General features: G+C 55.9%; 2 protein-coding genes across 2 annotated transcripts; one reads left to right on the plus strand and one right to left on the minus strand.

Moving 5' to 3' along the window:
• The first annotated feature begins 9,076 nt into the window (after positions 1-9,076).
• On the plus strand, positions 9,077-26,405 carry ABCC10 (ATP binding cassette subfamily C member 10). Its single transcript, XM_086460522.1, has 21 exons — positions 9,077-9,267; positions 10,218-11,586; positions 12,889-13,116; positions 13,330-13,486; positions 14,193-14,332; positions 14,813-14,892; positions 15,041-15,212; positions 16,895-16,993; positions 17,227-17,416; positions 17,790-17,867; positions 18,248-18,439; positions 18,866-19,001; positions 19,396-19,591; positions 20,370-20,713; positions 20,848-21,017; positions 22,075-22,235; positions 22,655-22,908; positions 23,234-23,379; positions 23,855-23,952; positions 24,162-24,274; positions 26,265-26,405. Exons 1-21 carry the CDS (start codon positions 9,107-9,109, stop codon positions 26,398-26,400), a joined length of 4,620 nt encoding a protein of 1,539 aa, XP_086316648.1. The 5' UTR covers positions 9,077-9,106; the 3' UTR covers positions 26,401-26,405.
• A 3,113-nt stretch (positions 26,406-29,518) lies between these two features.
• DLK2 (delta like non-canonical Notch ligand 2) lies at positions 29,519-34,744 on the minus strand. Its single transcript, XM_086460626.1, has 5 exons — positions 34,672-34,744; positions 33,024-33,087; positions 31,630-31,760; positions 30,830-30,974; positions 29,519-30,296 (listed from the first exon to the last, which is right to left on the minus strand). The coding sequence occupies exons 1-5, from the start codon at positions 34,742-34,744 to the stop codon at positions 29,519-29,521; spliced, it is 1,191 nt and encodes a 396-aa protein (XP_086316752.1).
• Between the last annotated feature and the right edge of the window lie 31,370 nt (positions 34,745-66,114).

The raw sequence follows: 66,114 nt of genomic DNA on the forward strand, positions 1-66,114 counted from the left end.
CTTGGGGGACGCCCGCACAAAATGGCGGCTGCCGGGCCCTAGTCACGTGGGGCGGGGCGGGCCGCGGGCGCTGCCGCCGCCGCCGTGCTCGGTGGTGCGGAGCCCCGCTTCCTCCTCCCTCCCTCCCTCCGCGGTCCCCGGCGGCCGTGAGGGGGACACGTTCGGGTGGGCACAAGCGGCTGCTCCACCCTGTTTGCCTCTCCTCCGCGGTTTCCCGCCGCCCCGGCCCCCCCTCAGCCCTCCCGGTCGAGAGAGCGGGCGGGGGGCGAAGGTGTGGGGCGGGAGTGAGGGAGCTTCACCGGCGGCGGAGCCTCCCGCTCACGGCGGCTGCGGGGAGGCGCTGAGGGACGGGCTGCGAGGCGGTGGGCCGTGAAGAAGTAGGGGGCCTCGGCCGGACCTTGCCAGAGCCTGGTGTGCCTGTGGTGGTGGCAGCCTCTCGGTGAAGCCAAAACCAGAAGTGCTTTGGTTTGGGGTTTTTTTTGTGCCCGTACGTTGTGCTGCGAAGCGTGTCGGTGTGGGTAGCGTCCTTACGCTGAGGCGTGTTGAAGAGCAGCCCTTGGCCGCTCCAGGAGGCCGCGCTGAGCCTCCAGCTGAGGTAATTTCTGGACAAATTTCCTGGCTGTGGCTGCCCGGAGCAGGGATGACATGGGAGGGAGGCATCGCTTCCCGCCTCCTCCCTCTGCTCACCTGGGCACGTGGTACCGACGCGCTTGGTGCGGGCCTGCGAGCGTGGCCGTTCTGATTCTCCTGAGTGAGGCGGGAAACGTTTCTCTTGCTTCATACTGGGAGCTGTCTCTGGTGAGGAGGAGTGTTTTCCATGAACTGAAATGGGCTGGCGGTAGAAAGAAATGAAGGTTCTGATAAAATTCTCCATTTCCCCAATTCCTGAGCCTTTATCTCTTATTTAGAATCTGGGAGCAGTTTCATGCATTAGCTTTGTGTTTCATTATTAGCTAAACAACATGTGAGAGCTTGTTGTTGAAGACCCAGTCAATTTTTGCGGACTTAGGTGAAATTTTGTCTGTATTTTTTCTGAATGTATTTATTAGAACATAAAACACCATTTGAAGCATACTATTTAGAGCAGTGGCCACAAAAAGCGGTAGGCTGAAGGGTGGGGGTCATCTGATGCTATAATAAGGTTAATTGGGTATTACAACTTAACTGCCCCACCTTGACGTTTTCTGAGTGAATGCACCACTACACAGGCTCAGGAAATACGCTTGGTTATGCCAGTCATCAAAATAAGCATGAGCTATATAAATATCTTATTTTCTGTTAATATTGTCCACTCCTCCCCTTCTCTTCTAAGGTTTATAACGTTCATCGGTGACCTTTAATTCAATTGTAAGTCTCCTGGGATAACTATTTGATCTTGGAAGATGCCCAGCGGACTGCGGATCTGCTGCTGGTGGGAGCAAAATGCAGCGACAGTGGAGGCAACGGATCCTCAACCTGTTCCAACCAACCACCCGAAGCAGCAGGCTTGGTGGCACTCGGAGAGGCACTGACCGTGCTTTAGGATGACTCCGTAACTGATGTGTACGTCGGAATTTCTCCTCTAGTTTTGTATTGTAGAACACTGTGGTGGTGCAAGGCCTGCCCCTGGGCCACGCTGCGATGTCAGGACCAGCCAAGGCTGTGTTCTCGTCTCGGCTGCAGAGGCAGTAAGTTTGAACAGCAGGTGTCTTCTTGGCCTGGTTATGGTGCAGCGAGTTGTGACAATTAGGCACTCCCTAGCTGTACCTGAAGCTCCTGCCACCTGATGGCAAGTGAGGATGATTAGGTGCTCCCTAATTGTACCCGAAACTCCTGCTGCCTGGACTGTCGCCTGCTCTGGAAGGAGCCAGAAACGGCTGACTAAATTGTGGCCAAATACAGAAAGAAAAATGACCAAACTCAATGGTCTTGCAATCCCATAAATAGCGATGGTAAGAGAGATCCTCAGCAGGGGTGATGGGGGTGCTTGACACCTTGACCAGAGTGGCGGTGGGTTGGTGCAGGCTCTGGAGGAGGTAAAGGCCTGAGCTGTGGCTGGGCCACGAGCTCCTCCAGCTCCAGTTGGTTCTGAACACCCACAGTGTCGCAGAGCACACAATAAACACCGACACGGGTGAGCCTGGAGTACTGGTGACGGGTGGCTTTTCCAAACTCGTGTATCGAGGAACAAAGCAAGGTGTGGGCACAAGGAGCCCCATGCCTGCCCTTCCGTTCCATGGGATCTGCCCCTGAGCCCACCGTTTTATCCCACAGATACGCCAGCCTCAGGTTTGAGCTCCCTGGGATTGCAGCAGGCTGTGGCCCGGGATTGCCCCTCCTCCCCTGCCCCCCGCCGGAGCTGGGACGCTTCCCTGGGTGGATTTTCTGGAGGTGCCAACATCATCCCCTGGCAAGTGGCAGAGAAAAGTGAGTAATTCCCTGTGGCTTACTGCAGGCGCGGGAGGAGAAGAGTCTTGGCCATAGGTTAACCTCTGCATCTGTGTGTGTGTGTGTGCGTGTGCCTGTGCCTGTGATTTAACTTGTATATTGGTGTGTTTCTGTGTAGGATTTAATGCCTGCATGTATCTATCTGTGTGTGTATACAGTTCAATTTAGTAAACTCTTACCATATGTCTCACATGAATCTTGCCATTCACGAATCTTTAACCAAGTTGCTATGTTGATGGTGGTAAATTTTATTAAATCCCTCTGATAATTGGCTGATGATTGTTAAAAATCATATAACCTAATCTTGTTGTTTACCGTAATAAATGTGCTAATAAATCTTAACTTGCTGCTATCTCAGAGTTGTGTAGGACCCATAAACACACAAGGCAGAGTCCTTTGTACGTTTCTTCTGTGTAGTAAGAGTGAACCTTGCCATTGGACTTTAAGTCAGACTTTTACAAATCCACATTGAAGTCACTTTTATTGGTACTTCTGATGGTGATTTAAGTGATTTAAAACACTCATCTGCAACAATCACATCCAAGTAGTTTATCGCTCTAAGGAATATGCCATTTTCCCAAGTGCATGTTGTTCCTTCATGAAAAGGAAAACCACGTTGTCACGCGTTCGTATCAGACGTCTGTATGAAGGGCTCAGTTTCACCAACTGAAGTAAGGAAAGGCAGCCTAGCGAGAGGGAGAAAATGTGCTTGTTTGGTTTTGGACATCTCTTCCATGCTGATGCTTGCTTTACATGAGTTTTTAAAAAATGGTTTTAAACCACAGTTTGGTTTCAAAACTGTTAAGAGTAAAAAGCCACAAACCCAGGAAACCCAGCTTTTTTTTTTTTCCTCCTGTCAGAGTTTTCTATAGTCGTGCGTATATTTAAAAGCTTTGCAAAGTGCTCGAACATGAAAATATATTCTGGCTTATTTTTGCCTTTTATCCAAAGGAGGCCTACAGGAGATGTCCTGGTGGTTTCTGGTGACGGATTTCATCTGAAAGGCAAAGTAATCCAGATACCAATAACTAATCAGAAAGTTCATTAAAACCTCTATCTGCACACCAGTAACTGCTCAAGGGAGAAATGGTAAAAAGAAAGCAAACAGGTTATGTGTTGTGATGTTAAAAGGGGTCAGAAGAGAAAAATTCCACTTGCTGGAGAAAAATACTTGTCTGACCAGTACTCATTAGCATTTTGTAGCACCCTGTCATCTTACTGAGCGTCACTTTACAGCTACAACTGATAAACTCATTCTGGACTAGCTGTTGTGTCAGCTTTCAGTGACGTGCCTTACTGAGTTAAGTTTTTAAAGTGGGATTCAGTTAAATTATTCCTAAAATCACTACTGAAATTTGGGCCCAATGGTGCAGAGCAAATGGAGTTTTCGTGTCTCTGCAAGAGGAAGCACTATGGTTCGTCTCAGGGGTTGAAACAGTCAGGCAAGGTCCTTAGCAGCTTTGCAGAGGGTTTTGTGATGCTGGTGCTCCAGACTCTCACTGGACAAAGGAGGTGCCAGTCAGGCTGCTCTGCTACAAGTTCAGCTCCCAAACTCCTCTCTGGAATACCAAAGCTCATCTTTGAACTTGCTATTAGGTGCTGCTTGGAGAGATCTTAGCGAATTGGGTGCTGAGGGCAATGTTGGGGTAATAAGGGGTCTCTGAATTCTCATTAGGCCTCGGATAAAGTCATGGGAGCAAACAACACTGGGAAAGAACAGAATGAGGAAAGCTAGCAGTAGCTCAGCATGAACAAGCAAACAGAAATCAGAGTTGAAGTTCATTCAGGTTGGACCATTAAGTTAAAAAGCAGTGCAGTAACAGTGAAAAAAACCCTAAGACCTCAATTATAATTTTTTACTTTCTTACATCTGGGTCAAGACTAGATCCAGGGGCACGAGACAACCACGCAGCAGTCCCTGCGATGTTAAATGGCCAGGCTGCCAGTAAGAACCAACTCCATTTCTGTGCGTTTGTGACACAGCGAGTGTTCTCATGAGAAGGTGCAGTGGAAGATACTACTCTGTCTTCTGAACTTTGCGTTCATTTTTTCCCCCTGGAAAACAGGACAAAATATGTTGTGTCTTCAGGTCCAGGCCAAGCAGCCCATTGGACTGAGCCAAGGAATCAAGCCTTCCTGGGTCATGATATCGTGGAATTTGAGGGTGGCTCAGCTGATAGCAGAGCCCTGGCTGGAAGCACAGAAAACGCATCCAAACAGACAATTGCTTTCAGAGATTTTACATCTATAATTACAAGGTTGATATTTCTGGATTTAAGGCTTCTCTAGGCTGGCTTCTGTTTCAGCTCCAGATGTACTTTTAGCTGGGAAGTGGAACGGGCGTGCAGCCTGCCCTCATTCCCTGCCTCTGCCTGCTGGGAGGGGTGCTAAGTGAGTCTGTTACAGACCAAAGTCGTAAGAGGAGGCGGGGGGCAGTCGCCCTTTGCCAGACAGCTCGTCCTCACTGTGGGTGCCTCAGTCTAGAGCACTGGCATAATGGGCAGTGAATAAAATCTGGCCGCTGTTGGCCTGTGGGGGTGGATTCACTTAAACCTGATGTTGGGGTGGTTTTTTCCGCTTTGAATGCTCTGGTTTTTGGAGAGATGTCAGGTGTATGATGAGTTGTAGCGCACAAGGTACGTTGTAAGTGATATGCCCCCAGGCCTGCACTCCACATGGCGCCCCTCTGAAATCGGGCAGGTACAGGGCAGTGAATGTCAGAGGCAGCCATCTTCAGGAAGGGGAATAGCCAGAAGGAAGCACAAAAAGGAGGAATGTCTGTCTGGGTTCTTGCAGTGCTCCTGTTTAAATGTGCTTATGCAGAACAGGGGCCAGTGATTTCAGATCAGAGTGAACTGGTATTTTCTAGGGTTCCTTTTTTTTTTTTTTTAATACTCTTTATGTTTGTTTTCCCATATGAGCATAGATAATGCTGTCTGGAGCCAAAAGGGATCTGTGGCATCTGAAAGCTGTCTGTCTTTGGGTTGAAGTGGAAAAGTTCATGGTTTTGAACATGAAGAGGTTAGGAGAGATGAGCAAGCAGAATGCAAGACAGGAAAAAGGAGAATGCTAGAATGCAATGTGGCTGAAATGGAAAAGCTCTGAGGGCAATTAGGTCAAGAAAGAGAGGATAGTCTTGTTCTGAGAACTTCTCTGGTGTCTTATAAAGTCAGGGGAAGTGGTTCTTTAGTTGGTGGGTTTGTTTTGTGGTGGTGGTTTTTTTTTTTTTTAGTTTGGTTTTGGAGTGTTTTTCATTTGGAAATGAAGACATCAGAACCACCAAATGTACAGATTTTACTTGTGGGCAGCTCACGTTCCAGCCTCACACATCCCCTGTTTGCTGTCTTGAGGGTTTGCTGCTTTCACAGCATTTTTTTTTTTTTTGACAGGAACCTTCCTTGGGTGGAGAGGACTTAAAAGTTATTATCAAGGCCCCTACAGGAAAGTTTATTCTAGGAACCTTTGGACGACCTGTAGGAGAAAGAGCAGACTGGCCAAACAGACACAGTGGGCAGGATCAGTAGCTAGCTTGGTCGTGGAAAGGCAGCCTTGCAGCTCTGACACACAGGCAAGGATTACTTTCGGGGCTGTGAGAAGTCAGCATCCTCAGAGACAACGATTAAACAAGGAGATCTCTCTCTCTATATATATATATACATATCTGTTTAGGAAAACGGTGCTTTCTTCCTGCGTCTTTCAAGGAAACTAGCATTAGAGGGTACTGTGGCCTCCAAGCTCTTGCTCTTATCTGCTGTTTCAGGCTCGTCAGCCAGATCACTCTGTTCCTCAGACAGGAATGTTACTGGTATTTTCCTTCCTCAGCACCCCACTGATAACACTTGGAAGCTTAGAGAATGCTTTATTGTATCTCTGATGAGCTGTGTGTTGAAAGTTGGCCACCTGTGATGAATTACTTACAGGGATACGCTAATTTTTCCTGGCAAGAGAGGGAGGGTTTGGGAAAATGAAGTATCCAGAGCATCTGCTACAAAAATCACCAGCAGCAGCTAAGATTGCCAGGCAGTGTGGTGCTGTTTACTGCACCACCCTCCATGGAAAATCACGCTGCCGGAGGTCGATGTTCACAAAGGAGACGGAGGAGTCCTGTAAAAATCAACTTGATTCGGATAAAGGGAGAGTCCACTGGGCATATCCCTGTGCGGTCTCTCAAAATCACTGGAGGACATGGCCTCCTGTTCTCCTAATTCCCTGACCACATAGTACCCTCCTCCCTTCCCCGTTGGCCGAGGTACTAGGAAGGGACAGACCTCCCGATCCGCCTGTTACATATTCCCTCTTCCCACGTGCACCCCCTGCAACACCCAGCGCAGGTATCGTTATTGCTGACTTGATGCCAGCCGGGGCGGGGAAGTTGTTACTCATCAGTCTATTGAGCCTGCACATTCTTTCCTAACATGCAAAAGTTCAGACTGTACTTGGTTTTGCAGTGAGCTCTTGGGTTTGGTCAAGTTACTCATTTTTCTAGAGCCTGAGTAGTTCTTCCAGGTTATCTAGTGACTGACAGTCATTGTGTGCTTCTGGCAGATGTTCTTCTGCTCAAAGATAAATTGCAGATTAAGGCGTGACTAAGGCTTCTGAGAAAGTAAAGTTATACACGCCTGTATTACCACAAACTGTGATTTGTAAAGGCGTAAACGTCTGTATTTCTACCAGCCCCGTTACTGTACAGCAGTCTGGAGGGGGTGAGGCTGGATATCCCCTCGGGTTCATTTTCTCTCAGCTGGAAGGTTGAGCATTTACTCACCCCCCCCATGCAGCATGCTCTTGTAGTAAAAACTCAGTGTCCTGTTTGGGGGTGCTGCCTGCGTGTGCCTGTCTGTGCCCTGGGCGAACGCGGACAGTGAGCACAAAACAGGTAAAACCGAGTGTTTTTGTTTAGCTTGTGTTATTTCAACGATTGCATTAAGTTAACATAATAATCTCCTTTTATACAGCTGTAACTGTGCTGGGAGAGCTCTGCCACGTCGGGCACACTGATCTCTTGTTGGCGAAGCGCTCTTGTAGTGATGTCATCCGCTAGGAGCAGAGAATGCCGTACCTATAAAAGCATGGTTATGCCCTTAAAGCACTTCCTGGGCTGTGCCTGCCGGTGCCGACTCCTGGACACACGGCGGTGCCTTAATGCTCCTCGGAGGTCGGCCCAGTTCTGCTGCAAGTCTCCCATGTGGGTATAAACGCACCCACGGGGCGCTGGGTGCTGTGGGCCAGATAGATGGGGAGGGGAGGGATAGGTGAGATCCCCAGGAAGGAACGAGAGGAATTTTGGGGGAAATCACATTTGCTCGTGACCAGGGACCAATTTTTTAGTTTGCTTTGAACGGGAAGGTAAAAGGCTGAAGGACCTTCCCGGGTTTGGCGGCAGCAGGCCCCGCCAAGGCGGCTGACCCCGAGGGGACAAGCCCTGGCGCGTCGCCTCCCCCGCGGCCTGTGGCCGCGCCTCGGGCCTGGGCCGCCGCCGGGGCCTGGCGCTCCCGCCTCCCAGCGGCCTCCCGGGGCCAGACCGCCCGGTTTGGCTCTCGCCCTCCTTCCGCTGCCCGCCGGCTGCTGCTTGGCCCCGGCCCTACCGTGCCTCCCCCCCCCCCCCCGGCCCCTGTCCCGCTCCCCGGGCCCCTCAGCGCCGCCGCTGCCCGGCCCGGTGCTAGGGCTGCAGCGCGTCCTCCCGACCCCCAGGGGGCGGCCCTGCGCCCTCTGCCCCCCCCCAGCGGGGAGGCGGGGCGAGCCCAGGTACGGAGCGGGGCAGGGGTCGAAGTTCGCCGGGCGGCGGGAACGGAGGGGGGGGGGGCGGTGCCGGTGCGCGTCGCCCCGGTGGCAGTGGCCGGGGGTTCCCCGGGGGGTCCCGCCCGCTGCCGGTGGCCTCTCCGCCAGCCCCTTGGCCCAGCTGGGCGGTCCCCAGGCTGGGCTTCGGCCGGGGCTTCCCCGCACCCAGGGCTGTACCGGCGCGGGCCGCCATGAGGGCGCCCTGTCCCCCGTATGCGGTGCCCGGTCGCTCCCTGCCGAGCCCGCGGCTTTCAGCCGGCCCCCGGCTGGAGACGGGACCCGCCGGTGCGAACGAAGCAATGGGTGTAAAGCCGAGGCCTTCCCGGGGCTGCTTCAGTGCGTGGGGCGGCACCCGGGGACGGGGTCCTGCCTGTTCCCCGGGGCTCTGGAGCCTGGGTGGGCACCAGCACCCTCCGCCGTGCTTAACGTCACACGCTGTCCGAGGGAGTACCGTGGTGGGAATTGTTTTCATGATGGAAATAGAATCGATAGATTGTTGTTGAAGCGGCTCAAAAGATGTATCAGAGCGATCAATAGAAAGGCGAACGCTCCCTGGTGTTAGTTTCAAAGGATAAACTGACCACGGGGAAAAAAATCAGCCTGGAAATAAACAGAAAGCTTCACATTTCCCAGAGCATTGACGTTCCAGGGAGACTTGAGGGGACAAACAACATGATTTAGGCTGGAGCTTGATCATTTTATAAAGTAGATGATATGATAGCAGGTGGACGATAGCAGGGCCTGGACTTTGTGACCCAGGAAGCTGCTTGCAGCCCTATGTTCATTTCCTATCGCAGTCCACCTGGGGCTGGGGCTGCACTTTCTTCCTTTTGTACCTCGTGCTGCTGCTGCTTTTCTATCCTAGGAGCTCCTGTCTCTCACACTGAATTCCCAGCAAAGGATGGAGGACATCCTGGCTGCTTTGTGTGGGACCAGCCCAGAAGATCCGCTCCCTGTGTGGGTTCACGGCAGCGTTGGCCATTGCTTTAATCAGCTGACACTAAATGTGATTCCTCATGTGATCCTTGCCGTGGTCAGTGCCTGCTTCCTTGGCACTCCAAGGTATGACTGCTAACTGGTCTAGCTTTTGGTTATTATGTGGGACTGGAGGTGGGGTGGAAAGGCTGGAAATTAGATCTCCCTATAACGTGCTGAATATGTAATTAGAGAAGGACACAATCTTATAATGCTATTCTATTTGTCAGCATCTGTCCTAATTCAGCGTACAGTGTACAGCTCTGGTCCCTCCATTGCAGAAAGGAATCTAGAAAGAACTGAGAGGGTAGTGAGCATAAAATCTCAGAAAGTTATTCAAAAGAATTTCAGTGGATGGAGACTGGGAAAACTGAGAGTCTTATGGGAGAGGATATAAATCCAAGGTGGCATGAAAGGTGTGTAAGGTTAAAAGTAGTTCAGAAAAATCAAAAATTGTTTTTCTTTATACCCTCTTCTGAAATCCGTGAACATGGCAACGTTCACTGATGTTGAAAGACCACAAATGATAATGGATCAAGTGATTAACAAAGTATTTTGTTGGGCCAAAGGTTGTTGGACTTTAGATACACAGCATCACTGAAACCAGCCATGACAAAAATAACGTTTCTAGACAAAATGTCACAAAGACAAGAGAAATCAAGGATCAGAGATGTGACATAGAGAATTTGATCGTCCAGAATTTATTTTAAAGGAGTTAAATATACTTTTTTTTTGGTTGTTAATCCTCAAGGATTGGAGTCTGATTTGACCAAGTTTGCAAACATTTCTGTAGAGAAATACTGTTCTTTGGTATCATCTGAATGTCTGGTCTTGATCGTATACTGGGCTATATTGACCTGGTTTAGTTTAGCAATGCTTACAGTCTGAAAAAGTTACGAATCTAGGGAGGTGAATCCAGGAGGTTAAGTAAGAGTGAATGACTAAAGGGGGGAAGAGGAGAGGAAGAAAGGAGAGTACGGGCTGAGAGATGATGGAGTTTCAACTGTCAATTTTTTCTCTGCTCTTTCCTCCTCTAGATCTGGCTCCAGGGTGCCTTGCAGGCCAGGCTGGGGATGCAGAATTGCCGCCTCCTTCGTCCTTGCTGGCCTGTTCCTCGCCGATAGCATCCCGGCAGCCCTTTCTCAGCAGGAGCTGGGCCCTGTGTACCTGGAAGTGCTGGCCAATGGCACCGCCGCCCTGGCGTGGCTCACACACGGCCTCGCTCTTCTCGTGCTCTGCAGGTCCATTCACGGCTCCACCAGGGGCCCTGCGGCCCTGGCCCTCCTCCCTCTCATGCCCCTGCCTGCTCTCGTCGTCACGCTGGTGTGGTACTGCCAAAGCAGGGTGGCATGGTCCCCTGCCCACCCTGCCGCCTCCTCCAGGTTTGCCCTCCTCTGTCTGCAGCTGGCCTCTCTGCTCATGTATGCCGTCGGCTACCTGTTCCCCGCCGCTGGCAGGCAAGGCTTCCTCCCCATCAATCACTCCTGGCAGCAAGATCAGCTCGTCTCCGAGCCAGGGATCCCAGCGCTTGATCAGCAGACGGTGGCAGAAGACGGCGAGAGCTGGCTCTCACGCTTCTTTTATGTTTGGATGAACCCTCTGATGGAACGTGGCTATCAGTGGAAGCTGAACCAGCCGCAGGATGTCTACGCGCTTCCTTGCCAGCTCCAGGCTGACAGGGTCTGCGGTCGGTTCTACTCTTGCTGGCAGAAGAAGGCGGGTCTGCACCGAGCGGAGGAGGAGACGGTGTCCCTCACTAGCCCCATCATTGCTGGGGGCGATGGGAGTAGTGATGCCCCGGGCAGTTCACGCTGTGCTCAGGAGGCCGTGCGACTCTTCTCAGTCCTTCACGCGGCCTTTGGGCTTCGTTTCTACTCCCTGGGGCTCCTCAAGCTGGCTGGCAACCTGCTGGGTTTCGTGGGCCCTCTGCTTCTGAACCTGCTGGTGAACTTCATGGAGTCACGGCAGGAGCCCCTGAGCCATGGGGTGCTCTATGCCCTCGGGCTCTTTGCTGGCTCCTTCCTGGGCGCTCTTCTGCGGAACCAGTTCAGTTACGAGGTGAACAAGGTGACGCTGATGGTGCGGGCTGCCGTCGTCTCTGCCATCTACCGCAAGGCTCTGCGTGTCGGCAGCACCAGCCTCACCCGCTTCACCGTGGGGGAAATCGTGAACTTCATGAGCACGGACACCAGCAGGCTGGTCAACTTCTGCCTCAGCTTCCACGAGGTGTGGAGCCTGCCTTTCCAGTTTGCCATTACCCTCTACCTCCTCTACCAGCAAGTGGGGGTGGCCTTTCTGGGAGGCCTGGCCCTGGCACTGCTGCTTGTGCCCGTCAACAAGCTCATAGCTAATCGCATCATGATGAACAACAAGGAGATGCTGAAACACAAGGACGCACGGGTCAAGGTGAGGGGCAGCTGGTGGCCCTCTGGGTTCGTTGCTGTGTTTTCTCCCTGTTTGTCCCTCGAACGTTGGCGTTTGGGCCGCTGGTCATGATCCAAAGCAGATTAACCGAATCACCGCTGATCTCAGGGGTCTCTTCCAACCTGATGATTCTGTAATTCGGCGTTGGGAAAAATGCTCGAGGGGCACATGCACACACACCCCCACTTGGTTCAAAAGTGTGTCAGGGTGATGCAGTTTAACTGCCCACGAGATGGTGAACCTCTAACGCTTTTCTTGCTCCCTGGGCTAATTCAGGTTCCCTTGCAGGTTTCGTTCCTGTGCGTAGCAGTTAAGGTAGGACTCCCGATTGCATCCTCTAGAGATGCTTCCAACCTAGTGCTCCAGTCACGCTGTTGATGGCGAGGTGGGCTGCAGTCTGGACAAAGGCAAAGATCACAGACATAGTAGTTTTATATCGCTCTAAGTTTGGCGCCCTCGGTCATCTTTTCCACTGCTTTTTGCATATTTGCAGTGCCATCTCTCTCCTCACCACGTGTCAAATGTTTGATTCCCACCTTTTAGCGTTGTGTCTCTAATGTGAGGGGACAGCACTTGCACTCACCGTTTCCATCGAGCTTTGGAAGCACGAAACATACGTCAACTCCGTGTCAGAACTGTTAGGAGCTTTAAAAATATTTCTTTTCCCAACAGAAGGTGCATGTAGTTGTATGGGGTATGCTGGGCTTTCTCCAACTGCTGTAAGACTGGTTTGCTGAGTGATCTCTCTCTTACTCGTTTTCTTTCGTGTCGGGCACAGACACATCTCAGCTCGCTCTGCACAGAGCAGGAACGAGAGGGCAGCATGCTGCAGGGACACCTGAGCTGCTGGAGGGGAGCCAGCCAGGCTCTGGGCACAGACTAGCTGCGTCATGGCAGCACCAGGCCTGAGGATCAGGTGTTATTATCTCAAGGTGCTGTGGGGCCAAAGTAGGTGAATGGCACCCAGGCTGGAGCTGGTAATTCCCCCCATCCCTTCCCCTGCGTGGCACATCCTTCAGCTGGGAAGCAGTGTAATGTTTTACCTTTTCCTGAGCTGTACGCCGCGCAGGTGGGCGAGAAAGCTGGTGCAATGAGCGAGAGCAAAGTTCCCAGTGGTTGTCGCTTGGGTTTATGTCCTTGTTAGCCATAAATGGTTCCTGGTATCTTTCGCCTGGCCCTCAGCAGGAGGCAGCTGCAAACCTGGCCGCAGCCCAGCTGCCTAGCTGGCGTTCGATGTGTTAGGCAGGTCCTGGTCACTCTGTGCTTTTTCCTCTTTACCTGCAGCTGATGACAGAGTTCCTGCGTGGCATTCGTGTGATCAAGTTTTACACCTGGGAGAAGCACTTCAGCAGCAGGATCAATGCCTGCCGGGCCAAAGAGCTGCAGAAGTTACGAGCCATCAAGTACTGGGATGCCGCGTGCGTGTACCTGTGGGCAGCGCTGCCTGTCGTCGTCTCCATTGCCATCTTCATCACCTACGTCCTGCTGGGTTACCAGCTCACTGCCACGAAGGTGAGTGGGCAGCAGGGAGACCTCCAGCCTTGTCTCGTGCAGGGGACGATGGACAGTGGGGCTGCAGTCCTGAGGCGTCTTCTCTGGGAAATACACCCAGCCTGTGTCTCCCCACAGCTCTTCAGGCTCTCACTGGTGAAGCTCGTGTTTGGAGGATACAAGATACCAGGGAGGTGCTGCCTCCAACTCATGGCTGTTTCCTTACCCGTGCAGGTGTTCACAGCATTGGCCCTTGTTGGGATGCTTATTCTGCCCCTCAACAGCTTCCCGTGGGTGTTGAACGGGACCTTGGAAGCCAAAGTTTCCCTGGATCGAATCCAGCGTTTTCTTGAACTCATGGACCAGGACCTGGAAGCTTATTATGCCCTAGGTAACAGCAAAGGATGCTGCTGGGTTTGGGACCTTGGGCAGGGGGCGTTTGGAGCAGAGGGCTGAGGTGGGAGGCCCAGGGGCAGTACTGGAGGGCAGCTGGCTGCCACTCCCTGATTCAAGACGTTGGGTTGTCAGAGGCAGAGGGAACGCACTTCCTTTCTGTGGAAAACGGGAGACAAGGCTATAACATTCCTCTGTACCGACCGTAGGCCATGGCTTGTCCCCACAGAGCCCTGCCGCTAGTGTCCCTTTAGAAGCAGCTGCTCCCTCCTCTGTCCAAAGCTCCTCTGACACTGAAGCTGTCAAGAACCTTGGCTTTGCCTGGCAGAAAGGCTTGAGTGCGTGCCCCTCCCCTGAGCCATCTCAGCTCCCTTTCTCTGCTCCTTGCCTTTTGCCAGATCCCTGCTATTCTTTTAACCTTCTACAATAACGAAACCAGGTTATCCTTACAGTGTCTCCCTGACAGCCAGCAGGTCACCGTGCGTGTCTGGTGGGAGCTGGAGACAGGAGGGTTGGAAGAAGGGAGGTATAAGTTTAAGGACAAGTCAGTAGGCAAGCATCTCATTCTGGTGGATGGCATCATGGCAGTGCCCTGCCCATGGCCTCATCCATTTGGGAACAAAGCTCATAGTGTTTGTAATGCCAGGCACCTTTCATTTTCTGGCCCTCTCCTAGTGCGATGGTGTGCTGCTTTTCTCTTGCAGATGGCCCTTCAGGTACTGCCACTGCCGTGGAGATGCAATGTGCGGCTTTCTCGTGGGCCCCAGTTGAGGAGGGAAGCACCAGGCAGCCCTTAGCCACAGGCCCTCTGCAACTGCACATTGACAACCTGTCGGTGAGAAAGGTGAGCAAGGATGCAGGAGGTAACAGAGAGGAATGGCACTAGAGAAGCCAAATAATGGAACAGGGATGTCCTGGTTTCATGTTTTCCCGGTCTTACGGGTCATGCATCGAAATCTCTTGGTCAAGAGGTGTGGAACACATACCACGTGTCTCAGAGCTGAAGGGTGCTGGAGGAGATCCAGGCGTGGCTTACAGACAAGAGATGAGCCAGCTCCCTCTGCGTTCTGCCGCTGCTGCAGGAGAGGACTGGGCAGGGAACACAGCTGGGCTCCGCAGTTAACGCTCCTTGCAGGCTCGTGTCCTGCCGTGGCGGGAATCTGGTTTACCTGACAACTGTGCCCAGCTCTGCTGCTGGACCTGCGAGACAGTCCTGGTTTAAGACAGCAGTCAGCTTTCCTGCAGGCTACGTGCGGCTCAAGGAATCTGGACCAGCCACCCTGCATTAGCCCACCAGGTTGCTCCTTTTCCTTTCCCTTTGCAGGGGATGCTCCTGGGGGTTGTTGGGAAGGTTGGCTCTGGCAAAAGCTCCCTGCTTGCCGCCATCACTGGAGAGCTCATGAAGTAAGTAGCCTAAAGACTGCTCCCTGCCTGGTCCCCCTGTGCCGTGGCAGGCAGAGGCTATCCAATGCTATCCCTACTTGTAGGCCATTTTGATCTGCCAACGGTTCTCCTTTGTTGCCCTTTCCACCCGCTTTTGATGTGCTTGCAGACAAGGTGGGCGAGTGTATGTTTGTGACCTGGAGCAAGGATTTGGTCTGGCCACACAGGAGCCTTGGATACAGTTTACCACTGTCCGTGAGAACATCCTTTTTGGACGGGAATATGACGCCAGGCTGTACGAGGAGGTGGTGGAGGCTTGTGCCCTCTCCGAGGACCTGAATGTGAGTGCCTGAACTGTCAACCTGCCTGGGCCTCCTTGGCCAGCCTTTGCATCCAGCCTGAGCCTCAGTGAGAGCAGTTCTTACTCTTACAGGCTACAGACTGCTTTTCCAACGTCCCAGTCACGCAGCATCACTCTGATCACTAGTCCCAGACCATCCCTGGCCCCACAGTTCTTAAAGGTGTGAAGTCACTCTGGTAGCACTTTCAGTGGTTTCTTCTGCTGCTGAGCCAAAAGCTTCTGATCCTGGGAGGAGATGTTCTTGCAGAGCTGATGACTGCCAGGATTTTCAGGCAGAACCTGTCAGTAGCTGATGCTTTTTTGGATCAGAAGGAACTTCCCTGAGATCTGGAAGGGCTGAATCTGTGGTCCTCCTGTCAGTAATACAGATATTCTAGGTGTGGGACTTAATGGCTGTATTAGCCAGTAAACCTGGCTGTTACATATGGTGGGAAGCTAGCCTTCTCCTCCCAGTTTATAACCTGATGCCTGATTTTCTGAAGTCCCGAGCACTAGGAGCTCCTGTTTGTTTTGGCAGAAGCTATGGATACTCTGTAAAGGCAATATATTTATTTGAGAAGTAGTAAACTATGCCTGTGCTACCAAACCAAGAGAAAACTGTTTCCAGCTACTGAAACTCTGTAGTTTTTACTGCTAAACTGTTTGGATGGGCCCTGGCATGATTTTATAGAATCATAGGTTGGAATAGACCTCTAAGAGCATCAAGTCCAACTGTTGGCCTAGTACCACCGTGCCCCCTAAACCATGTCCCCAAGTATGTGGTTTTTGCACCCCTCCAGCGACGGTGACTCCACCACCTCCCTGGGCAGTCTGTTCCAGTGCTTGACCACTCTTTCAGTAAAGAAGTTTTTCATAACACCCAATCTAAACCTCCCCTGGTGCAGCTTGAGGCCATTTCCTCTTGTCCTGTTGATTGTTACTGGGGAGAAGAGACCAACCCCACCTCACTACACCCCCCTTCCAGGCAGCTGTAGAGCCATAAGGCCTCCCCTCAGCCTCCTCTTCTCCAGACTAAACACCCCCAGGTCCCTCAGCCGCTCCTCACCAGACCTGTTCTCCAGACCCTTCACCAGCTCCGCTGCCCTTCTCTGGACACGCTCCAGCACCTCCATGTCCTTCTTGCAGCGAGGGGCCCAAAACTGCCCACAGCGTTCGAGGGGCGGCCTCACCAGTGCCCAGTCCAGGGGCACGATCCCCTCCCTGCTCCCGCTGGCCACACCATGGCTGACACAGGCCAGGATGCTGCTGGCCTTCTTGCCCACCTGGGCACACGGCTGGCTCGTGTCCAGCCGGCTCTCGACCAGCACCCCCAGGGCCTTTCCCGCCGGGCAGCTCTCCAGCCATTTTGGTGCAGGCAGAGCTCTTGCTCCCCTAGAAAATCCCCAGGCGCAATTTCGGAGTTTTCTCAGCCCAGAAGTTGCTCTCAACGGGTAGTTCAGACATGGCCGCTCCATCCTGGCCTGTAAGAGAGTTTAGGTGCATAAATGCCAAACTTGCCAGTGGTCTGCAGAGCCCGTGTTTAGACTGTTGCATTTTTAAATTTTTGTTAAGGTGTCACCTGAAGGAATTACTGCCAGAGGCAGGAGAGGGACCCCAGTGTTCTGGTTTTGGGTCCCCAGTAGTTTCCTGTCCCTTCTAAATGGATTTCCTTGAATGTTTCAGGTTTTACCAGCAGGTGACCAGACAGAGGTGGGTGAAAATGGCGTGACACTCAGTGGGGGACAGAAGGCTCGAATAGCCCTGGCCAGAGCCGTTTACCAGGTAAATAGCAAAGGAGTCGTGCTGGGGCAGATTGTGCCCAGTGCCCAGTCAGGTGTGAAGGAGCTGGGAGCACCCAGCTGTACAACGTGCTCTGGCAGCGGGTCTTAAACGGCGGCGCGCTGGCCTCGAGGTGCCGGCAGCGTGCCACCCAGAGGCGCTTGCGCTTTCCTCTACAGCGCTGCCTCCTCCGGCAGGGCCACGAGCCATGTCCTTGTCTTTTGTCTCCCTCTCAGGAGAAAGAGCTTTACCTCCTTGATGACCCCCTGGCCGCTGTTGATGCGGACGTAGCCAACCATCTGATGCGGAAATGCATCCTCGGAGTTCTCAAGCACAAGACCAGGATCCTTTGCACCCACAGGACAGAGTTTTTGGAGAAGGCCGATGCCTTGTTGTTGATAGACAATGGCAGGATAGTTAAGACAGGTACACCGGGTGTCTTCTCGGGCGTGCGGTTGTGCCTGTGTGCCAAACGGCTTGAGCAAAGACGGACATAACGGGGTAGGATTAACTGTTGGGGAACCCAGCGATAAAGAGCTTGGGGGCACTGCATGTGGGCAAAGGTGGGGTGGAAGGGAATGTGCAGATGCACGGATGAAACAGGACAGTCCTGGGGGTGGGGAGCTGATAGGCAGGAGGCCACAGCAGGTTGCATGGAGCAGGGCCTTCAAGGGTGCTGCAAGAGAAAATAGGGCAGGTTGTGAGAGAACAAAACGGGGCCGTTTCATACCAAGCAGCAGGGAGTAGATGTCATCTGTTCCTCACAGACTCTCAAGCATTTGCATGTCTCCCTTCGCAGGCACGCCAGCTGATATCCTGCCGCTCGTGGAAGCCTTCCCCAAGTTCAGGGATACGGACAGGAGGCGGAAGGATGAAGGTCTGTACTGGCGACCTTGGGGGTGGCTGGGGCGGCCCAGTTCAGCCAACCACCCAGACAGAACCAGTACCTGGCAGATGCTGGCCTTAGAGCAGAGCTCCCACCACCTTGCCCTGCTGTGGCAGTGCTGCTCTGTGGGGAGCAGACAGGGAGAGGAGTGCTGTGTATCGCTGGGTGTTGGTCTGGAGCAGTGTTTGAATCTGGTGCTCCGCTTGTGGTCCAGCTTTGGATGAAGGTCTGCCGGGATTGGTGCGCCTGTCTTGAGAGAGAAGGGAGGAAAAACCTCCCTCACAGCCCGGACTTGCTCTGTTCACAGCAAGGAGCAGCCGCAGGAGGAACTTAGGTCGCACTAACCTTTGCTTTTGCCTCTATTCCCTCAGCTCCTGATGAAGAGGGCCAGGAAGAGGTCGTAGAGAGAGAGGCAGAAGAATCAACCCAAACCAGTCACCTCATCAACAAGGAGGAAGAGAAGAAAGAAGGGGCAGTGACTTTTCAGGTGTACAAGGCATACTGGCTGGCAGTGGGCAGCTGCTTGGCGTTTTCTATCCTCTTCTCGCTCCTCCTGATGCAAGGTGAGGCAGTGGCCCAGCAGCACCTCTCTGTAGACGTTCCTCTCCTCTCATTCCCTGGCTGTGTGGAGTCCAGGGAAGAAAAGAGCCAGGGGCTTAATCCCTCTCCCTGCAGCAGGAAGCCCCCTTTTCTCTTCCCCAAACTAAAGTAGCACCATTGGGAGGGGGCACATGTGGGAACAGGGTCTGGGGTCTCGCTGCTGCAGTTGCATGTCTGCTGCTCTAGCAGTGCTGTCACTGCTGCAGCTCAAGGCTGTTCCCTCACTCCTGCTCTATTACTAACGGTGGAGAATGAAGGCAGGGGAAGACTAGACCGGGCAGTAAGACAGTAACAAAAGTTGTCCAGCAGCTTCCCCTCCAGCTTTTCTGCTTCATATTTTCTGATTTGAAGGTTGAATCCCTCTTTATGCAGTCTGTCTTTTTCTGTAGCCTCCAGAAATATCTCAGACTGGTGGCTTTCACACTGGATCTCCAGCATATCCCAGACAGCAAATACGTCTGTGATGGTCTGCTCAGCTTCCCCGCCTTCCCCAGAGCTGCTTCTCTTCTCCGTTGTTGGGCTTGTGTAAGTGAATCTGGTCAGAAGATGCCAAAGGCAGGTGGAAACACACTCCTGTTTTGCCCTTAAGTGCATTCCCTGTGAAGATCCTTGTTGAAAACAGGGATAAACTGACCACCCCGCTGCAGGGGACCTACGGGGCTGCTTTGACAAAGAGAAGCGAAGCCTCTGCCCTGGTAAGATGCCCAGAGGGCTTCTGCCTGGCACTGGTGGAAGACCCCTAGTGGCACAGTAATCAGAGTGTTTGTCCCCGTGGGTCAAAGGGGTGGTCTCTCACAGGAGTATCAGGTTGAAGTATCCTGGTTTCCCCTTGAGTGTGCTTTTGGGTTTGTCATGCCCTGTGAATTTACTGTCGTGGGGACCATGGCAGATTGCTGACCTTCCTCCTTCTGTGTTCCAGCTCCCCTGTTCAAGCTCTGGACACCACTCCAGTCCCTTCCAATGGTTCACTGGATGTGAGTTTCTACCTGATAGTTTATGGGAGCATCGCAGGGGCCAACTCCCTCTTCACCATTCTTCGGGCCTTCCTCTTTGCCTATGGCACTATCCGTGCTGCCACTGTCATTCACAACCGACTGCTCCAGAGGGCTCTAAAGGTAACGGCCAGAAAGTCCAGGGCAGGCTGCAGGGCTCTGCCTTGGCATTCTTCTCATAGTTTGGAGTAAGGGTTTGGGAGGTGGATTAGGGTTTCTGCTGGTGTTAGCTGCTGAGATCCCTGTAGGACTATATCCAAAAAGGGCTGCACCATGGCCAGCACAAGGGGCCAATGAGCTGGGGTTCACAATGTGTCCTCTAAGGCTTGTTCTGTTCCATGGAGGGGTGTTTTGTGGCTGCTGCCTGCACCTGTTTGTTCATCAGGCTTAGACAGATAGCCAAGATGAGCGACAATTGAACCAAAGTAGCTTTTGCAGGATCATGAGCTCAGATTCAGATGAGATTGGAAGGAGACATTAAGCAAGGTTTAGGGCTGGTGCTGGCATGTGCCAGTTAACTTTCTTCAGGATTTGGGCTTCCTTGGGCCCTTGGACTAGAGTTAGGATTAGAGGATTGGAAGATACGATTAGAGGCTTGTCTCAGCGGCTAGCGGTGGGCCAGTATGGGATCTGAGCGACTGCTGTCTTGGCAGCTGCCTGCCCTTCGCCACAGAGGGGCTCCTTCCTTTTGCCGTGCCAACAGCTGGTGGTGTTGGGCTGCGAGCGGGTGCCGGCTTTGGAGTCTGAGGTTTCTTCCCCAGCTGAGGAAAGGAAGGAAGCTGTGGTGACCGCCCTTTGTGGCCTGACGTGCTCCACTTGGTACTGCTCTCCTGGGTACCGTTCTGTGGCTGGATCTCGCTGCAGCTGACTGGCTCTTACTTTCTGGTTCCCTTGTTGCCAGGCTACAGTCACCTTCTTTGACACCACACCCACAGGCCGGATCCTGAACCGCTTCTCCTCAGACCTGTACTGCGTGGATGACAGCCTGCCATTTGTCCTCAACATCTTCCTGGCCAACATGTACGGGCTCTTGGGCATGCTGGTGATAATCACCTATGGCCTCCCGTGGATTGGTCTGGTCTTACCCCCTCTGGCCGCCCTCTACTTCTCCGTCCAGCGCTATTACCGGCGCACGTCCCGGGAGCTGAAGCGCCTTTACAGTGTGACCCTGTCTCCCATTTACACCCACCTGTCGGAGACCCTCTCCGGACTGAGCAGCATCAGAGCCATGAGGGCAACGCAGCGGTGAGTGGACAGAGCGAGCCCTCAGAGAGCCAGGGCTTTGGCTTCACAGACCAGGGCCTTCCTGCTGTGGGGCTGGTTACGGGGTGGCAGGAACGGAGATGGAGCGGTGCCAACGGCTGTTGTGCCCCTGCCAGGTTTGAGCTGGAGAATCAGCTGCGCCTGGAGCAGAACCAGCGCTGCCTCTTTGCCAGCAACACGGCCATGCAGTGGCTGGACATCCGCTTGCAGATGATCGGGGTCGCTGTGGTTACTGCCATTGCAGGCATCGCCATCATCCAGCACCAGAAGCAACTGGGAAATCCAGGTGGGCTGCCAGGGATTGTTCTATGCCCACCCCTAGGCTGTGGCCCAGGGGTTCCTCCTCTCCTAGCCCAGAGCTGCCCACCTTCCTCCACTGGGGTAGAATCTAGAGCTCGTGCTCCCTGTCCCTCTGCAAATCTCCCACAGGGTAGTGCTTCAACTCGTGTGTCTTGGTTTGAAAGACAGGTGTCTGCTGAGGAAGGCAGGAGCCTCCCTTGAAATGGAAAGTGCAACCCCCTTCCCTCCAAATTATTATAATTTTGAAATTAGGGGGCCTTCAGGCAAAGATATGGGGAATAGGAATAACAGTTCTTTACTAATATATATATATATATATATATAACACAAGGCAGGGAAAAACAAAACAAACAACCCCCTGGTTTACACTGACAGAGTCAGGAATACAACCTGACCCCCTGTTAGGGGGGCAGTAGCAGTCCAATAAGATGCTGGCTGCAGTCCTCCTGAAGCGATGGGTGTAGTGCTGTGGAAGCAGCGATCTTGTAAAGGGGTCTGGTCTTCCTCCGAAGGTCCAGCGGTAGGTAGGTAGCTCCTGTCCTCTGGAACTCCAGTGGGGGGAAAAGCTCCTCTGGGAATCCAGTGGAAGAAGGCTGCTAGGGTGTTGGAGATCTCCGTTTTTATTTGGCATGGACTGCTTGGCTCCTTCCCCCCCCCGGGCGGAGCATCTCACCATGGGATGGGGAGTCGTGAGGCAGTTCCTTGATGGGCCATTAACAGGAGATAGCCCAGGAGCGAGTTATCGATGGGTCAGGCGATAAGGCATTGTTGTGCCCAGTGACAGGAGATAGTCCAGAGGGGGGAGGCAGGGAGCACCGCCCCACCTGGTCTCAACAGCTCCTGAAGACGGTAATAGAATACTTTTTTGGGCGCATCTTACACTGTAACCTAGGACATCGTGTCACTCCTTCTGTGTGTCCCCATCCTCGAGGGGGATCCCAGGCTCCAGAGTGCTGACTTCTCCCTTGTTTCTTTGTCCTGCCACCAAGACCCCAGCTCCTTCCCTGCCAGTAATGTTCTTGCTTATGTTTTTGTCCTCACAGGACTCGTGGGCCTGGCGCTCTCATATGCCCTGTCTCTCACAAACCTGCTCTCAGGTGTCATTTCCAGCTTCACTCTGACAGAGACCATGATGGTGAGCGTGGAGCGGACAGAAGAATACACCACAGAGATCCCCACAGAGCCCCAGGATAAACTGGTCCAGGTAAAAGCTCAAATATGTGCCCAGGGACTGGCCCATCTTCTGGCTCTGTGCCCTGCGCTTGCCTCCTGGGGAGATCGCAGGGTGCCGGTGAATGGGTGGAGGGTCTGCACCGACCGGAACCACCCTGATCACTCGTCCTTTACCAGTACGTCCCCTAGGGGAGGGTGGATCTCTGGCAGGAGTTGGTGAAGGCTGGAATGATGGGAAGGGGTAGGAGAGCAGAACGAGTGACAGGTCCAAGCTGTGAGAGAAAACAAGCCTAGGAGGGCGCTGGAGTTGGAGCTGGGCTGTGCGTTGGGTCTGTTCAGAAGCCAAGCGACCATCCGAAGGGATGGATGGAGCTTGGCCTGTGGGGAGGTGAGGCTGAAGATGACAGCGGGTCACAGTCATACCCTGTCTCACATGGGTATCCCTCTTAGGTTGCTGCTGACTGGCCAAGCCAGGGGCTTGTGGAGTTCCAGCAAGTGGTCTTGACCTACCGAGCAGGCTTGCCTAATGCGCTGGATGGTGTGAGCTTCACCGTTTACCCCGGTGAGAAGGTGGGGATCGTGGGTCGCACAGGATCTGGAAAATCCACCCTTTTCTTGGCCCTTTTCCGCATGCTGGAGCTGAAATCAGGCCGGATTCTCCTGGATGGTGTTGACAGCCAGCTGGTGGGCTTGGAGGAGCTGAGGTACGGAGGGCTGAGCAGAGTGGAGGGTAGCTGGTAGGGCCCGGAGGCTGAGAGCTGCCTGTGGTTGGATACTAGAGGCCAGAGTGAGGAGCAAAGGACTTATTGTTGTGGCACCCTCTTGTCTGACTGTGGCAGCCTCTCAGGAGTCGCTCTGTTGTTTCTGAACGGCTGTGCTAAGGGAGCCAGGCTGAATGTGTGACCCACGTCTCTGTGCCTCTAAGATACGCAGCAAGCCAAGACACCCCACCGCAGGAAAACGAAACAACAGGCCTTTGCTTTTCTGCAGAACCCACCCCGTGAGCCCTCAGCTCTTGTTTGCTTGCAGATCTAGGCTGGCCATCATCCCCCAGGATCCATTTCTGTTCAGTGGCTCAATCCGAGAGAACCTGGACCCCCAGGGAACACGGACAGACGCTGAGCTCCATGAGGTGCTGGAGCAGTGCCACCTGCGCGAGGCGGTTACTCAGATGGGTGAGTCTGAGCCCAGCGGGGAGCAGCTGGAGAACCCTGGTACTGGGGGAGGGGAGGAGGTCTCAGCTCAGTCGGGGAGCTGAGGAAAAGGGGCCGGGTGGCTGCAGCAGGGGGCTGGTTAGGCCTGGCCACGCTAGGATCACGGTGGGAACAGGTCAGTGGGACCCAGTGGCATTCCCTGGAATTTAGTGGCGAGGGGCTGGCAGCTGATGGATTGGGTGGCAGTATCTTGCTGGTGAGACCAGGCTCCAGTGACTGTTAGAGCCGAGCCTGAGAGAGAAGCCAGCCCCTAGTTCTAGGGGAGCCCGGCGTCTCTGTGCCAGACATCGCTTGCATCCCAGCGTGAAGGCTCTGGTTCCCAAGGCCTGCCCCGGACTGGGATTTTGAGTGCTACTGGGAAAACCCCAGACTGGGGGAGCCATTTGGGGTGCTGTGCAGAGCCTGGTGGGGTAACTGCGGAGCTTGACCCCTGCAGGTGGATTGGACAGCGAGCTGGGAGAGAGGGGAAAGAGCCTGTCTGTGGGACAGAGGCAGCTGGTGTGTCTGGCCAGAGCCCTCCTGACGCAGGCCAAGGTGAGTGCCCTGCCCCCATCCGAGCTGCTGGTGGCTGTGTGGGAGCAGCAGAGCGGAGCGCTCCAGAGCCGGGGCTGCGAGGGGGACAGACGGCCTGCGGGCTGCGAGGGGGACAGACGGCCTGCGCTTCCCCCTCGGGCTGCCTCTGGGCAGGGACTGGGTCTCCCGTGCGGTGCCTGGGAGCTCCCTTCACGCTCGGCCCCCGGCAGGTGCTGTGCATCGACGAGGCCACAGCCAGCGTGGACCAGAAGACGGACCAGCTGCTGCAGCAGACCATCCGCCAGCGCTTCGCCGGCCAAACCGTTCTGACGATCGCTCACAGGTACGGGGGCAGCGGTGCCGAAACGCGTCCTGCCGCTCGCGGGGAGCCGCGGCTGCGCTGCCACCCCTGGGCCTGGGCCTGGGAGAGGAGATCTCCGTGGTGGGGCTTTTCGAGCGCAAGAGGCTGGGCCTTGCCTGTTGCCTTTTCTGCTTTGTTAGCCCCTGGGTGCTGGGATCAACTGGGGGTGAAAACCCTGCACCCAGAAGTTGTGGGACAGCAACGGGCACGACGTACGGCAGGTGGCTCTTCTTGGGCACTGCTGACTGGGAGCAGGGGAGTGAATCGCCCCCGTGGTTCTGCCAGATGAGGGCGAGGAGCGATGGAGAGCTGCTCTGCGGGGAGGAGCAGGTGTCTGCGGCTCAGTAGAGGGCACTGCAGGACAGCCGGCTCCTGCCAGGGGCGGCAGAGCGCTGGGTGCTTCTGATTTCCAAAACCCTGAGTTTTGCTCCCAGCCTGCACCCGATGCCGGCAAGCTGGCCCCTTCCCAGGCAGGACAGGGCACCGGCGCTTGCCCCGCAGCTGAGAGATTTAGCGTAAGAGTAGGGCCGGTGGGTGGTTGCAGGCAGAGGGAGGAGGGCAAAACGTGAATGCCGTGGATATTGAGAAGGGCTGGGTCAGCATCGGGCAGCGTTGGCTGACCAGGGTGCTCTTCTTACTCCTGCCGGCTGGAGGAGAGTTTGGAGGAGGGTTGTGCCGTTGTGTGGAGGGTGTTTTCAAAGCAGAAAGGTTACCACAACCGTAACAATCAAACGAGCAAGTGGTAGGGGCTGGTGTCCTGCTGCATGGGAGTGGGAGTGATGGATGGCAGGCAGGGTGGGCTGGGCCTGGCAAGTGAATTGGGCGGCTCTTGTTAAATCCATCAGATAGGAGGGGTGTGGAGGGAACGTGGTTCCTGCACGGGGGCTATTACGCATAAACAGAGTAGAAAGGTGAGGGCACGGTGGGCTGAGGTGTGTGCTTGGGTTGGGTGGGCGGAGGCCACCTCTGGTGGAGGAGTAGTTAGAGAAGAGAACCAGCAGAGGAAGGAGGGGCAGAAGGCACGGCAGCAAGACTGGGTTGAAGATGGCCCCAGTTCCTCTTGCGCTGGGGTGAACGGAGACAGGGGAGAGCAGTACGGAGGGAGGGGTGGCGATGGGTTGTTTTTATCCATGGTTCTTCATGCCGTTCAGCTCTGGGTGAACCATGAATTGGATGGGTGAAATCTAGGACGGGAGGTGACTCAGCACTTGTCCCTTCCCCTCCAGGTTACTTTCAGTGCTGCAGCCTGGCACCCTTTTGGGGATGAATGCGTAACCAGTCCTGAACTCCATAATGCCTTTTGCCTGCTCAAATCCCGTGCAGTGTCTTCCCTGTGACTTGCAGCTTCGTAGGGCTGCAGTTTCGCACCAAACAGTGCACGGACTGTGCAAAGGCATCCCTGCGGCCCTGTCGTCCCTCCCCGGGGCCAGGGGTTGCTGCCCTGCTAGCAGTCTGGGCAGAACTGGGCGCATGCGTGTGCCCTGGGTGTTGTGGTTGGCAGTCTGGCAGCCACAAACCCACTGGTGGTGGCAGGAAAGGTGCCGGACCGCTGGGGAAGGGCGGCTGGTGCACAAGGCCGTTTCTGCTGCCCTCGGCAGGCGGCAGGTGGGGAAATCTGGGGGCAAACAGAAGCGGTTCAGTAACTCCCCTGTGGGAACGGAGACATCGTGTGCAGCCCCAGAGTCAGGCGTGCCCTGAGCTCTCCCTCGGCGGAGCTTCCCTCTGTGCTCCCGACGCCCTGCCGGGCCCGGCAGCCCGAAGGCATGGCCGTGCTCTCCTGAGAGGTGCTGGTGCATTTCGGCAGCGCAGAGGCTTGCTGGGGGCTGGGCTACGCTGCACCCCCGAGTGCGCAGGGAGGTGCTGCACAGACCCTGGGCACGTCTTGGGCCACCCCTTGCCGGCAGGGGAAGCGGTATCCAGGGTTTCTCCTCGGATGCCCCAACGTGTGTGTCGTGGCATTTGCTGTCCCCAGGCTGAACACCATCTTGGACTCGGACCGTGTGCTGGTGATGCAAGCTGGGAGGGTGGCCGAGCTGGATTCACCCGCCCGCCTGAGCCAGAAGGATGACTCCTTGTTCCAGCACCTCCTGCACAGCGGGCAGCGGTGACCTCCTCCCGCCTCTGCGCCCGCCTGTCCTCTCGCCTCAGCCGCCAGCCCTGTCCGTGCAGGGCCCGGAGCTGCCGAGGTGAGGGAAGGGGCTGTTCCTGCCTGCAGACAGCGGTTGTGCGTCCTCAGGGACGGGAGCAGGGCACCGGGGCCTCTTCTTTAGCAGGGGAGAGGGGACCTGGTGTTTAGGGCCGTGCAAGCCTGGCTGGTGGGACGCTGCTCCCCTCCAAGGCTCCCCTTTGAGGTCACAGAGGGGTTTTCTGCTCAGTGAAGAACCAGGGGCTCCTAGTCTGAGACTTAGTCTCACATGTGCAATTTAAAATAAAGTGGAAATGTCCTTGTAAATAACCTGTTATTCTGGTCCCTGCCTGCTTCTTCCCCCAGACACAGACGTCCTTGTGATGCACAGGAGTGGTGCCCTCTCTGCACAAGGACAGCCCTACCTGATCCCTACTCCTGTCGGAGGGCACTGACCTTTCCCAGCCCAGAAGGTTGCACCTGGGGACCTTGCTGCTTTTCCTCCAGTTTGAAGTGGAGAAGGCCTTTCCCTCAAGGGCCAGAAAGGCCTCTCAGGCTAGGTTATTTCAAGACCACTTTTCCAAGGGAAACTCCCTATCCCTATCCCTCCTGCCCTGCTCCCAGCTGCACAAACCTGCAGCTGCTTTCGGTTTTAGGATCAGATTGCTCTTCCCATTAGCACCCTCGGACTCAGACTTGGGTTCTCCCCGTCTCTCCAGCACGCCAAGGTGTCTCCTAGCAGGTACACACCTTTGCTACGCTGTCCTGAAGCAGGTCCCGTTCCTTCCCCGGAGGCTGTGGGCGCCAACTCCAGCCCTGCAGCCAGAGCAGGGGGCAGGACAGGTCCCACGCCACAGCCTGGGTTTGCATTCTTGAGGGAGGTGATGGAGATACTTATCCGGAACAAGTAGCTGAGCAACCTGAACTAACGGGATCTGCTGAGAGCAGGAGAATCACAGGATGGCAGGGGTTGGAAGGGACCTCTGGAGATCACCTAGTCCAACCCCCTGCTAACGCAGCTTCACCTACAGCAGGTCACACAGGACTGCACCCAGGCGGGTTTTGAATGTCTCCAGAGAAGGAGACTCCATAACCTCCCTGGGCAGCCCGTTCCAGGGCTCTGCCACCCTCAGAGTAAAGAAGTTTTTCCTCGTGTTGAGGCGGAACTTCCTGCGCTCCAGTTTGTGCCCGTTGCCCCTTGTCCTGTCACTGGGCACCACTGAGAAGAGCCTGGCCCCATCATCTGGACACCCGCCCTTTAGGTATTGATAAGCATTGATGAGGTTCCCTCTCGGTCTTCTCTTCTCCAGGCTGAAGAGCCCCAGGTCTCTCAGCCTTTTCTTGTAGGAGAGATGCTCCAGCCCCCTCATCTTTGTAGCGCTCTGCTGGACTCTCTCCAGTAGCTCCCTGTCCCTCTTGAACTGGGGGGCCCAGAACTGGACACAGCACTCCAGATGTGGCCTCACCAGGGCAGAGCAGAGGGGGAGGAGAACCTCCCTCGACCTGCTGGCCACACTCTTCTTCATGCCCCCCAGCATACCACTGGTCTTTTTGAAGGCTGGAAGCCTGAAGTCCCTTGCCACCTAAATTATTTGATGATTCTCCAATACATTGTTTCTGGGCTTGTATTTATTTTATTTGATAAAGGTACATCATCCATCCATGTATTAAAAAAATAATCTTTCTGATGAAGCCCCAGTCTCCTCTCCCGGGTGTCCCTCCTCGCTGAGTGCTCCTCTGCCTGCTCTCTCCCCACCATCTGGCACCCACCTCTGCAACCCTGCCGGCCAGTAGCAAGGTTTGGGGTTGCTTCGCCCTCTGTGCCATGAGCAGGGAGCGCAAACCCCGGCCCTGGCAGAGGGGTGCTGATGGCTGCACACCAGACCAGCGCAGGCAGGAGCAGACCCAGCACCACGGCTACGCGACCTGGCCAGCCTCTGCCTCCCAGCCGGGGTGGAGCAGGCCCTACCGGGTCTGCTCCCCGTGGCCACCCCGGGCTCGGCAGCCTGTCCTCGCCTCCGCTGCGGGCAGCTTGGCCTCTGCTGGACCAGGAGACGCTGCGATGGCTCATCTGAGGGTATCGCCCGCTGCCTGCCTCGGGGTGACTGGGGCAGGAAAGGAGGACCTGGATCTTGTATTGCTGCTGAACCAGCCACAGCACATCTCCAGCCTTGTCCATCTCCAGTTACGCCTGCGGGGGCACAGGAGAAGGACCAGCTCAGGCCCAGAGCATCCCAGAGGGGGGCAGGCTGTGCTCTTCCTTGTCAGCGAACGGTGAGGCAGGAGGGCGCGCTGGAGAGGGGAAGGAGCTCGGTTGGTTGTGGCCAGACCAGAAGGGATGGCTCGGTAAGCGGGGGGAGAAGACCCCTGGATCATCAGGAGGAAAGTACAGAACCCCAAGTCTGACAGCAAGAGGAGGGGGCATCACCCAGGGCAGAAGAAGGGCGCAAGGAGACCCCAAATGATCTCCAGAGTCTCTTTGAACTGGCTCACAGAACCACAAGGGCAGGGAGCAAGGGTGTTCGCTCGCTCCTGAGGGACATGGCATCCGAAACGACAGCCTCCAGGAAGAGCCGGGAGCCATGCCACCCCGTACTGGGGCGGGGAGGCCCACGCAGCCACAGCCATCCCGAAGGCCCCGGAAGAAACATCCCAACACCGGCGGAAACGAGGACAAAGCCCCTTGCAGTAGTCACAGAGAGGAGCTACAAAAGGCCTGGCAGAACTGGGGCTTGCCAGAAGGCCGTGCCCTCCTTAGCACGACTCGTCCTGTTTCTGAGAGCTCGCGTCGGGCGATACCGGCACGGCATGGCGTGGGCTGCCGCACGCGGCACGTTGCCGCTGCCCGGCAGGGCTGGCCCAGCACAGCCCTGCTTTCAGGTGCCCGCGGGCGGTGGCTGCACCAGCCAGGCAGGCGACAGCTCGGACCCCGGCAGGGCCATCGCACCGACGCTGGGCGCCCAGGGGTTGCGTTGCCGCGTTCGCCGCCCTGGGAGCTCGTCCCCACCGCCCAGCTTGTGCTGGCGCCGCTGCCCAGGGCGCAGTTCGAGGGGTTTGCCGGCACGACGACCTGCCAGGGCCCAGCTCAGAGTCCCCGCAGCTCACAGCTCCGTCGTCTTCCTGGGCTCGATCAGGACGGTGTTGAGCATGCCCACCTGACACTCCTGGTCTTGGAGCTTCCTCGCAGCTTGAGAAGGGCTTTGGCACCAGTTTGACCTCTGACGGCCCCTCTGCCAGTTCCTCAGCATGAGCAGGACGGTGATGAGGACCAGCACTGCCGTCAGCACCCCGAACACCAGCACTGTCACCAGCTGGGCTTCGCTCAGCCCCGAGTCCCTCTGGGTCACCACCTCCTTCACAGAGATTTTCAACAACCCTCCCCCCGGCTCTTTCTCGCTGTGGTTGGCCACACGCCGCCCCGTGACCACGGTCCTGACAAGCTCTGGCTGTGTCACCCCTGGCATCTCGCTGGTGGTGCTTTTCACACCCCCGCCGTTCTCATGGCTCGCAGGGTGGTAGGGGGAAGCCCAGGTGGGCTCGGGGACAGGGATCTCGCAGGTTTTGCCGGTGAAACGGTCAGGACACAAGCAGTCGTAGTCGTTGATGCGGTCGTAGCACTTCGCCCCGTTTTTGCAGGGCTGGCTGGCGCAGTCGTTGATGTTGATGGTGCAGAAACGCCCTTCGAAGCCCGCCTGGCACTGGCAGGAGAAGCGGTTGATCCCGTCGTGGCAGGTGGCACCGTTGGCACAGGGACGCATCAGGCAGTCGTCCACGTCGTGCTCGCAGAAGGTCCCCACGAAGCCAGCGAGGCACCGGCAGGTGAAGTTGCTGGCAAAGCCGTTTTCGTCTTGACACTGCCCGCCGTTCTTGCACGGAGACCTGCGTGGGGAGAGCAAGGGCGGGTCACGGTCCTGGAGGGCAAGCGGCTTCCCCCATCCGAGGGAGGGAGACACACGCCGCTGCTCCCGCGGCCGGGGGGTCCAGCACCGGCGCTCTCCGTGCGGGCAGCTGTCTCAAGGAGAAGACCGGGCAAGAGTTTCCACCCCCCCGAGTGAGAGGCTGTGGGACCTCCTGCAAGGCTGCTGCTGTGCACAGGGGCCACCACCCACCAGCGAGGGTCTTCAGTCAAACGGTCTGAAGAGGAAACACGCCCCCCCGGTGCTCCCCAAAGGCACGACGGGTGTCAGCTCACCACATCCACGGCAGTGCGGGATGGGAGTCTGTTCAGATCGCAACGAAGACCTTGCCCTGGTGGGGCCGTGCGATGCACGCAGCTGAGCCAAAGCCAAGGGTGGTTTTGGCTTAATTCCGTTTGTGCACGGAAATGCACAGATAATGAGCAAGCTGGGCCGCTGCTCGACAGCGTGTGACCTGGAGCTGACGCTGCCTGAAATCTCGCTGCCATGTCTCACCCTGCCTTCTCACACGGCCCCGTCTTCATCTCGCAGTCCTTTCCGTGGAAGCCTTCTGGACACAGGCAGGAGTACTCTCCGTCTCGATCGTAGATGCACTGAGCCCCGTTCTGGCATGGGGACTGGTGCTCGCAGATGTGTATGTCTGAGGGGAAAGAAAAAGGCGGGGATCGATGAGAAAAGAGGGGCGGTGTGGCCAGTTCAGTCCGAACGCAGCCGGTTCAACCCAGTGGGGATGGAGCGATGGCAGAAGCTTCTCCCTCCTCCCCGCCCCTGGGCGCCTGCAGCGATGGAAGCGCAGTGCCTGCGTGGTGCCTCCCAGCTCCAGCCTGCAAAACGCGCAGGCCTGGCGGTGCGGAGAAAGCAAATCGTCCCGCAAATCCGCACGACGTGAAGATGCTGTGGGTGCCATCTGGCCGGCCAGCGCACACCCCGTGGCACAGGGGAGCCTCTGCGGCCAGAGAAGGGGAGGCCGCTGGTCACCTGAAGGCAGGAAGCCCCGGGGGGAAGCGGGAGGTCCTGCCCAGAGCCCAGCTGCGGCGCGGGGAAGGCGGTGAGTTCATCTGCTCCCTTTCCCGAGGCTGCGGCAGCGCTGGCCGTGCAGCCAGGGAGCAGATGCCGGCAGGCTGACCTCTCCCGCAGGGAGGGCATGGCTCCAGCTGTGGCAGCCAGGCGACATCCCATCTCCCAGGCGGCACCACCCGGGTGGCTCCTGGCTACGCTGGCTCGCCCGCCCACGCAGGGTGTGCTGGGCTTCTGCCCTCAGCACCGGCGGCGGCGATGTCCGGCCCACAGCTCACCTTTGTCACAGAACTTGCCGGCCCAGCCAGCGTGACAGATGCACTGCCAAGGCTGGTGGCACGTCCCGTGGAGACACCCCGGCATACGCACACACTCCTCGCAGTACTCGCCCTCCCAGCCTGGATCACACCTGCAGGAGAACAGGGCATGGCAGCGTGATAAAACCCAAGCAGGGGCTGCGAAAAAGCTGGCTGCTTCCCACCCGGGGTTACCGCAGGCACGGTGGCGCTGGGAAACCCTCCCAAAGCCCCCCATGAGCCTGCTGGCTCCCTCCTCCAGAGTACATGGGTACCGGCCTCTCATCTTTCCACGGAAGCGCGTGGACAGAGCAGGAGCAGACTCGCCCTCCGCAGCCAGGGATGGTAAGGGGGCAGGAACAGAGCTCAGCGGCTTCGCTTTTAGTGCCCATGTCCCACCGCCCTCCTGCAGCCAACTGCTCTGGGTGCACCACTGCATTAGCTCGTCAACCCTGGCGCCTCCCGCATGGCGCAGCCAGTCTGACGGGCAGAGAAACCCCCTGTCCCCAGCCCTGAACCCCCTGAGGGAAAGGGACAAGAGACCCCTGAGGCCCTCGTGTTTCATGGTGCCCCTTTGCATTGTAACGTGGGCTATTTCTTGTCTGAAGTGCACTGTAATCCAGCGGCAAAACCTTGCTTGCCGTGGCTGGCACATGGAATAGACTTATCAGCCCGCTCACAAGGGCAGCACGATGGGAAAACCTGCAGCTCGCAAGTCTTCCCGCCCCAGGAGAGCGGGGCAGCGGTGATGGCTAAGCAAAGCCAAGCTGCCTTGCTCCAGGGGCTTCCCTCAGACCTGCTGGGGCAGCCTCCAGCTTGCTGGCGAGCCCTTTAGGAAAACACCCGGAGATCCCCCCCCCATCCCAGGCTTCTACGAGGGGACCCCCAATGCCCTCCGACATTGATGTACATGCTGACAGCTCTTCTCTTCCACGCCCCCAGGGAGAGCCTCCCCGTCTCAGCCAGCGAGGGGGCCAAGCAAGCTGCCCGACCCCCAAGCCTGCCCTGCTCCCTGGTGGCTTTCCCCATCGTATCTGAGCTTGAAGGCTGCCTGCCAGCACCCAGGCATGGCTGGGCCGTCCTCAGCTCCCGTCTGGACAAAAAGGGCGCAGCAGGTCAGCATGTGGCAGGGGGAACCTGGAAGCACTGGAGCAAAGGCTGGAGGGGACCAGTAAGAGGTTGAAGGATCAAAATCTCCCACTCCAGAGGGTGTCAGGTGAAACGAGAGTAGAGTTGTCGATTCCAGATGTGAGCGAGCGGAGGAGGAGGTGCTTCAGCTCAGGGCAGGGGTGTAGGCACTGGGGACACGGCACTGAGGGGAGGGGAGCGGTTGCAGGCAAGGGCAGCAGGAATGGAAAGCCAAGGACAAGCTGTACCTGCACTTCCCATCCTGGTCGCAGCAGCCGTGGGCGAGGTTACAGCGCTCGCTGCAGTCATCACCTGCAAGGCAGGAGACGGGTGGAGCTGGGTTAAGCAGAGACCGTAGATGACTCGAGATCCGCCTGTGGCCCTGCTGGCTCACAGCTTTTTTCCCCTTCCTAAGTGCTCAGCCTGCCCTTCCCCAAAACTGTGAGGTGGGATACCCTCCTTTCGCTGGCTGGACGCCACACGAGAGGTGAGGATTTCGCGGTCACCCAAGCAGCCATAACACTGCCTTTACTGAAAAACGGGACCTGCTTTAAAACTAACCCCGTCCCTGATCGGGTTCCCCACCCTCTCTCTGCTGCCTCCCTCAGACTTCAGGCCCCTCCGGGCCAGCGCTGGGGTTGCCCGTCCATTAAGGCAACCGGTGTGATGGGGCCTGACCCCCCGGGGACCTCGGTCCCACAGTCGTGCAGCAAGTACGGTGGGAAAGCTCAGGGTCAGGTGCTGCGTGGGGCACAAAGGGACCGAGGATGGAAACAGAAGGGATAGCTCCCCTGTATCTCCCAGGACGCCCCCGTCCCCAGGGACGGCTGTGGGCACGGAGCAGTCTGGTGGGACTCCTGCCCTCCGCCAGGACCCAGCTGCCAGCACCCCCCCTCCGGCACGGGGAGGCAGGACCGGGAATCGCATGGGGCCAGGTATCCAGTTCTGGTTATTTATTTAAAGGCCACAGAAGCTGTAACTGAGCCACGGCCTCGCCGTGCCACGTCTCCCCCTCCGCTCAGTGCTGGCCTGCTTTCTGCAGCCAGGTGTCCCCTTTCATCTCCACCTTCCCCTCTCTCCCACCGCTTGCTTGCACCTTAGCCCCGTGGGGAGCTTGCTCTGGCTCCGTGGGCAGCAGAGCTGGAGCAAACACCAGGAGGTGGGGGCTTCTCCAGGAGCGCAGCATGATCCCAGGCCAGCCCCAGGAGATGAACACCCTTACCTGACCGAGCCCCCTCATCCCGGACCAGGGCAGGTCCCCCACGCCAAGAGGCGTGCTCAGGCTTTCCCCAAGCCGTGTGCTGTGCTGCCTAGGAAGCGAGCAGGGGGAGAAATCCCCCCTTCAGGCATTTTTGCTGCAGTGAGGAGAAAAGCCTCTGAAAACGAGTCACTGTGGAGCTGAAGCAGCACCCTGGGACCCCTCAGCCCCAGCCTGGGTACCGTCGCCTTTCCTATTTGTCACCATCTCTCCTGACAGATGGCTTTGGGAATTTCCAGAGCCGAGGGAAAGCAAAACTAATCTTTAGGAAGGGATTTTGTCCCGCAGGATCCAGGATGAGCTGCTCAGTTTTGGGATCCTCTTTCCTTCTCACCCTGCCTCTCCCAACAGGCTTATCGGACAAGGGACCCATTGGCCCTAAGTGAGCGAGACAGAGCAGCAGGATCTCCCACTGCCAGTCTGCTCAGGCATTGCCACCCCTGCGGGCACCAGCGTGAGGGTCTCTACGGTTGCCACCAGGCACCCCCAAAGGTGCTGGATGACTGATCAGCGTTTCCTGGTCTTCCAGGTCAGGCCAGCTCTGTTCTGCATGGAAACTGAGGAGACTTCAGCAATGCCAAGGACAGGTTTGGAAAGGTGGATCTAAAAGAGAAGGACCCACGTCTACAGAGACTTACCTTGGGCAAGCTGGTGATGGGCCAAGAGGATCCAAACCAAGGACATGAGCTGGAGACAGAAGCTCCTGAGCATGGTCAGCGTGGCTCCACCGAGATGAACACCTACAGGGAGAAAAAGAGCAAGCTCAGAGAAATCCCCTGGCTCACGCCACAGCTTCACTTCACGCATCCCTTCCTCTCCGCTACCTGGGAGTTTTGAGTTGAAACATCCAGTTTTGTCCAGACTTGTCACCACACTCCTCTCTGTCCTTCCCGACCCCTTCCTCTAAGGCAACGTTGGAGCACTAAGAATCAAAAAGCCTTTTAAAACGTGTGTACGGGAGAACCGCGTGTGCACACCCGCTCCTGAGCGTGTAACAGCTCGGGCAGCCACACCACATCTTGGAGCGCCTGGTCGCTGCTGCCGAGACAGCAGAAGCCTCCAGAAATACCAGCCCAGCTGTGGGGACCTTCAGCTTCCCTCCCCAGGTCTGGGGGGGGGGGTTCAGCTGTGGGTTAAGCAAGGTTCCTCCTGGGCATCTCCGCACGAATAGACGGGCTGAGTCTTTTTACAGCGCCCAGGCTGCTTTCCAAGCCCTCCAGGAGGGCAGGGAGCCGAGCAGATCCAGCAGAGGAGCCGGCGGTGAACAGCAGCCCTGTGTCATCTTCCAAGCAAGGGAGTGAAGCGATGGGCACCAGACCCGGGCCGCGGCCGCAGGCAGGAAAGGCGAACACGCACCTCTCGCTAGGTGCGGTCTTTTTCCTCGGCTGTCCTGCAGAGAGCCCTGTCAGCCCAGGGTTCCCGCACCCATCTATTTCCCGACCGCCTCCTGCCCTCTTGAAGTAACATTAAATACTTTCCAAAACCACTTCATTCCCTCCCAGCCTTCTGGGGTTGTTAAGGGCAGGAAATTCGAGGGTGATATCATAAATATATTACTATAATGAGATGGGAGGGGTTAAACAGCTCTGCTAGGAGGGTGGTGAAGGTATGGAGCAGACTCCATCCAGCTGCGTGGGTGTGATGGACAGGGGCCATTCCACTTTCAGCTCGACTCTTTAGCTCAGGGGGGTTGTGTTGGGTTGATAGTGGCGTGAAAGACTTCTCAGACGGGGACAGAAGTCCTCCCACCCACCCACACGCCCACATGCCTCGCAGGAAGAGGTTTTAGGGTCCCTCCTAAGGGCTTCACCTGCCTGGACCGGACAAAACAGCCCGCAAACGCAGCGATGGTGTTTGAAGCATCTCTCCAGCCAACAAACCATCCCCAACGAAGGACGCAGCGTTTTCGGAGAGGCTGCAGGACGTTACTGCCGCTGCCCCAGCCAAATCCCAGGGCGGCCCGCTGTATCCCCCCTCCCCACGAGTCCCTTGCCGCGATGTTCGCGGGACCCTCCTTCACCTCCCGCTCCGAAAGCCTGGGGGAGGGTGAAGCAACCCCTCTGGAGCTGGTTTGGGGCCGAACCGTCGGCACCCCGCTCCTTCAGGGCCGTGAGGAGCTCAGCCTCCCACCACCCGCCGCCGCGGAGGTCGGTTCCCCCATGGCTCCCCATGGCCGCCCCACTCGAGGCGCAGCCTCTCAGAGCCCCTGATGCGGCCGCCCCGCGGGTGCTGCCCCCAGCCCCCACCCGGGGACAGCCCCGGACCCCGCCACGGCACCGGGAGCCTCCTGGGGGGCAGCCGGTGCCCAAGGGGGGTGCGAGCAGCACCCAAACGGGCCCGGCTTTGGGTCGCTGGGACGCAGGGGAGGGTCTCCCGCTGTCCCACTCATCTGCTACCCCCTGGCCGGGTTGGGGGCTACCAGCTCCCCAGGGGCTGCGGGCTGTTAGAGGCGCCCCCGGGGGCTATCAACCTCCCCCTCGGGGGTATTAGGGACCCCCGTGTGACTGGGGGGCTACCGGGGACACCCCCAGGAGGGGGGGCTATCAGGCACTGCCCCTAGCCTGAGGGCTATCGGGGACCCCTCCGGGCTGGGGGTCCGGGGGCCAAGGGTGGGAACCCGGAGGATGCCGCGCCGCTGCGGCTCGCCGTTCCTGCCGCTGCACAACACCCCCCCCCCCCCGCGCCCCGTTGCGGCTTTGGGACCACCCCAAACCCCCAGTGCCCCCCGGAGGGGCACGGCCACGGGGGGTCCCGCCTTCCCCCCCCTACACCCCCCCCCGCCCCCCCCCCCGGCCAGCCGGAGGGGACGCTCCGTGGAGCCCCGCACCGCTCCGGCCCCGCCGATCCCCCTGCGGCCGCGGCGGAGAAGGGGGGGACCCGGGGTGTGGGGGGGTGAGGGGTGCTGCTGCCGGTCCCCGCCGCGCGCTGCCCCCCACCCCCCCCCCCCGCCCCCCCTCTGCTCACCTCGGCGACGCGGCGGGGTCGTGGGGCTACCGCGGGGCGCGGCGGCGGGGGGCGGCCATGCCCGGCGGGGCGGCGGCGGGGCTGGGGAGGCGCGGGGCTGCGGAGGGAGCTGCCGCCGCCGCCGCCGCCGCCGCCGCGTGTGCCGCGCCGCTCCGCCCGCCGCCGCCGCCGCCGCCGCCGCCGCCGCCGCCGCCGCCGCCGCCGCCGCCGCCGCCGCCGCCGCCGTGCTCCCCCGGCCGCCTGCCAGCGGCGGCGTGTGCCTGCACATCCCCGCTCCCTCCCCGGGACATCCCGCCTCCCGCCGCCCCAAACCGCAGGCAGCCCCCGGCCCGGCCCGCCCTGCCCGCTCACCCCTGCCCTGCTCCCGCCGCCGGGGCGGGGGGGGGTGGCATGGGTCCGCACCGCACCGGGAGGGGGGGGGGGCTGCGTCTGCCGGGGGTCACCGGTCCCGACCCCCAGGACCGGCCCGCAGAGGATGGAGGGGTGTCCCGGGATGGGGGTATCCACTCGGGGCGCGGTTCTGATGGGGAGACACCCCCCTCCCGCGCCCGGGCCTGGGGGGCTGCAGCGCTCGCCCCCCCCCCCCGCCCCCCCGCGGTTACACACACACGCGTGGGCCGGGGCTGCCGCCCTCCCGCGGGCACCGCCGCCCCGCAGCCTGGTGCCCCGCTCGGAGATGCGTGCGGGATGGATGGCCCGAGCCTTCAGTCGGCTCAGATTATGCGAAATAAGTGAAAACGCCTCCTGCAGCCCCTCTCTGCCCGGCTTCGGGGGGCCACCAACACACCCCCGCTGGCAAAGCGCAGGGGTAAGGAGCCCTGTCCTTGGAGCAGAGGTGCGGCGTGGAGTGGTCACCCCACCAGCGAGAGGCCATCGGGTGAAGCCGCGGTCCCCGGCACTCCCCTCGCTGCTGCTCACAAGCCGTGGGCACCAGCGCCGCGATGAAGGAGAAGACAACCCTGGGAGAGGGGCTGGGCCGTCACACCTTCAGGAGGAACGGCTGCCTGCTCTCCTCCTCACCTTGCGTGGCCTTTCTGCCACTTGACAAGATCGTATCTGTCACCTTCAAAGGTCCTAGCAATCCGCAATTAGACGGCAAGTCCACCTCAGCCAGCCCTCTCCTGCCCCTGCGCCCCACGAGTTTTCCTATTTTCTACCAGGAGGGAAGGAGAAACGGGTCCTGCTGTCATCTCACCAGGCAAAGCTCAGCCCATCCCTGCTCCCACCGTCTGCGGTTCCCGCCAGCCCCGCCAGCACCACGCACCCCGCAGCAGCCGTGGGTGGCACCGCACGCCCCAAGTGCCCCAGGAGAGCCCAGCAGCCCCATCAAAGTCCAGCTCTCTGCTGGCTCTGACTGCGGACCCCTGCTTGCTCCATCCTCGGCAGGTCTGGACAACACAACCCTACTGAGCAATAACAGAGGAGCCTCCCACCCTGCCCGCCGCCGCGGGAGCTGCCTCCTTCCTGCCTCTTTCCTGCTCTCCTGTCGGCAAGCAGCACTCTTCCCTTTCTTGCTTGCCTCCTCCTGCCTCTGTCACCCCACCTAACTGCTCCGAGGTGCCGGAGGGCCAGAGAGGTCCAAACCTCCTGCTGCTCAGGCTGCTCCATCAGCTCCTCAGGAGTTGATGGGACGGGTGTGCACCAGCTCTGTTTGGAGATGCTTCCTGTGGTTCTCCATCCAGTCTCATCCCCTGATCCTTCACGTCCAGCTCAGCCTGCTTCTCAATCCTGGTTCACACCGTATCCAGGGCTTACAGCACAAGGGAGAGGGGAATGTTGAGGGCAAAGCGTAGCTCCTGGTACTCGGTTAAAAACCAGAGAGCCTCTCCTTCAGTCACTGCTGCTTTAGGACCTGGCAGGATCCACCTTTCTCCTCTGATCCCTGCAAGACCCTGCCTTGCACTCTGCTCTGCCAGCCATGCTTGGAGGCCACGTCTTTAGTGGAGGCACCTCCGACGCTGAGTGTAGGCTGCTCAGCCTCACCCTCACCTCCTCCTTGAGCTCCTAGTGCCTACACCAACCGTGCCGGGTACAACACCACCTCCCGCAGCATCCTCACCCGCTCTGGTGCTCCTCTGCTGGGATCTGCCTGGGTGCTCTCACACCGCACTTAAACGCACCAGAGAAACGCCTCTGGAGGCTGTGCGTGCGTTTGAGCAGGCAGGCAGGAGGGAGCTGGTGGAGGGGTCCCTGTGGACGTTGATATCTGTCAGGATGTGTGCCCACAACACGAGCACTGCAAGAGGGGGGACGGGGGGTTCGGTTGCCGTTAGCGCAGCAGGGCCTGTGGCTCTCCCCGCACCACTTCCCTCGGAGGCGAGGGCTGCGGCGTGGAGAGAGCTGAGCGGGCAAAGTTGGCTGCTGGAGATCTGAGCACCGAGGCAGGGGAATGGAGAACAGAAACCAGGGTGGGATTTCAAAGTGGGGGAAATGGGCGTATTTGGGGAAGTGGATTTGGGGTCTGAGGTTTGGTTTTGGGTGGGAGTAGCACAGACAGAAGCAAGCAGGGGTGGGTGGGAGTAAAAGAGGTGGGTAGAGAGGAGGAGGAAGGGACCAGAAGGGAACCCCAAGCACCGTGGACCTTGGGTGCGCTCCTTCCTTAGCGCTGAAGGGCTCCTGTCCCGTCCCCAGGCACGATCCCGAGCCCCAGGCTTGCCCTGGCCGTCCCTGGGCTGCCCAGGGTGACTCAAGCAGAGCAGCTCTATTTGTGGACTCAAGAAATGGGTGTTGAGGAGGGGATTCCTGTGCTTGGCTTAGACCCTGCTCTACTGGGCTCTGATCTCTGCCACGCCATCCCTAGAGGCGTCTCGGATGGAACAGCTGCTGGGTCAGAATTAGGAAGGATTTTTTCCTAGCCATAAGAGTCCCTCCACTGCTTTTCCCTCCAATGAGGGAAACCCCACAAAGCGGGGACCTGGAGCGGGAACGGGAACGACCTGTCACCACGCTCTCCCCCGCCGACACACGCCAGCCGCAGGCTCCCTCCCCTGCCACCCTTTCGAGGCGCCATCGCCGCTCCCAGCCGGAGGGAGGAATTACCTGTCAAAACCAGCTGGAGCTGCTCCCCTTTCTTCCAGTGTCTGGAACCTGCACCTTGGAGGCAGCCGGACATCAGGGGCGAGGAGCGGATGCTGGGCTGAGGGAACAGGTGATGTCACCTCTTCTCCACCGAGGAGCCTTCCCCGGAGCAAGGAGAGAAGGAAACTCTGCCCTGTGCAGAAGCCTGGAGAAACTCACCCCTTCCTGCCTTGGTCCCTCGAGGGAGGCAGAGGAGCGGCGCAAACCAGCTGCGGAAAGACCTCAAACACCTTCAGGCTGCCAACTCAAAGGATCATCCTCTCCCGCAGCTCTCGCTCTGCGTCACCCTCTCTGCCTTATGCATGGCACCAGCCTGGGGTCTCTGGGTTAAAACAAATGTTCTCCCCCATCCCACCCCCCTTGCTTTTCCCATTCCACCCCAGCCCACAACAAACATCAGCAGCTCGCTGGCCCTGCAGCCATGTAACCCAACCCCGGCCATTGTTCCCCCTTCCCCAAGGTCTATATTTGACTCTGCGGCAGCACCGGGGCTGTGCGTGCGTGTGTGTGTGTGTGTGTGTCTGCGTGTGCGAGCGTCTCTGTGTGTGTGTGTGTGTGCGTATGTGCGCACTCGCCGCACGCGCACGCGCCGATATTTGTTCAGAGCCTCATTCCCCAGATGCCCGGGATTGCTTAGGAATAGCTTCCATGGGCAGTAGGTGCTCGTGCCTGCCGCGGGGAAGCGGAGGGGGCGGGCGAAAGAGCAGCAGGAAGAGGCTGAAGGTCGAAGGTGGAAAACCTCCCGGCTCTTCCTTCGCAGCTCACGCCGTCTCGACAACCTGCTGCACCGCGGGGCATGGCTGCGTTGGCAGATGACAACGTACGCGCTCAACAGCATGACTGACGGCAGGTCTGGGAGGAAAGGGACGGAGAAAAGGCCAGGCTGTGCTCTTGGCGAGCCCGTCCTGTGTCGGCCTGCCCTCAGTTTCCCTCTCTGGTGGGAAAAGTGAAGTTCAGCCTCCAAAAAGCCCTTCAAACCTTCCTAGATCTGGTGGCCGAGGCCACCAGAAATGGCACCGGGGAGGAAAGTACCAAATTCCTTTAGTCTGGCGGCCCTGCAAGGGGTGCCTCAGTGCGTGGGAGCTGCTCAGGGGTTCACCCTCCACCGTTTCAGTACTGCATTGGGGGTGGCCACCCTGGGCTACCCCGGGATGTGTTTTGTGTTTTCCCAGAGCGTCCAGGAATGCTGCCCAAGCCCAGTGTCACATTCCCCATGACCCCAGAGTCCCTGGGAACACTGCCTAGGCTCAGCACGAGCCTCTTTTATTCGCATCCTTTGTGGCCTGCCGGGACACAAGGCGAAATCAGAAGTTAAGTGCAGTCCACGTGAACAAGGGTCGCCTTTACCCTGAACGCTGATGATCCGGGGAACTCATTGCCACCGGGTAACAGGAGATGCATTCATTTAAAAAATGACTAGACGTTTATTTAGATAGTGAGAACAAATAGGAATGTGTTCCAAAGAGCAGTGAACCCTCCTGCTCCAGGGCACTGCAGATGAGCTGTAGGCCGTGGAGTAAGGAGCAGCTTTCCACGAGGGCGGGTTCTTCAGTAATTTTGCACGGAGCAACGCTTGTACCTTCCCCGGAGCCATGCAGACCCGGCCCTGGGAGAGGAAGGATGCTGGGCCTGAGAAGGCACCATCCATCCATACCCACTGGATGCTCCACTGGTGCCTGTGAGATGTCCTGGAAAGGTGATTCCCGGGTGTTCAGAGACAAGTGTCAGCCTCCGTCCAAGCCTCTGACCACCAGCTTGGCTCTCCCCCGCCCCGAGCCAGCTGCGGGGAGTCCCTCCTCCCCAGGGCTGCTGCTCCCTGAGGGGTGTCTGTACCCTGCGCTGCCCTCCAGGCAGCTGCTCTGTGGGGACTAGACCAGATCTGACCGTCTGCTGGGCTGCTCCACTCGACCGGATCCTCTGAGTGCAGCAGAGCGCACGTCTCACGGTGACGGACTTGAGCTCAGCACCTGGCAGCCTCCAAACCTGCTGCCAGGAGCTGGAAAAGTCACCTCAAGTCACACATCATTTTGGGATACAGATTCCCTGCGTCCACCCTCAGTACTTCTATCCAAGACAGGACAGAGTCACCAGAAAAGAAAAAAAAAAAAAGAAAGAAAGAAAAAAAGAACAAAGAAATACGGGAGGCAAAAGGAGTTAGACTTGAGGACGGAGGGAAAGAGACGGAGGTAGATCCAGAGCGTGGCTGGAGAAAAGATGTTTTACCTCGCACCCCCACAGCTCAAAAGACTGAGTCATCCCCCTTCAAAAACAGCCCCACAAGCTCACTGAGAAGGTGCAGGATCTTGTTTTGCCCTGTGAGTTCTGGCTTCCCTCCCCGTGCGCGTGTGGCAGCTAGTGTCAGGGCTCTCCCCAGGGCACAGACTCCAGGGGGTGTCCCCATTCCCCTCCCCTGCCTCCCACTGCCCGGTGGAGGTCTGGAAGGGCCGGAGCGGGAAGGAGGTGTCTGCCAGGCTCTCCCTTTGGGGGCACGCGCCCGTGGGGGCCTCGAAGCCCACCTCCAGCTGTGCCCTCTCCCCTTCCCTTTCCAGCTGGCAGCAGTAGCGACGAAACCTCTCAATCTCACGGGGAGCGTGCAAGAATCGAACGGGAGCCTCTTGAAGCAAATGTTTGGAGCTTCCCCAGCGCTTGCCTCTGAGCTTGCTCCTGGGTGTTGGCAGAGGTTGGCGCATCTCGGTGTTTGCAGCGAAACCTGGCAGGGCAGCCCGTTGCAGTGGATTTCGAGATAATTTGATGAAACTACGGCCTGTGCTTAGAAAGGCTTGAGCCCTGGGTGCAGAGGAGAGGAGTCCGTAATTAGCAGCCCCGGGGGGTGCGGACGAGCGTTGGGGGGGAGGCCAACTGCAGACTGGCTGGCTCCTTGGCCTTCAGCAGCTCCCGCGGAGCAGGGAAGCGGTGTGCTCAGCCAAGCGCCGAGCGTGTCCCAGGGAAAGGTAATTCCTCCTCAGCCTGCCTGGGCCCGTCCCTATAAACAACAAGAGCTGCACGGGGCGAGCGGTGCTGCAGATTTCACCAAAAAAAAAAAGTCCTCGTGAGCCGGAGACGGGCGCTGGGCACGCCGAGGGGCTCCTCGGGAGACGGCACCCGGCCACGTGCCGCTGCCCGAAGGAGCCAGCGAGACCCTGCCCTGCCCTCAGAGGGCTTGGGGCTATCGGGTCCTTCCCCCCCCCCGATTTGCACGCCCTGGCAAAGTGCCGTCGCCGACACCCCAGCACGCGGCGTCCCCCCCTCGCAGGCGGGCGAGGGCTCTGCCCCCCACCCGGCCAAAGGCCCGTGTGCCCGCAGGCGCTGGGGAGAGCCAGCGTCACCCCGAACTTCGCCGCCGCCTCCCTGCGCGCCCCGGTGAGACGTCCTCCCCCTTCCTCCCCGCATACTTTTCACTCGGTTCATTTCAAACCCTTGATTAGCACGACAAGCCAAACAAGTTCTGACACAGGGGAAGGGAGGCAGAGCCCCTCACGTCCCAGTCTGAGCCCCTCACGTCCCAGTCTGGGGCTGACACCGTGACTCCAGCTCTTGCTTCCCGCGGGGCTCTGCCCGGCACCGGCGCAGCCGTCCCGCCTGTGGGCACACGTGCCGTTTCTCCCCGCTCCTGCACCAGGCTGAAGCGCCGGCACGTGAGTCCCCGCTGTGAGTGGGTTTGTTTCGGGCAGAACACCCAGCGCGAGGTCACGGCCTGGTGCTGGGTCCCTTGCCGGGCCCTGGAGCCATGCAGGGTAAGAAGAGGAGGCAGCTGTGGGGGGCTCGGTGCAGGAGCTGGGATCGGTTCCCCGGGTGAGCGCGGTGAGCAGCCAGCGGCGAGCAGAGAGGTGAGGGGGTGCCACGGCCAAACACTCGAGGCCAGGAGACCCCGAGCGCTGCTGCCTGCCCCCAGGAGCGACGCAGCCGGCACAAAGCAAGCTCAGAGAGTACAAATTCGCCGCTGCCGGGCTCTGCGCTCCCTGCCCCACCACCAAAGACTGCCCAGGGACAGGGCAAGAAGAGCCAGCTGCTGCTGCGCTATTTTATGGCGAGTGAGAAACGGCCAGTAGGGGTCACTGATATCTATTTATTTTATTCTATTTTTGTACATACACATTTATAACTCTACAAAACGTGCACAGGCAGCAGTTGTAGCCGGGAAGCGTTGATGTGCTACACCTGAAGTGCACAGGCCAGGGGCAAGCGCCCCCAGGGCGGTCTGAAATCCCAGGGTGAGCCGTGCATCCCCCTCCGCTCAAACCCTGCCATGGCATGAAAGCACCGAGCCCTGCCAAGCGCCAGGGTCCGGTGACGGCGGATTTCTGTCGTTCTCCAGTTCTGCCTTCATCCTCCATCCTCATTTGGCAGAGGCGCTTCGAGAGAGATTCGAGAGATTCCAAGACCCAAGCCTCGGGGGCAGGACACTGCGTCTGCTTGTCTTCCCGTGCGGTGCCCAGTACAATCACAACCCAACTGCGCCGCGTGCCTTCAGGCAGTCCCGTAAGACAAACCGCACCGCGGGTTGGGATGGGTCAGCACAATCCTGTTCTTCAGCCACTGTTTCTGGGGATCCTGGCAGCAAAATACTCCAGCAGTTTCCTGAGGGTTGCGTCTCCCTGTTAAAACTGAGCACCAACCCTCACTCTCACGTGGCGGGATGGACTGAGTTACACGCACGGGCGGTGTCAGCAACTCTTCTACTGGTGGGTTGCGTTTTTCCGGCCGGGGCACGCTCCAGGCATGCCGGCAGGATGCGTTTGGCTGTCCAGTTCTGCATCCACAGGCTTGCTTGGCTGTCCCAGGCTGGCTGTGCTTTGCTGACTTTACTGCTCCCAGCGCCGTCAGGTTTGGGTGCTGAGCTCCTCCTGTACGGCATGTCCCGGAGCGCAAGCTCGGCTCAAAACATCTCTTGGGTTTTTGGGGTTCGGTGGGCTCAGCCCACCCACGAAACCTCTCCTGCCTCCGAGGGTTTCCCAGCTGAGGTCTGCTGGGGAGCCCTCCGTGCAGCTGGAGTCAGAGAAGCAGTGGAGGAGGCGAGTGTTTCACAACAGTCCCTTCAGGACTGCAGCATCCAAGCCGGAGGAAAGGGGACTCGATGTGACTCTCAGGCAGGTGACAGCGGCTGAGCCACCACCAAAGCGTGGTGCCGCACCCGCCATCTTCCCTGCTTGACCCGGGTTGTGGGGGAACTTGCGAGGACCAAGCCTGCACTGCCTTCTTCTGGTGGGGAGACCCTATTTCTGCCATCTACTGCTTCACCAGCCGAGACCGTAGGCACTTCAGAGGGATTTGTTCCTCCGCAGGGTGGCACCTGCCCCTCCAGGGGTTCCTTTTATACAGTTACAGGGGTCTATATAAAGTGCTGCCAGCTGGAAAGTATTTTGAAGAGATTCCTCCCTGCTCTTCACTAAGGGTCATAAATTCAGCTGGTATTTGAGAGAATCTCAAATGTACTTCCAGGACTGTTTGCTGAGGGCTTTACATCCGCCAGAGGCCCCTTAAAATAAAAGGATTATTTGGAGTCAAGTGTTGGATTACCTGGTGCTTGTTAATTGAACTTCAGAGGCTTTAGCGAGCAACTGGCCGTAGCAGGGAGCAGCACTTTGGTATTAATGGTGTTATATAAATGAATATAATGTAACCCCACGTCATGCTTCCGCATCATGTCACATCTCCGGGCTCAGGGCAGTGGGGAGTCCAGCTCACAAGCGCCCCGGATACGGGCAAAAGCAGGGTGGACGTGTGTGGAGAGGGAGGCGGATTGGGAATCAAGGCCTTCGGGACCTGAGGAGGAAACGTTTTTTGGTGGTCAGAGCAGGTGGTTGGCATTCAGGCGTCCAGAGTTCAGTTCCTGTCTCCCTTCGGCTGTCCGACCTTGGGATCTGATTTTGAGAAGCGTTGAGTTTAATGGAAGCACCAAATGCCAGGACCGTCTGAAAATCGAGTCCTCTCCTTCCCGCGGGGCTTCTTTCAGCTAGGCTTGCCAAAAGCCTGAAGATCCTACTCTGACAGGACACCAAAAGAAAGCAAAGGACTCTAATCGTCGCTGCCACCAGTGCGCACCCACGGAAACCTGAACAGACCACAACTGCGAAGGCTCCGAGGCAGCAAGGCCCAGTGGAAACGAGAAACCTCACTGGCCATGAAAATTTCATCAGCTGGTGCTGGGGAAGCAAGAATCTGGAAGTGCAGAGCAGATGGGCAGCCTGGATTCTTGGAGCCATTGTCCTTCTGCTTGTTATCTGACTCCGGCACAGGGAGGATTTGGAGAATTTATGGGGGCACAAGGACCGAAGGCTTTCTTGAAATATCCCTGGCTGACGCGTGGCACGGGGCAGGCGGCACTTGCCGGGTGCGCAGCAGACGGTTTTTGCGCCATATTCCCAAGGTCATGGAAGCAGGGTCCTGCTGAGCACCTGCCTTTCATTGTGTAAGAGAGCGGACCATTTCGGCAGAGCTTGGAGCGCTGCGAGCCCGGTGCTACCTGAATGCAAATCTGAAGGCTTTGATAAAAGTAGTACATTGAGGAGCATCACCCAAATACTATCAGGACTTTTCTCGACCGTGCCAATTTCCTCCGGCCTAGGCTCCATGACTTACCAGGTGAATAATCCAATCCGGAGATGTTTGTGAAAGAAACGATAACAAGGAAGAGGAGCAGAGGGTGGGTAAGTCTATGCACCAGGCATGAGAGGCAATGGACAAAGTACCTGTGTGAGCTCAGAGTGGAATAAATGAGGCAATTTGGTTCAAAATTAAAATGTATTGACTTCTTGAGGTCCCACGGCTAGGACAACAGAGTGGAAGATTTTGCAAATAAAGACAAAAGCACATTAACAAGTTGTGGCCAGGTCTGACGAGCTCTTGTCTGTCTTTGACTGGCACATGCTGTCCTCAGCCCCTCTCCTTTAAGCAGCAGGCAGATGTCCTTGGGCGTTTTAGGTGGATTTTTCCATTTCCTACTCTCCCCCTCTCCCTCCTTCTCCACCTGGCCCCACTGACGGGGTTATACTTCCCTAGTGACAGGCTGTGAAACGCCCCAGGCCACCAGGATGTTTCAAAGAAACTGAGGCACGTAACGAGGGGAAGGAGCTGATCCTGGACACCGGCTCCCGTGCATTGTCCTGGCTGCCAAAGACCTGGACGGGGCAGATCACCGGCAGTCACCGTGAGCCCGCTCTAGGGCCCGCTCTAGGGCCCGCAGCGCACCCACAGGCACTAACAGCCATGGCCAGCCTGTGCTAGTCTTCTTCGCCGCCATCTTCATCAACTTGGGGGCTGAGCCGCCTCTTCCCAAGGTCTGCTCTCCGCTGCGTCACCTCGGGGGTCGCCTGTGAGGCGACCAAGGGCCGCTCTGCGGGAGCCCCCCAGAAGCCGGCGCAGGGCTCCCCAGCCAGGCCAGCGGCCTCTGCCAGGGCCCTGCGGCGAGGGGCGGCTGAGCAGCCCCTGGGCCTGACCCCTGCCCCCTGCCCCCTGCCCCCCCCCCCGAGGCCACCTCAGCCCCGCCAGGTCCCTGCCCGAGGGCACACGGGGCCTGCTCTGTCGGCCTACCCCTGCGCCGGGCCCTCGGCGGGACTTTTGGAGCCGCCTTGTCTCATCGGGGAGATTTATGGAAGCTCCCTGCAGAGCCTGGCGGCGTGACCGCGTCCCCAGGCGTCCCCTGGCAAGGCCTCACGGGGACCTCCTCCGGCCGGGGGGCACGGGGGGGAGACCTCCCCCCCGGGGAAGAAGCCCCGACAGCCTGGCAAAGCTGTCCCGCACAGAGCCCCGCCCGCCGCTTGCTACCACGGACCCCCCAGCCCCGAGAGGGTCGGCGGGCCCGGCCGGCGGCCCCGGCGGAGCAGGGAGGGCGCCATCCCCGCCTGTCCCCCCCGTCCTCACCCCCCCCCCCCGGTGGCACTCGGGTTGGCTCGTCCCGACCCTCACCCCCCCCCCTCCCCCCCCCGCGCGGCCCCGTTGGTTTCGTCCCGTCGCCCCCTCTCCCCAGCCCCAGCCCCGCCCCCCGCGTTGCCGCGGTGACGGGGGAGACGCGCCGCCCGCCGCTGCGCCTGGCCCCGCCCCCCTCCCGTGCTGCCCGATGACGCAGATGCGCTGCGGCGTGGGGATTCCGCCGGATTACCCGGCGTGCCCCGCGGCAAAATGGCGGTCTGAGGCGAGAGCGTGGGGCCGGGCCGAGCGGGGGCAAAGTTTGGGGCGGGCCCGAAGCGGGGTCGAACCGGGGCAGAACCGGCCGCAAAGTCCCTGGGACCCCGGGCGGAGCCGAGCCCGACCGGGTCAGAGCCGGGCTGGGGCCCCGGGGGCGGGGAGCGGGGATAAGCGACCGGCTGGGGACCGAGCCCGGGCCCGGGCGGGGCTCCCCGCGCCCCCGGGCCTCGCCGGCCTTCCCGGGCGGGCTTCGGGCCGGCGCCCTGCGAGCGGCGGGCTCTCCCTGTCCCCGTGTGTGGCCCGGGACTGGGGGGAGGTGTCGAGTCCCCCGAGGACCGCGGGTCCGGGCGGGTGGCACCGTGGGCAGGGGGAGTCAACCCGGCGGGGCGGGCGGCCGGGGGCGGGGGGCGCCACAGTCTCGGCCCTGGCGAAGGGGCCGTCCCCGGGGTGGAGAGGGTGGTGGTGCCGCCGCCTCGGGCGTTGGGGGGCTTTCCCTCCCCGGGGGAGACCTGTGGCGGGGAGCAGGGCAGGCAGGGGAGCGGCAGGCCGAGCCAGCGCCGCGCAGGGCGTAGCCTTGCCTGGGCGACGGAGGGGTGGGTGGTGTGGGGGATGAGAAACCAGTATCCGTGCAGGGAGCGTTGCTGGAGTGGGAGCTGCAAAGCGGAACAAGTCTGGGCCAGCATGTCTGCGTTAAAGAACCAGAGTGTAACTGGCAGAGGCAGCGTTGGAAGGGAGGGAGCAGCACTCCCCTGGTGCCAGACTTGGCGGGGGGGGGGGGGGGGAATGGGAAATGCGCTGCCAGCCTGGACACCCTCTGCAAGCGCAAGGGATGCTTCCTGCTGTAGAATTAGTGAGCAGCCCCTGGGAGCATGGGAAGGCTTTAAAGGAAAACAGGTGAACGATAAATCCTGAGCTGCGTCTGGCTCTGGGCTTGAGCGCGCTGCACGGAGCAGAGTGAAAGATCGAGTGCTAATAAATGGGGTTTTGGATGGGCAGGAGGTTGCGTTGGTGGGCATCAGGGTGTGCAAACGATAGGCACGTCTGGCAAGGCTGAGAATGACCCAGATCTGAGAGATGCCAGGTGGAGGTTGTCTGCTGAAAAGAATCATCCGTCCAATGTAGATGGTTCTGTGCCAGCGGCAGCTTTTCAGAGGTGTGCATCTGTGTGTTACAGATCCAGAGAAGGAGCTGGGGTAAAGGCCCTGCGTGAGAGGAGGCAATGAAACCTTGCTGAAGCGCCAGACAGCAGGTAAGAAAGCCAGGAACGAGCTGATGCTCAATCAGTCTGTGTTCTTTTGGTCCCACCGCTTGGATTTGTTGACAATATGTGAACCACATACCTGAAAAACTGTCCCCCTCGTGTTCTCTGCGTCGTTGTAGGCCTCCGTTACCTGAACTGGGAGGCCAGGGGTGTCAGTGATGTGGGAGTGACCCTGAAAAATTCATTAAGAGGTCCTGGGAAGAAAAGCTCAATTGCAGACGTAAGGCAGTGCTCCTTCCACGCCATCCAGAGAAGCAGTCTGAAGTCTGTGCTGTCCGTGCCCAAGTAGCTGTGCTCTCTGTGTAATCTCCCAGCCAGATTCCCAACGGGATCTTTGCTGATGATCCTGCTGTTGCCGAAGTTGGGCAGTTCCAGTGCTGCTCTGTTCTGTTGGGTCGTTTCTTCCGCCACGTTGTTTTTTCACCCCTATTTTAACAGGTCCCCTGACGGGTGGTGCGGGTGTACCGCCGGCCTTTCTGTCCTCTCCTGACCTCGCTGCTGACACCCAGTTTAGAGGGGCAGCTGTTTGGTGCCCAGCAGCTGGTCCTTCGGTCGTACCTTTCGGTTACTGGTCAAATCACTTTTAATACAACTCCTTTCTCTTTCCTTCCCGGTGCTTTGCATACGGGATGTTTCAGCTTCGGGATGCTAATGGAGCATTGGTTAAGCTGGCTGTGGTGGTGTCAGGAGCTTTTGGCCTTTCCTTCCTTCCCGGGCACCCAGTGCTCTTGGGATCACGGGAATGCATTTCAGCAGGGCCAGCGGAGTTCCAAAGTGCAGCCGGTGGCTTTCTTCATCTTTAATATTAACAAAGCCTTGGGTCAGGAAGGGGTGAGTTGCGCGTCAAGACCTGTTGCCTTCTCAAACCAGCTTTCTGAACCAAAGATGACCTCGCATTCTTTTCCAGACTGTTCAGAGCTGTTTGTTGGCTGCTGCGAAGGCACTGGCTTTGCAGATTTCAAACCCAGAATTGTTATCTCTGCCATCGACCCTTGAGTGCAATCACGTGCCGTAGGGGAACTCGACTGTAGCTCTGAAAGAGGTTTGGTCCTCTGCAGGTCTGCCCCCTTTTTGTCCCAGAGCAGGACAAGTAAAGTCAGATGGGATGAGTGATTTTTGGTCAGCGTGCTGGTGTGAATGGCGTCAGAGCTGGCTGGGAGAAAGGCTTTGTGGCAGCTGGTGTGGCGCATAAAGGGCTTTTAAAAAGGGGAAGCAAGCCAAGCTGTTGGAACAAACGGGACTGCGTTTTTAAGCGGGTGTAGGTGTAGGTGCTTGTGAGTCCTGGAGGCGGATGATTTTTCTGAACGTGAGCACCCTAACCTGTTAAAATGTCTGCTGTGTTTGATGGAGGATCCGCCGAAAACTGCACTCTGGGCAATTTCCAAGTGCCGCCGCATCTACAGCTTAGTCCCGAGAAATAGTTTTGGAGGTTAAAGCATAACGCATCAAGTGTGATGTGTACTCGTTAGGGCCTAGCTTTTACAGCACAGTGGGACAAGAATGGTGTAGTAGTGGCTGCTAACCTCCTGCCTTTCACGTTGCTGGGAGAAATGCCACACAGAGGGTCTCAAATGAGACTCTGTGTGATTTGGGGCAGGATTCCTCCACTAAGAAATGAGGATCTGGCTTGACACCTTTTTGCCTCATCTCTGCTGTTTTGACTGGGATTGTCAGGAACTGGAACTGTCATAATAGGTCAGATCTTCTTGGCTGTTGGCCTTGGTTGATGCTTTGAGAGTAAATTTAAGGTCCTGAAGGTGGTTGCGTTCATTCCCTTGCTTGAAGGCGTTGGTTGGGAAGACATCCCCTTTTTTGTATGACACCTCGAGCTGTGGAGAGAGTGAGTGCTTGTGGCGCCTGTGCTGGCTGGGTGTCGTTCAGGTCACTGGGAACTGAGTGAATGCGACCCTGTCTGAAATCCGTTTTACACCCAACTGCAAAGGAGCTACACGGGTCATGTGTGCGAACAGGGCTGATGCCTTGGGGCATGAAATCCTCCGTCCTGTTTCCCTGCCAGTTCCCCTCCCTGAGGGCTTTTTCTAGATCTAGATTAGCTGGGTCTGTAACTGTAGTAGGAAGAATGTTGCTTTTTAAAATTGAAGTACCTTTACAGCTGGTTGGAGGGGAAGGATGACCCTGTGGTCAGGATTCTGAACTGCAATGTAGGGTGCCTGATTTCTGCCACAGATTTATTGTGTGAACCTGTTCAGATCATTACTGTTTCTTGCTCTTCATTCGTTGGTTGAAAAATACAATTAATGCCCATCTAACTGGGGCGTTGAGAAGGAGTCCATATGAGATTCTTGGATACTGCGGCGTTGAATGCTTTAGTAAAGCTCGGTGAAGGAGAGATGAAAAGGATATTCCAAGCTGTGGCTTCACAGTGAAGCAAACCCCCGTGTGACCCACTGTCCTGTGTGTTCTGTAGCACGGTGAAGTTGCTGGAGAGTACAAGTCAGGCCCTGCCTTGTGTAAGGCAAGTGGGCACTCTGAGACCCCTCCTTTTTCCCTTCCCAGGAGCGGTTTGCTTGTTTCCCTGGCTGGTAACGCGTTATCTGGCTGAATCTTTTTCACTTAATCTTTTCTCTTTTTTGCCCCCTTGTTTGTTCCAAACTTGGAAATCGTTCTCTTCATTGTCAGGATGTTTGTGTATGATCTTGCTGCTAATACTCTTAGACAGAGAGGGCCAAGAGCAGCAGATTGCAGGCTGGCTCATATCTGGAATGATGGGAGCCTCCCTCACTGGAGCGTCCTCCTGGGAGCTGTGTTTAGGAAGGAAATGGCGTGGAAGGCCACGGAGGAGTGTGAGAATAGCGTTGCAACGGTTGGAATGCAGGATAAGCATCCCTTGGGTGGGCTCAGTTTTCCTCTGCTTTTCAACAATGCTGGGTGCCAAGCCCGAGGAAGACTGCTGCGCAGCGGTGAAGGAGCTGGAATGTGTTCTTCAGGCGAGGTGAACGCAGTTCGGTGAAACTGATAGGCATCAAACTGAATAATGATTTTAAAGTATTTTCACATGATGTCTAATCTGTGGAAATTCACTACCACATAATAGCACTGAGGCTCAGAGCTGAGCGGGATTCAGAAAAGATCAACCACTTAGGAGTGGAAATGTTCAGACTTGCTTTAGGTAAAGAACTCGTTTTAGAAGGTGTATTTTTCAGACAGAACCCAATCTCTTAACAGGTAAAGGTTTGAAGAAAGGGCAGTTTGTTCCGTAATTGTCCACTGAGGCTTCTTGCTCCGTCTTCTAAACCACCTTGTGCTGGCCTGTGTCAGAGGCAGGGTATTGAATCACACTTGTTTACTGTGTTAGATTGCCCACTGGTCTTCCTTTTCGTGATAACTGCATTAGGAAAAAAAACCCCACCAAACCACCAACCGAAAAAACCAACCCCACAAAGCAGTTCAGATGCTCTCATTAGGCCTGATAGTTGAGGATTTTCAGCTGGTGGAGAGCAGGGTCCTTGGGCAGACAGTGCCGTCCATAGGTGAGGACTGTCTTGTTCATGGACATGAAGACATGTAAGTATTGTCTCTTCGCGCCGAGTGGTCAGGCTGAGTGCTTTGTGCTTCTTGCCTTTGCTTGTAAGAGGGGAAAGAATGTGTGGAGTTTGGCCTCTCCACGTCGCAGTCGTGTAGTGGACTTTAGTCCAGAAGCGGGCTCGGAGGAAGGGCTTTAAGGCTGTTCAAGTGAGATCCGGTCCGTTGTAGCATGAGCCTCAATGTGCTCGTGTCTGGGAAGGCACAACCTCTGTCCTGTGCTCGTGTCCAGTCTGTGCTGGGGACCGAGAGAATCGTCAGTGCTGCTGGGTCAAGTAGGCGTAAAGTTGGTTTGCTGGGTAGGCTAGTAAAGGTAAGTGGCAGTGCCATGGGGATAGGTGTGAAAAGGGGGGGGGTGTGTGATGTTTGCCTCCACACAAGGGGAACTCCTGAAGGAAAGAGGGTGTGTGGATTTTCAGGACATGCAGACCTTGAGATCCCTGTATGGATGCCCTCCCTGTGGGCTGTTCGGGGAACAACATCTGCTTTAGGGCACAACGTGACCCTTCTGTGGCAGGGGTAATGGCTGTGAACAAAGGGTTGCTGACTTTCACGGGAGTTTTGTGATGCTGAGAAAGTGAAGTGGGTCAGGTTTGGAAAGTAAGGTTCCCTGCAAGGGCTAGGGTGGTTTTTAGGGACTGAGGATCTGACCTGCTGCTGGCGGCAAGAGAGGACTGGTTTGAATTTCTGATTTCTAGGTGTCGGCAAATTCAGAGCTGAAAGTCCCGCAGTGACTGCTGTGGCTTTGGCTGAGTTCTGTATTTGTGTTTCGGCTCTGCAATAAAGCTGGCTTTGGCAGTGTTGTAGGAGTCCAAACAGGATTTCCTTACTCTTGTGTTTAAAGTCTCCGTTGTCCGGCTGTATTAATGTGACGCTCGCGTGTGCACGGTCCTGAAATCGCGAGGGACAGAGGAGGTAGTTTCTGTAACTGCTGGGGAATTACACCGAGGCTCATACACTGCCTCAGGCAAGTTTTGCTTTGCAGCGTTTGTTTCCAGAGAGTCTAAGTAATTTTCCTGAGAAAATAATTAGATAATTATTGTGACAGTAAGGTTTTTGACCATTATTTTAGCGTACGCTACTTGAGGTCACTGAATTTAGACCTAGATGTGCCTTGCTGCACAAGCTCTGTACAATTACCAAAGATACCTTGCTTCACTGGCTCCTAAATCAGATTTCATCCTGCAGCTTTGCTGTCCATTAGTGAGGACTCTGCTGCTGCCCAGCAGGAAGGGTAAAAATATTCTAGGGAGGTGGCTTGAAATCCAATCTGTCTCACATAACTGAAAAGTGATTGCAGTTAATTCTGCTGTTCTGGTTGTTTGTGTGGTTTTATTTATCGTTTTTTCCTTGTTGAGAGCTCTTCCCCCTCACTTTTACCTGTGGGGATCCGTACCCAGTGTATTGTGTGCACAGCCATTTCAAATGGGGGGAGAAGAAAACAATGGGAAATGACAGGATACTTGTTTAAAATTAGAGTTGTTTTAAGTCACCTTTCTTGAGAGTGGACTTCAAGTCCACGTCCTGCCTTTAAGTGGTTTCATTTTTCTGAGCAGAAAGTGTCTCATGCACTAAAGTGTGCAAAATACATTTCTTGAACTTCTGGAATTGAGTTTGTAAGCGTGGCTTGCACGATGGTTATGTGAACACTCGGAAATGAAAGCTTTGCTCAGAGGGATTTTCTCGGGTAACTGCATTTTGGTAGCGATACACTCTGTTAGTAGATGTCTGTGCAGGCACTCAATCCCGTTTCTTCTAGGGCTAGTACAGAGTGTCATTTTTGGGAAGATTCTCATACCAGGTTGGATTGATTCCTGAAAGCAAATCACCCTTGCTGGGCTGCAGGATTTCTGTAGAGTCTACGGATGAGTGTATCCCTTTATCCTTGAGGAGGTGATGCCTTTGTAAACAGGTCCCCAGGTGGGTCTGAAATGGCCGCAGCAGAATGCAGTGCCGTCGAGGCTCCAGCTGGATGGGGAGAGCGGTATTACTCGGCAGCTTCAGAGATGATTTACTGCCCGACTGACAACTTGCAATATAAACATTAGTCCAAGCATGATCTTGTCCCAAAACCCCGCCTACGCAGGGAGCCAGGAGTCTTCCTGCCACGCGCCATAAATCGTTGAGGGTTTGCTCATGCCCGTCCATTTGAGCACCAGCTGTGGGGGGGGGATTAGCAGTTTGCAGAAGGCCCGGGTGGGGCTAAATTAGGGTCTCTTGCCCTGGTGGTGAATACCGGCATCGGAATAGCAGGAGTGCTTTTCTGCCCTGGAAGGCAAATTACTCTGGGAATGGGGGGTGGGTGCAGGGTGTCGGCGAGGGTAGAGCAGCCAGGGGAGAGCATTGGATTGCGGTGCTCCAGTTGGAGCTCAGGTACCTGGCTGATAGCTGCCCAGCGTGGTGGGAGGTTGAGCGCTTCGTTGTTAGCTGTGTGGGGGTTTAGATGTTATTTATATATTTATTGTTTCTATCTATTTCACATGTGTGTATATATACACACACAAAATGCAAGCAGACTACTTCTGTATCCTAGGAGCTGAAGGAAGATAGAGGGTTTGGGTCTTTTTTTTTTTTTTTTTTTTAACAGTGTGAAGAGTGCTTCCCCTTTGCTAGCCCGTGGTAGCAGAATCAAATTATATACAAGGCCATCTGGGGCTTCACAACTAATTTTCAGCTTTTATAAAAAGTTTTACTGTGTCACTTAGATTTATTACAGCTTTGCAACTTCAACTCCCAAAGTAAAACTGTGTTTGTGCTGGCTGCAATAATTGAAATTACCTCCTGGAGCTTCTAATGACTATCTTGTGTTTATAGTGAAACCTCCTATTTGTCCAAACCCTGGAAGCACAATCTCTTTGGTAACTCTAAATGTATTGATGCTTTTACGTCGGCACCGAGTACATCAGAGCCTAAAGTCAGTTGAAGCCTTCGGGTCTTTCTGTAATGAAGAGAATATGCAGATTTAGCTGTACAAATGAGACTAGACGCCGCAGTCCAGCTACCTCCCGTGTGCTGGCTGAAGGACCAGCTGCTGAGCAGAGCAGATATAAGTAGATCATTTTTAGCTGGGTTGGTGTCTCCATCAACAAATCCTTTCTCGGGCGGGTTGGGTAAGAATCTGGGTGGAATGTGTCAGCAAGGTGCCCCCTTCTAGATGCACCAGCTGAAAACAAGTGCTGCCAGGCGGTGCCGTGAGCATCCGTGGGCAGCGCCAGTGGGCTCTGCGGAAAGCGGGCGGCTTGTTTCTGAAACGGCAGCTGGGAGAGTTCTCACTGTGTTGTTGAAGCCGCTGCACAGGCGTCCGTCTGAAATAAGACCGTTTTCCTGGAGCTGCCCGCTCTGTCCTCCTCCGTCGCAAAGACGGCGGAGAGTAGCTGGAAGGGCTCGTCCTGGCCTTGGTCGAGCCTAGGAGTTGCCTCCATTTTCTTACTCCTTTCGGTGTGTACGGTCTGTTTGATTCGCTGTGCTCTGCTGAGATGGAGGCCAGATAGCACCAAGCGTGTTTGTGGCTGTTTGTGTGGGCATTTGGGATTGGAAGGCACCTGCTCCTGAGCTGTAGGTCATGTCGTGTCAGATGGGCTGTTTCCATCAGGCTGGCTCTTTGTTGCGGCAACGCGTGTGGACTAGGTGTGTTTGGGGATCCCTGTTATCTGTCTCAGGTGGAGAGGGCTTTCCTCCTGTTTGCTGCCTCCTCGCTCCCCACAAGAGAAAAATAATCACCTGATTCTGGAGCGCTCTTAACCTCCAGATTGAATTAGATGTTTTGCTCTTACTTGTGTAGACTTCCCAGATATATACAGAGGTTAGAGAGGGGCGTGGGTATGTGATTGCATTTTGAGCTTTCCCTCCTTCTCCTTGTTTTTGATCCTGCTGTTGGAATTCACCCTTCCCTTTTCCTGGGAACTGGTGTGAAGGAATTGCTGTCACCCAAGTTCCATCCACTTGCCTCAAGGCTTTGAGTCAGGACTTTGCCTGACTTCCACAGGTGGCAGTTTGTTTATGAGCTTACCTTACCTGAATCTTTTGGGGCAGGTCTGAAGGGAACAATTCAGGGCAGTGGAAATCTCAACTCGGAGACGCTGGGATAGAGGACGGAAGGGAAGAATAGAGTTAGCAGTACAGTTAACTCTCCCCCCCGTCACACCCTCCTTTTTTCCCTGTTTCCTCACCTGCCCAGCTGTGTAGTAGGTTAGCAGTACGTGTCTGTTCTTATTCTTATGAAAGTAGACTTTGTTCTCTGAAGACTGCTAATCATGCCCCATGGGGGTGTAATCAGTTATAAGGTATTTAATACAGTGCAGGCGGGAACAGGCCGCCTGGCCGGGCTGGCAGATTGCAACACTACAATTATAAAGGGCCCCTTTCCCCCACTCACCCACCCACCCATGGCAGGATGAGGGTTGTACCTTGAAACAGTATTAAGTCCATGAAAAATAAAGATGTGGTGGGGGAGGGGAGGGAGAGGAGAGGCTGAAGAGGCAGCTCCTGTTCCAGGAAACAGGCAGACCTACGTTCTGAGAGCTGCAGCCGTTGCAGGTTGCACTGTTGAGGCTTGTGGGAGTTGGGGTGCCGTCACCGTCGAAGTGGATTGCACAGGGACGGCCCTTGGCAACCTGTAGAGCAGCAGGGGCTTCCATCCTCTCTGAAATGGGTTTTCTTGTGGTGGCTGGGGTTGGGGAGGTATGGAGTGGTTAGAAGTAGTGAAGCCCTTTCTCCTGCATGCGGTGATTTTAGACACCTAATCTGTTTGGGTGCTTTCATAAATCCTGCCAGGCTTCTATTTATATCTTTGGATATAAATCTATTGGTAAATCTGGCCTTTCGTGCCTCTTTCTTCCAAGTACTGGAGCTACTGCAGGAGCCTGCCTTACTGGCTTAGAAGGGAATGGGTAATTTGAGGCCTTGAATTTTAATGGTCACGGAAAATCTACTGGACCTCATCTGGTCTGTTCGTGTTACCTGATGTCAAACCGTCCTCTTCGGTGAGGGCCTTGAAATGCCCATGTGGGGTGTGCAGCAGCTGGACCACAGCCTTATAAACCATCTCTGCTCCGACAGCTTGCTAGAGATATCAGCATGTTTCTGGAGCTTGTGTCTGCGCTGACCTTTCCCCTTCCAGGTTCCCCGGAGATTTGCGGTGTTTCAGCCCTTCGTCGGTGCTCTTTGAGTTTGCTGACACTGCTTTGTGCGGTGACAGCGAAGGGCTCTCTCCACGTGTATGCTCTTTGCTTCTTGGAAAGTAGAAGGGAATATCTATACTACCATATCTGTTTGTGTTAAACAGTTTCTGGCGGTTTTGCCTTATGACATCCTGCTCCTTTCTGACATCCTTGTGCTTTGCTGAAGTTCAGAACCTGCTCTGTGAAGTACAGCACATAGAAGCTCTGGTTTCAGCAGCCTTTGGGTTGTTGGTGTAGATTCAAGTGGGATATGTTCTTGCTGCAGTGCTCATGATGGTGTTGGCTTTCCTGCTTGGTGCTGAGAGAACACCGGCTGTCAAGCCTTACAGTTAGCCCTTAGCCCTGGGCAACGGGTCTGTGGGAGTGGGTTGATGTTTAGTCGTGTTATGCACAGTAAGTGCAGTCAGAAGGTGGGGGGTTCACAATACAGCCTTCCTTTCGTGGGCTTGAGAACGCTGCTGACAACTTCACCTCCTGATGCATCCTCACCTTTTTCCCTTCAGAGGTACTTCGTGTTTGGGAACCATGAATTCTTTGGAAAGCTTTGGGATTGGCAACAGCACCACAGCGAGGGGTAGTGTTTTTTTCCTGACTAGAGCATAGAGTGTGTTTGTGACTCTGAAAGAGTGAGGTTCTGCGACGAGAGGTTACCTGATGTCTTGGGTTTTTGTACATCAAGTCTCTTCTCTTGATCTCTCAAGTGACCAGGTGTCGGTGCTGTAGGGGGACAATAACGTACAATGAAGATCAGACCTGTTTCTGTGGGCAGTGGGGACAGTGTTTACAGAAGGACCCTTGGGTAATGTGGAAGTGTCCGCATCTCGGAGAAGCTGCTTGACTTAAGGTAGAGTGGTTTCCTGGGGATGGAAAAAGGCTTGGATCCTTCCAAGCACACCTGATGCCAGAAGTCAGCTTCTTATTCAGCTCTGCCTCCTGAGCTCAACAAGTCTCACTGTTCCGTTTGCCCCTCGTCTTATAGGAAGAGTCAGGGAAATTCCCTTCCCAGGCGAGTGCACAGAGCTGCGTCTGCCCTGCAGCGTGGTTACTTCCCAGCCCTGGTGACAGCTCCTCTCCTCCCCGTGCCCTGTGTGCCCAGTTGGTGCCTCTCCTGCCTTGCTCAGTTTCCCTTGCCGCATGGCTTGAGGAGTTGCCTGGAGAACCTGAGGACTCTCCCACGGACGGATTTGAGGCTGAAGCGGTTGCTGGGCTCCCGGCAGTGGCAGGGCTGGCCTGCGTGGGGAGTGTGGCGGGTGACAGCAGGGTGGGTGTGTGGGCTTGCCGCTTGTTTTCCTTCCCTGCCTGGTGAGGAATGCGATGTGTTTGCCTTCCTTGGCCTGTGGTTGCGGCCGCATTCCTGCACTGGGAGTCAGCGCGGCGGGCGGCGTGCTGTTCATGCCCCCTGGCTACATGCTTTCAGCTCCACATCAAAGGTGTGTTTGGTGTGTAGCTTGTGCCATTCCTGGCCACACCTGGTGGCCTGCAGGCATGCAGGAGGTGGAGTCTGGCTGTGTTTGCAGATGGCATTCAGGGTTCAGGCTTCTTGCTTGTGCAAAGGCTGGAGCTGAGTCCATGCTAAACAACCCCAGGAATGCAGCGGGAGAGCCGAGCGGCACAGTCACTCCAGGGGCATGTCCTAGCAGCGATGTTTCCTTTATAGCTGCAGCAAAATAACTCACGCCTGCTCCTCCAAAGGAACTGGCTGTTTGCTTGGGTGTGTTGTAGGGTTTAATTTACACTGATAAGGCCAATTAAGGTTGGCTCGTCACCCCTGCAGCCTGTGCGCTCTTGGCAATCGGTAGGCGATGGAGTGGCTAGTGCCATCAAGCTGTGCTCCGTACAAACTGTGCGTGACATGTCTGCCCGGAGATGGAATGGCTCCAGGAATTAACCCGGGCAGGAGCTCTTTCCCCGATCGGGGGGTAAATGTTCTTACTTGTATGCGCTGCAGCTGAACTGCTCCAGCTGCTTCTGGAAAAATGTCCTTTTTCTGGCTGGTACCTCAAGAGAGGAGGGTGGGAAGCTCGGTGAAGGATGGCGGCTCAGGATGCAGATGCATCGTTTTGGGATCCTTGACATGATGTCTGTGAGAAATGGTCACTGGTTTTCTTTGCCCCTCTCACGCAAGCCATCCTTGTCGTCCTTATGGAAACCTTTCCATTTGCCTGGCACAGGGAAACACGGTCCCTTTTGTCAGTGTCGGTATGGGCAGCCCGTAGGCAAGGCTTGTGGAAGGAGCACCAGAGTATCTGCTGTGTCCAGGGCAAGCCCAGGGCTGTTCACTACCCAGTTTGCTTTGATCTTTGGGACCTGCGGTTTCCCTTTTGGCAGTTTCAAGTAGCCTGAAATTCTGTGACCTGCCAGTCATTTCCGTACTGACGTTAGTCTGCTGCAGAGGACTTCTTTATTGCCGTCCTTGGACAGTAGCAGGCATAAAAGAATTGACTCCCAGAAGGTGCTCTGGCTTTATAGCACAGTTTTTGCTTTTTAACCGTTGCCACAGTCTCTGGGTCAGTTGCTGCAGAGCTACTGCTGCCAGACTGGTCCATGCCACCCTCTCTGGAGAGGATACATCACTTTTCAAAGCAGAATCTCAATGATAGGTGATTAAGGCAAGGTTATTTTTTTTGCAAAAGACTCTTACCATTGTTGAAACAGTTGGAAATTATTTACACTGGGCTCTCTTCTCACTTGATTTCATGTAAACTGTGCATTTAATTTCAACCTAGTTGCCACTGACTCTGTACCTGACTTTTAGGGCTTGGGTGTTGATGAGAAAGTGCCTGAATCTTCATTTTCCTTCCTCTGTTCTGCAGTGCCAAACTGAACAATACGCCCAGTGGCAACATGAGGTGTAGCAAAATATAAGTCAGTCTAAAAATGGGTTATGTGGAATGTTATTGATAGAACATTTAAGTGTGTCTAATCATTGGATGTTTCAGCTTTGTGCGATATAGGCTATGGCTGCAAAAGTGGAGGTCTTTTTTGGGATTAAATACTGCTTCTGCTGTCATTTTCCAGTTGCCAGGAAAGGGGGTAAGGGAGCTGGAAAGAAACAGATGGAGACATTGGCTAAGGAGGAAGGAGGGCTGATTCTTGGCCTTTTTCTTTCCCACCAGAGAGTTTTAGTATGTTGTGGAGAGAAAGCGACTAGTGCCTTGTTTTGGCTTCCCTGCTGGCCTTCAGGACTGTGTAGGAATCCAGATCTCTGTGCTTCTGTGTCCAGTCCCAAACATCCTGCTGGGGAGATACGCTCTTCTGGCTAGAGCAGTAACCCTCACCGAGTAGCTAGATCTCCCCCTGGTGGGACCGGGAGCAGGAAGCAGGGCTACGCTGGACAGTAAAACTGGGAATTGATCTGATCCTTGGGGCACCTTGAGCTGGCAGCAGACGTGGTGTTTCTCCAGTTGAGACATTCCTTAGTCCAGAGTCACGGACTCTGTAGAGCTGAGCTCTTGCAGCTGCATGAAGCTGAAGGCGTGAGCGAGCAGCTTGCTGTCAGCGCTGAACAAACACCGTATCTTTGCAACATCTGCCTGGCCTCTACGCTGGCAGTCATCCACGGTCTTTGCCCTCAGATGAGCGGTGAGCTGCTGGCTCTTTGAGCGGTTCAGTCTGACACTTGACCAAAAAATAAGGTTACCTGGAACATGGTGGCTTGCTTTCGTTGGGGTATCTGGGGCCCATCGTCCTCTGGTCTCAGGGAGAGCCCCTTTGAGGACAGGTCTTTGACTTCGCTTGCAGCTCAACTATCTCTCGTTCCCAGCTTGCTCTCTGAAGAGCTGCGTAGAGCTTACTTACAGGGGGGTCTACAGGGAGGAGCCCTGTAGAGGAGAAGAGCTTGTCTTCACTGCTAAAAAGATGATGGTTTTCCTTAGCCTCAGAATAACTAATGGGCTTATGTTATCCCAAAGGATAGTGGTGGTAAAGACCAGACATTTCAGCTTCAGAGGAGTCATGCCAGGCAGGGGATGTAGTGCTAGTCTGGACAAGCTGACCTTGTGGTCAAACTAAAGTGCTGGGCCTTCGCTGCAATTGCCCCGTGAGGCAACTTAAGCTCATTGTTAGCTCCAGATGAGCAACAACAGGGGTGGTGGCAATGGTGACAAGTGTGGAAGGAGATGGTTGATGAGAGCTCTGACTCTGCCTGGAGGAGAGCTGGTGTCTGAGGGAGGAGCTGAAGCAACCCTGCTTGGTCTCAGGTGGGGTCTCTGTGGTTACCCCCCACCAGGGAGGAAGGTGGATCTAGGAGGTGTGGTACAGCATGTACAGAAGGACCAGCGGTGTAGCCTGCGACTGCTGGTGACAGGCAGCCTCCTCGTGTACAGCCTGCAGGGCAGGGGGTGGAGGTGTGGGTCCCCACGCCGTGGTTAGGATCCTGCTGTTCAAAGCGCTGGCTGGAGCCCAGGCGGAGGGGGAGCGAAGAGCCAGAGCCGGTTGTGTGCTTTATGCAGGTCACCAGTGAAAGACGGGTGGGTGGATCTGTTTGTTTTTCCTAAGCTGGATTAAGCCCTGTTGTATTTCTGTGACCGAGCTCTCAGAATAAAATCTCCCAGCAGTTCTGTGCTGCTGAAGACTAAGAGAATCACAAAAAAAAAAAAAAAAAAGCTTTAAAAAAAAAAAAAAACAACCAACCCCAAAAAACCCCAAATGAGGCAAACTGAGGCAGATTAACTACAGGGCCACACCACAAAAGAGAGAGAAGATGCTCCAGGGTTACATTCTGCTTCAGGAGCTGTGCTGCTCTATTGTTTACAGAGTTGAGACAAGTTTTGTGCCTGTTCCTGCCCTTGGCTCGGGCTCTGACTCTGCTGGGCCCAAAGCATGTTTTTGAAAGCCGTCTCCTTTCCTTGTTCTGCCTTTGTGGCCTGTTGAGACGACTACTGCCAGTGTGTGGGTGTGGGTGCTCTTAGCGCTCCACGTCGTGCCTGGGTGCAGAGGCTGAGTGGAAGTCGATGGAAGTGCTTGATGTGGTCTCCGGAGTGGGCAATGGCTGTGGCTTGGGTTCAGTGGGAGGCCTCTGTGCCTGCTAGGAATCCTGCTTTGCCAGAGGAGACAGTAGCAACATCACTCGTGCCCTCTGGGAAGGGAAGGTGGCAGGATGCGATCAGCTGTGAGCCCCTTCCTCTTTTCTCCCTTTGGCTGGATAGGATTATCCCTCTAAGGCCACTTCTGTTTCACCCAGTGCTGCGCTACTTTTCCCTGCCGGCTTATAAAGAGCTATTGCTTGCTGTAGGTGAGGCGAGGATCAGGCGGCTTGCTGGGAGAATGACCCACTGCTATCCTCACACAATGCTGGAATCTGTAATTTTACTTCATTATGCTGACTGCTGTCTGTATTCAGTGCCGTAGAGATCATAAAATATTTCTGTGCTGGAAGATCTTCTCTGATGAATAGCACAGAGGATGGCTCAAGTTTCCATGGCAATACTCCTGAATGTGCTTCTGTCACCAAAGAAAGAGGGACTTTCACTTGATTAAGGTTGGAGGGTTTTGTCTGAGAAAGGGGATGGTGGTGAGACTGCACGTTAGTTCTTTGCCTGCCTTGGGGTAGCGCCTCTGGCTGATACGTAATCTGGAGAGGGAGGAAGCTGACATTTGGCTAATGGCAGGGGTGGGCTGCATCAGGCAAGCTACAGCTGGACTCCTGGACACGCTTAGCTGTTCAGCTACAGATGCAGCTGCGCTATCACCCAACAGTTAAGCCTGTACCATTCTCTGCCTCTCACATCTGACCATCTGCTAGGGAAAAGCTAATTAAACCAAAACGATTCTTGCTGGGATTAAACCCCAGCAGCAGGGAGAATTGAGTATAGTACAAATATTGTTCTCCTGCTACTGGATCAGGGTTGCTGCTTTATTTGTACTTTATAAAGAATTGCAGGCTGTTCAACTCAGTTGCTGTCAGGTAGGTGTTTAGCTCATGCACACTTTCCTTCTCTTTTCTATCCCAGATCACTCTGGGTTTAGGTGCAAGAAATAAGGCTGGGTCTTGCTGACTTTTTTTTCTGTGGTTCCTTTCTTACGGCAGCTGAGGCCGTTTTTCTTTATCATGGAATTTCATGCAAAACCAGTACACAAAGCTGTTTTTTTTTCTCCTAGTGCCTCAGTATACTTATGGGATGGAAATTGTTCTTGCCTTCCTCGTTGCATGTATTTATGGTGAGCATGAATCCTAGAGTTGGTGCGGGGCCACATAACCTTATGATTGCTGGAAGCTGCCAGTGTGAATCTGAGGCTCAAGACCGAGCAGTTTATTGTGGAAATGTGCCTGCAGCCCTTTGAGAGTTGAAATTTAAATCTCATAAAATAGAAAATGTGGAAGTGTGGTTCCCTTAGCAACTGAACTCTTGCGTGTACCTACAGTCCATGTTGCCATGCGATCCGGGCTTCAAAATAGCTCTTTCAAAAAAGTAATGAACTTGGTGGACTTACAGCTCTGATTTCATGGCTGCTGCTGGTGCTCAGCAGGAGCGACAGCTCATCGTGTTGTTCAGAGCGGCGACACAGTTTAGTTTCTGAAGGCCGACGAGGGATTTAGTTCTCTGCCAGGGGCTCTGAGAGGATTCTCGCTGTTGTCTGTCCGTGCTGGATGTGGAAAACTTGTACTGAAGTTCGTTGTGCGTGTGGTAGCTCAGAGGTGGCAACAGAAAGCGGCAGTGAGGAGAGGGTGGTGGTTGCCTTGCTGGAGTAGATGTGAGGAAGGTTGGAGCGAGCTTGAAGATGCCCAGTTGAAGAAGCAGAGATGAAAGTGGGAGTACCGAAAGAATGAAGATAAGTCTTGATATTCAGGAGGAACAGTTCAGATAGTTTTGAACGAAGAAAGGAAAAAAAAACTCCAGTCATTTTGGAATTGCTGGAATTTGATTTTGACGAATACGTTTCAAGGGGAAATGCTGTGAGGAGATGAGAGGTGATTTTAGAGTGTGGATTTAGAGCACGTTAGGTCTGTGACCTCACACTTGTTTTGTGTATGTGCTTACCCCACAGTTAGCGAGAGAACTTCATATTTTGGTGGAAGAGGGTATTTGGGAGCAGTTAGATAACGTGCTCTGACTCCACACTGCAGTTTGCTCAGATAAGCTGTTGGTGAGCCATACCCTTAGGAATGAGCAAGTGGGGAACATTGCTTGGGCATCAGGAAGCCAAAGCTGCGTGGGTGTACGGAAAGCAGGGTACAGTGCAAGTGTTTGTTGTCACACTGCCCCTCTTGCCTGGGGGTAGCAGAGAAAATGTTGTGCCACGTTGGTCTGAGCATTACTGTGATGCTTAGTTGGAACGGGAGTGGTAAAACTTTGAAGTCAGATGAATGTCAATACCTTTAATATCTTACTACATCTTGTGTAGTGTGTTAGCTTATCTTGATTCTGAGAGAGAGATGTCGCTCTGGATTTTTGGAAGAAAAAACCAAAACCAAACACAAACCCCAGCAAAACCTTCTTTGGAAGTAGAAAAGGGCAAGAAAGGGTTAACTTCAATATTAGTAAGGATTTTGCCATTGCAGGGAAGTTGTACTGATTTAACTTAATCAGATTAGAAACAGCTGTAATTGTATTAGTGCAGCATTCTTGTATAGGCATCCTTAATTTAGTTTGTCTTGTATCTATCTATTTGACTTAATTCGATTCAATGTAAAGTGCTCTTAAACTGAATTAGGAACGTTTACCCAGGAGGGCTATACTGCTTTACGTTATTTTCTAAGTCAATTTAATTTAGTGCAGCGTATATGTAGACAAGACCTTGGGGAAAAAGTTGATCCTTTTTATTACTTGCTGAACAGTATGTCATGTTTGGCTGCAGCCATGTGATCATGGAATGAAAGAGCCTGTTGTGGTGCGTGTTGGTGGAGGATGGGCGAACTGATCGTTGCAAGCCTTCGTACAACTTGGTCGTTCCTAGCCATAGTGTTGGATTAAGGTAGATTGCTCCTCCTC

Source organism: Leptosomus discolor, chromosome 2 (assembly GCF_034619465.1).
Source record: "Leptosomus discolor isolate bLepDis1 chromosome 2, bLepDis1.hap2, whole genome shotgun sequence".
Taxonomy (NCBI): domain Eukaryota; kingdom Metazoa; phylum Chordata; class Aves; order Leptosomiformes; family Leptosomidae; genus Leptosomus; species Leptosomus discolor.

What these genes read in the sequence shown, in the direction of transcription:
- ABCC10 (XM_086460522.1), top strand. Translation starts at nt 9,107, where the DNA reads ATGGAGGACATCCTGGCTGCTTTGTGTGGGACCAGCCCAGAAGATCCG. An exon ending in TGCTTCCTTGGCACTCCAAG is followed by an intron (nt 9,268 to 10,217) that starts GTATGACTGCTA and finishes TTCCTCCTCTAG; the next exon opens with ATCTGGCTCCAGGGTGCCTT. An exon ending in CAGGAGGCGGAAGGATGAAG is followed by an intron (nt 17,868 to 18,247) that starts GTCTGTACTGGC and finishes CTATTCCCTCAG; the next exon opens with CTCCTGATGAAGAGGGCCAG.
- DLK2 (XM_086460626.1), bottom strand. Translation starts at nt 34,744, where the DNA reads ATGCTCAGGAGCTTCTGTCTCCAGCTCATGTCCTTGGTTTGGATCCTC. An exon ending in GACCAGGATGGGAAGTGCAG is followed by an intron (nt 31,761 to 33,023) that starts GTACAGCTTGTC and finishes GTTCTCCTGCAG; the next exon opens with GTGTGATCCAGGCTGGGAGG. An exon ending in CGGCAAGTTCTGTGACAAAG is followed by an intron (nt 30,975 to 31,629) that starts GTGAGCTGTGGG and finishes CTTTCCCCTCAG; the next exon opens with ACATACACATCTGCGAGCAC.